Source organism: Salmo salar, chromosome ssa14, assembly GCF_905237065.1.
Source record: "Salmo salar chromosome ssa14, Ssal_v3.1, whole genome shotgun sequence".
In the NCBI taxonomy this organism is placed as follows: domain Eukaryota; kingdom Metazoa; phylum Chordata; class Actinopteri; order Salmoniformes; family Salmonidae; genus Salmo; species Salmo salar.
In genome coordinates, this window is record NC_059455.1 from 60137878 (window position 1) to 60194086 (window position 56209).

Genomic DNA, 56209 nt, shown 5'->3' on the forward strand with positions numbered 1-56209 from the left:
AAAGCATGGTTGAGTTGACTCGCAGATAGTGGCACCTATTCAACACGTCCCAAAAACTTTGTTCAAGACCAGATTAAGGTGCTGTTCAGAGCAAAGGTTCAAACTAAAAAAATTAAGATACAGATGGAATGTTACATCATCTCAACTGTTTCTGCAAACTATGTAGAAATTAGAACAACCAATTCTCTGGATTGTCTCGGCTGCTTGATATTCAGTGAGTTGTATGAAATGCAACACTGCTGAAACAAATGTAGATCCATTAGTCGATTTGTAAATCACATTTATTAAATGACAGAACATAAAACAAAAAAGGGACTTTGTTTTTAAAAAAACAAAACAGACAAATGCAATATGACTTCTTTACTACACAAGTCAGCTGTTGGTAACTTCAATTTCTTCACAGCAGTAGACTGTATCATGGTGGAGTACTGTGAAATTAATTATTCAGTATGTATTTGGCACAGCAAGTGGTGAGCATAACTTGATCTCTCATGGCAATACTGTACTGTATGAAAGGATCTTACACAGAAAACGCCTTTTTTCCCAGTCACTTATACCCCATACATCGAAGTTAAGATTTGTCTACCACACTGAAACAATAAATGCACAAATTCATACAAAATGAACAGTGACAGTGTAAAAAAAATACACGCAACAGGCCCCAAGGAAGCCTAGGAGTTTCCTAACATGGCAAGCCCAGGGTCAGTCTCCGATTCTGGGCAGGCCTCCAGTCGAGCGAGCCTGCTCTGCTCCAAGGCGATGGCCTCCGCTGAGTGTTTGCATTTCTCTGATCCACACTGGCAGGTGAAGTATTTACTCTTTATGTCCCAGAAGCGGTCTCCATAATCAAACCTGTGTACACAAAGAACATTGATACAATTCTCAGCCTGGAATTACAATGCATGTTAATATTATAATCCTAGTGGAATAAACAATATACTCTCAGGCCATTTTATTTCTGGTGCAAGAGAAGTGATACATGGAATAGATGCTACTGTTACTGAAAAAGTGGTGCCAAATCATGTTTCAACTGTCCTAAGGCAGTATCAAAGTCACTCCACTGGGCTTCCATTTTGTGTCTGGCGCTCAGATCCACAGTGTGTGTGCAGTACAGCCTCTCACCCTAGCTCCTGTCCCGTGAGGATGTCTCTGGAACTGAAGAAAGCGATGCGGGGGAAGCGCAGGTCCTGGTGTAGCATGAATACACGCACAGGGATGATGTTAGGGTCGCACAGGTGGTTGATGAAGCGGCTGATGTTACCGTAGTAACGGGCATCGATGCAGTACACCTCCCCATCCTTTAGAGGGAAGGAGAGAGAGATGTATTAAGGTGCATAGGAATATCAGTGTAGTCTGTTTTTAAGAACTTCTGTGTCTAAATGACGGTAAAGTCTACACCGGTTGTATTTGGCGCATGTGACAAATCACATTTGATGGATTTTATCATTTATGTGTAATCCTATGAGAGGAAAAACAGATGAGGTACCTTGTTGTCCAGGTCAAAGAGGTAGGAGTCATCTTCTCTTACATCTGCCTCTGCATCAGAGATCAGTTCTCCAACATATCTGTGTGGAGAGAAATATTACTTACATTCATCAACAAGCCAATGAATTAATTGACAAACTGTCAAAACATTAAATTAGCCAATCATACTGTTGGAGCCAAATTCCATTTTCTTTATGTGCTTTATTTATTGTTTTGCTCCATTTAGAAAAATATTATTATTGAATATAAGTACCGGTATACATATTGCATTATGAATTAATGAGTATGGTTGATGAACATGTTTTTTGGCTTTCATGGGTATTTAAAAGCATTATGAAGCCTTTCCTGGGCACACCTTTTTTCCCCTCCATGTTCCCCTTCCCTTTACCCATTTAGGTTTTTGGCAGTAGGTGTCAATTTGGCCTCAGATATGGCAGTACCTTACAGTTTTTGACCGCTACACAAATACTTGGAACTAAGAAAGCTGTTATTAGTCTATACTTTGTGTTTACCATGTAAATCTGATCACTTTGACTATCGATGGAATATAGCCTATGAAATTACCTTCGTATGGAAAAGAAAATGTATGCTTGTTTTTACACTATCGGAGCATACCTGTGGCCTCAAGGCAAGTTTGGAATTGGATTACGAATTGCCTTTATACACACACATTTTCTTTTTAAATAACCAAACGCGCACACACACACACACACACACACACACACACACTTACTCGCAGATGAAGCTGCCTTGGGGAATGTCCTGTAGAGCCCGTACTCCCCATCCCATCTTCTCTGTCCGGTACAACTGTAGACGCACCCTAAGAGAGAGATAACGTATACAAGTGATATTGTACCAGGACACAGACCAGAGAGTAAGATGAGCATTTTAGTCATTTAACAGACACTCTTATCCAGAGTGACTTACAGTAGTGAGTGCAAACATTTTTCGTACCCCCGTGGGAATCAAACCCACAACCCTAGCATTGCAAGCACCATGCTCTACCAACTGAGGCACACGGGACAATTTAAGACGTTGAAAACAACGTCATAAAGACTGACGAGACAAATCAAAGTGTGTGTTTGAGTAAGAGATGAGGATACAGTCATACAGTGCCTTCAGTATTCATACCCCTGGACTTATTCCACATTTTGCGGTGCTACAGACTGAATTCAAAATTGATTAAATTGATTTCTCACCCATCTACATACAACACCCCATAATGACAGTGAAAATATGGTTTTAGAAATTGTAGCAAATTCATTGAAAATGAAATACAGAAATATCTCATTTATATAAAGTACCAGTCAAAAGATTGGACACCAACTCATTCAAGGGTTTCTCTTTTTGTACCATTTTCTACATTGTAGAATAATAGTGAAGACAACACATATGGAATCATGTAACCAAAAATGTTATTCAAATAAAAATATTTTATATTTGAGATTCTTCAAAGTAGTCACCCTTTGCCTTGATGACAGCTTTGCACACGCTTGGCATTCTCTCAACCAGCTTCATGAGGTAGTCACCTGGAATGCATTTCAATTAACATGTGTGCCTTAAAAGTACATTTGTGGAGTTTCTTTCCTTAATGCGTTTGAGCAAATCAGTTGTGTTGTGACAAGGTAAGGGAGGTATACAGAAGATAGCCCAACTTGGTGAAAGACCAAGTCCATATTATGGCAAGAACAGCTCAAATAACCAAAGAGAAATGACAGCATCATTACTTTAAGGCATGAAGGTCAGTCAATGCGGAACATTAAGAACTTTGAACATTTCTTCAAGTGCAGTCGCAAAAACCATCAAGCGCTATGATGAAACTGGCTCTCATGAGGACCACCACAAGAAAGAAAGACCCAGAGTTACCTCTGCTGCAGAGGAAAAGTTCACTGCACCTCAGATTGCAGCCCAAATAAATGCGTCACAGAGTTCAAGTAACAGACACATCAACAACTGTTCAGAGGAGACTGCATGAATCAGGCCTTCATGGTCGAATTGCTGAAAAGAAACCACTACCAAAGGACACCAATAAGAAAAAGAGACTTGCTTGGGCCAAGAAACACGAGCAATGGACATTAGACCGGTGGAAATATGTCCTTTGGTCTGATGAGTCCAAATTAGATTTTTGGTTCCAACCGCCGTGTCTTTGTGAGACGCAAAGTAGGTGAACGGATGATCTCCGCATGTGTGGTTCCTACCCTGAGGAATTGTGGTGGTGTGATGAGTGGAAGTGCTTTGCCTGTCACACTAAGTGATTTATTTAGAGTACAAGGCACACTTAACCAGCATTGCTAACACAGCATTCTGCCGCAATACAGTATCCCATCTGGTTTGCGCTTAGTGGGACTATCATTAGTTTTTCAACAGGACAATGACCCCAACACACCTCCAGACTGTGTAATGGCTATTTGACCAAAAAGGAGAGTGATGGAGTGCTGCATCAGATGACCAGGCAAAGGATGGCTACTTTGAAGAAACAAACAAAACAAAAAATCTTGATTTGTTTAACACTTTTTTTGGTTACTAAATGCGTGTTATTTCATAGTTTTGATGTCTTTACTATTATTCTACGATGTAGAAAAAAGTAAAAATAAAGAAAAACCATTGAATGAGTAGGTGTATCCAAATTTGACTGGTACCGTAAGTATTCACTCCCCTTTTGCTATGACAATCCAAATTGAGATCAGGTGCATCCAATTTCCTTTGAACATCCTTGAGATGTCACTATAACTTGGAGCACACCTGTGGCCAATTCAATTGTTTGTACGTGATTTAGAAAGAAACACATCTGTCTATATAAGGTTCCATAGTTGACCGTGCATGTCAGAGCAGAAACTAAGTTATAAAGTTGACAGTTTCCAAGAGCATCATTGGAAAATTAAAAAAAATATGGAACAACCCAGACTCTGCCTAGAACTGGCCGTCTGACCAAACTAAGCAACCGGGCAAGGATCTTGGTCAAGGAGGTGACCAAGAACCCAATTGACAAAACTACAGAGTTCCTTGGCTGACATGGGAGAACCTGCCAGAAGGACAATGGTCACTACAACACTTCACCAATTTGGGCTTTATGGAAGAGTGGCCAGACAGAAGCCACTCCTGAGAAAACAGCCACATGATAGCACACCTGGAGTTTGCAAAAAGGCATGTGAAAGACAGATCATAAGGCAAAGAAGTCTGTGGTCTGATGAGATGAATGCAAAGCGTTTTGTCTGGAGAAAACCAGGCACAGCTCATCACCCTAACACAATCCCTACCGTGAAGCACGGTGGTGGCAGCATTATGTTATGGGAATGCTTTTCAGCAGCAGGGACTGGGAGATTGTTAAGGATAGAGGGAATGAATGGAGCCAAATATAGGCAAATCCTTAATGAGAACATGCTTCAGAGTGCAAACAACCTTAGACTGGGGTTAAGATTTACGTTCCAACAGGACAATGACCCCAAGCAACGCTGGAATGCCTTCAGAACAAGAATGTGAAAGTCCTTGAGTGGCCCAGCCAAAGCCCAGTCTTGAATTCCATTGAAAATCTGTGGAAAGACTTGAATATTGGTCTTCACCACCACTCCTCATTTAACTTAACAGAGCTTGAGAAAATCTGCAAGGAACACTGGGAGAAAAACCCCAAATCCAGATGTGTAAAGCTGATAGACATACCCAAGGCGACTCTCAAAGCTGTAATCGCAGCCAAATGTGCTTCTACAATGTATTGACTCAGGGGTAGTAATACTTGTGTTAATGAGATTTGTGGATATAATTTGTAATAAATTTGCAAAACTTTCTAAAAACATGTTTTCACCTTGTCATTATGGGTATAGTGTGTAGATGGGTGAGAATAAGAAAAAGTTTTATCCACTTCGAATTCAGACTGTAAAAACAATGTGGAATAAGTCATGGGGTATGAATACTTTCGGGAAGGCACTGTGTATACACAATAGTGTTCTAATTCAATATGTACAGTCGTGTAGTAACACAGCTCTTACTTGATCCCCGCCTGCACCACTCTGTTCTTGCAGGTGCGGTAGCAGGAGCACGCCAGGTTACACTCAAATATGAGAGGCGGTTCGATCTTATTGAACTCCTGGAGCAACCGGTGGTCCTGGTAAACACAGAAAACACATGTAGTCCCCCACGAATGATGTTGCGCCCCCCTTGGGTCAATCTGTGTACATTTAAATACCGGATCTCTTACGCCAGACGCATCATTTATCAAAACAGAACCATCACCCTCTCAGAAGCTTGTCTGGTGTGTAAAACCCACAAATTCAGATAAACAAAAAGGTGTAATGGGTTCGCGCTCAAATGTCGCATAAAGCTTACTTCATTATTCATTTTTTTTATTATTATTTTCTCTGCATCAGGGATAGAGTACACAGACGTTTTGGCTTTACAGCCTTCTTCAGTGTGTAGGTACAATTATCTTAATTTAAAACAGCATTTGTAAAGAACAACCAATGAGCGGCAGGTGCTTTAATCAGGGTTGCCACTCATCTGCCAATCAGAGAAGTGGCTTTTCTACCGGTATACAAATTAGTCAAAGAAATACATATTTATAGGGTATAGGAGCGGGCACAAGGACAACTCACGAATCAACTGCGCCAGGTGTCCGCTCCCCTGAATACATCATATCAATTCATGAGACAGGCCACCACAAAGGACATCAGGCACAGCCGTTCATAAATATGTTTGGCCAACTCAAACGATACGCAAAATCTGATATACAAGAACACTGTCCATAAGTTTAAAAGTAGCTTATAGGAAGGAGGTGAAATCTAATTCTTCGTTTAAACCGTGTGGAGATACAGAATATATATATATATTGTCATAAATCACCTCTACATGGTGGACGAACTTTTTCGATCACGACGCAACGCAATTATGTATCTCGCAACGGGCGAGGTGATATCTAGACGTCTAATAGTGGATTTATGTTCTCTGAGGTGTACTTTCAAGGCACGGGATGTTTTTCCCAAAATAAATCTTATTGCAAGAACACTAACATATAAATAACTCCTTTAGTAGTTTCCTTATGGTGTTACAAGAGGGACATGATCTAACGGGGAAACATCCTTTTAGTAATGCCTCTTTTCTCTCTGACCACATCTGATTTAACCAATGTTTGATAATTTCTTGATCGTTTGTAGGTGAATAAAGGTGGATTATGGACGTACGAATTTAAAGAGGAGTCTGATGATAATATGCCAATGTTTATTGACAATAGACTTGAAGCCATTACGGCTATCATTAAAAGTACATAGTTTACAGAGAACAGTTTATTCTGTTTTTGATGGGATTAATTAAGTATCTGGATTCTGTTCAAGCTTTTAACTTGTTTTGTTTTTTTAGCTTTATCAAGCCAGGTATCAGGGTATCCTCTCAAGTGAAAACACTCAAGGAGAGAATTTGTTTATCATATTCTTCCTGTGTCACAGACGCAACGCAGTCTATGAAGTTGGCTTACTGGTAAACCTCTTCTTAGGGGGAAGAGGCTGTAAACCCGAAACATTTGTGTACGTTATCCCGGATGCAGTGAAACTCTTTTATCGAATACAGTACCAGTCAAAAGTTTGGACACTTACTCATTCAAGGGTTTTCTTTATTTTTACTATGAAATAACACACATATGGAATCATGTAGTAACCAAAAAAAGTGTTAAATAAAAAAATACAAATATTTGAGATTCTTTCAAGTAGCCTGCCTTGAACACAACTTTGCACACTCTTGGCATTCTCTCAACCAGCTTCACCTGGAATGCTTTCTCAAGTCTTCAAGGAGTTCCCACATATGCTAAGCACTTGTTGGCTGCTTTTCCGTCAATCCAACTCATGCCAAAACATCTTAATTGGGTTGAGGTCAGGAGATTGTGGAGACCAGGTCATCTGATGCATGACTCAATCACTCTCCTTCTTGGTCAAATTGCCCTTACACAGCCTGGAGGTGTGTTGGGTCATTGTCCTGCTGAAAAACAAATGATAGTCCCACTAAGCCCAAACCAGATGAGATGGCGTATCGCTGAGGAATGCTGTGGTAGTCATGCTGGTTAAGTGTGCCTTGAATTCTAAATAATTCATCACACCTCCTACTCCATGCTTCCGCATGTGTGGTTCCCACCCTGAGATCATCCGTTCACCTACTCTACTTCTTACAAAGACACGGTGGTTGGAACCTCAAATTTGGACTCATCAGACCAAAGGACAGATTTCCAGCAGTCTAATGTCAATTGCTCCTGTTTCTTGGCCCAAACAACTATCTTCTTATTGGTGTCCCTTAGTAGTAGTTTCTTTCATTAACTGGAACATGAATGCCAGATTCAGTCTACCCTGAACAGTTGATGTTGAGATGTGTCTGTTACTTGAACTCTAAAGCATTTATTTGGGATGCAATTTGAGGCTGGTAACTCTAAATGAACTTATCCACTGCAGCAGAGGTAACCTTGGTCTTACATTCCTGTGGCGGTCCTCATGAGAGTTTCATCATAGCGCTTGATGGTATTTGCGTAGGCACTTGAAGAAACTTTCAAAGTTCTTAATTTTCCGTATTGACTGACCTTCATGTCTTAAAGTAACGGACTATCGTTTATCTTTGCTTATTTGAGCTGTTCTTGCCATAATATGGACTTGGTCTTTTACCAAATAGGGCTATTTTCTGTATACCACCCCTACCTTGTCACATCACAACTGATTTGCTCAAACCCATTAAGGAAAGAAATTCCACAAATTAACTTAACACATTCACACCTGTTAATTGAAATGCATTCCAGGTGACTACCTCGAAGCTGGTTGAGAGAATGCCAAGAGTGTGCAAAGCTGTCATCAACGCAAAGGGTGGCTACCTCAAAGAATCTCAAATATATTTTGATTTGTTTAACACTTTTTGGGTTACTACATGATTCCATGTCTTATTTCATAGTTTAAGTCTTCACTATTATTCTACAATGTAGAAAATAGTAAAAATAAAGAAAAACCTTGGAATGAGTAGGTGTGTCCAAACTTGACTGGTACTGTAATTAAGTAAGCTTTATGCGACATCTTTTCAGACGTATCATCCACCTAAGTTGTCAAAATTGGGCCAGTGAAGTCTGAGGTATCACGTGGGTTAGCTAGACTCATATCCCTGAGCATGCGTGCCAAATTTCAGCACTCTGATTAAAAAAGATCAAGAGAAACAAACATGTGCCTGTTATAGCGACCCCGTGTGGCCAATATGAATGGTCTTGCATATGTTGAGTCTTGACAGTGTTTGCATCATGTGTACCAAATTGTTACAGTATGAATCTCTTTGATTGATTTATATGCATTTGTGTGCCAGATCACGCCCACGTAAATGTTTATTGGTCAATAGCGGCCATGTTGTTTTAGGTACTCGTCTGGAAAATATTGCTTTGTCCATAGATGCCACATATCAAGTTTTGTGCAGATCAGTCAGGGGTGAGGGTGTGACCCTTTCAATGTTAGCATTTTCAATCTATTGTTATTGTGCCACCATCTGGCCAATCAGTGTAATTTTGTAAATTCTGGATCTCTATGGCAAGACACATCATTCACCCAAGTTATAAAAATAGGGCCAATGCTGTCAGATATCGTGTGTGACTAACGTACGAACGTACAAACGGAGACAGATCCACAGTCCCCTCCCCAATTTCATCATGGGTGACAGAAAAGGGACATACACAGTTTGTTACACTTTATTTGGAAAGTCCAACACAAATAATCTATGTTCAACAAACTACCCACAGTTCAAAAAGATGATATGTACAATTTGAAGAAGCAAGCTCTCTGAAAACCCAGAGGGTTCCAGATTTTGTTTCCTTATTCAAATATAAAACTACAACATTTCCAGCTAGAATGGCTGAATACTTTTAAATCCAATAAAGTGTGATGTAAAATAAATAATGTGTCACTAACCTTGTCGTACCAGCAGCGGATACTGAGCTGTCCACACAGACAGTTGCTGGAGGAGCAGTCATCTGTGCAGCTGCAGTGCTGAGGGACAGATACAGACACAGGTTTGTAGAAAGGGAAGATGCATGCCTGATCAATGATAATAAGTATCATAGTATGGATCATCTAAAAGTGTGCAGTGTTACCATATGTATGTACCTGTAAGTGCGTGATGTTGCGGTCGATGTTCATGGCTGAAGTCTCACAGTTCTCGGAGACGTACTTGTAGTCTGAGGGACATCCCTCATCATCCACTGCGTTCACACAGGGGATAGGCACGTTCTCATACCCCTGGGCTACATCACTGCTGATGATCTTCTCTGTACGAAGCATGCGATTGGCTATCCCTCTCCGCAGCTTCCGGTTTATCTGGAGTGACACCCAGACGGGCGAATCGGAACGCGCCAGAGAAAGAGGCGTGTCTCCTTCCCTGTTCATGATGTCAATGTCTGCCCCCCTAGAGAGGAAAAGCCTGTAGAGAGAGGAGATAAGCAATCAAAACAAACAAAGGTGCTAAAGTTGCCCTTAAACACAGATCTAGGATCAGATTAGGGTATGGGGAGGGTAATCTCAGGGGAGGGTAAAATGCTCAACTGGCTTCAGATTAGTATCTACAGACAAATTCCTTCTATTCCAAACTGATGGACTACGGGAGTGACCAATGGATGCGATTGACAGGCCATAGGGCTACTCACGTGACACACTCGAGGAAGCCCTCCCTGGAAGCAATGTGTAGGGGAGTGTCCCCGTGCATGTTGACAGAGGACAGCTGGCAGCCAGCATTCAGCACCATCTCTGCTATCTCCACGCAGCCTGCGAAGGACGCCCAGTGGAGACACACATTCATCTCCTAATTGAGAGAGGAGAGATTTATCATCCCAGAGGGATCAAGTATCAAGAAGCAAATGCTGTCGTTTCAAGGATTTGTGCCTATAAATCCTACATACCTTCCTTCAAAATCAGTTTGGCCATTGTATGCCAATATGTTGTTATACTAGGACAGAAAGACTAACCTTGTCCTTGAGGGTAACGTCAGCCCCCCTGTTAAGCAGTGCTCTGATGACATTGATGTGCTTATGCTCTGCAGCCCAGATGATAGAAGTCCAGCCTCCACTATCCTGAAAGGGGGATACAGCACATTGACAGAGGGTTAGGGGGCTGGACTATACAATAGTACTCAAGCCAATACAGCCAAACACAAGTGCTATGGTTCAGTACATTACATGGAACTGGTAGATAGATTAAACATACAGGTTTATTCTGGTGGTAATAGTTAACTCGGAGTCTATTGACTAATTAAGAACTACAGGTACCTAACACTACCAAGTGACACATGATACAGTATCTGTTTTTGAGTACATTGAATGATTACTATACCTACAAAGGAAGAAGTTAGTGCTACGCAAAGTAAAGGAGTACTACACTGCAGAGACAAACATATAATTTGAAATTAGATGCAATTATTTATTTATTTTTAATGTTTTTTAAGTATATATATTAATGTTACAACTTAATATTAAATAAAGAATCATATTATCAACTGTGCATGAAGTGTCTGAATCGAGATAAATACATTTAAAAAAATTCTCAAAACACAGACAACGTGGCCATTGAACATGACAAAGAGTGACACAGACTGATAAAACACACACACTGACTTGTTGGTTGTTGCCACCCTGTCTAGAGCCCAAGAGTGTTCCTCTCTCGCTCTTCCCCACCTGTGCGTTGATGTCCACCTGTCCCGTCTCCAACAAAAGGGTGACAATATCCAGACTTCCCAGTTTGGCTGCGTGGTGGAGACCAGTGTAGCCATCTTCCTCCTGGAGAGCAGAGGAGCGGGAGAAGAGAGAAAAAGAGTGGAAAAGAGTGAGAAAAGGGAGATGGAAAGAGAATGGAAAAAACAGAACAGTTTGGGGGGGAGAAAAGACAAGAGAGGTGGACAAAGAAATTCTCATTTTAATATTGGTCAGTAGTGGATAACTTGATCGCAATCAAGATTGTATTAACATACCGCCTACAGGTCCTAGCTACAGTTAGTCTAAAATAGATTCTCCTGTTGACTTCTGAGGTGACTCAAAGTGATGATCAAATTCTTTCAGGTTTAAATCCTTTACGGCTCATGTTATTAGAGCCACTACTAATGTTAGCGGGTCGGCTTTGGTATAGGGGCTGTTTACCAGACACTCACAGTGTGATAGACGCAGGCTCCACTCTGGACCAGGTACCTGGTCACCTCCACATGGTTGTTGATGATGGCCTCCAAGAGAGGGGTCCTCATGGATTTGTCTTGGACGTCCAGTTTCGCGCCTGCCTGTAAATAGAAAATACATTTATTTGAGCACTCTGGTGAATAAGAACTGTATGAGTGATACTCTGATCCATATTTGGGTGAATAAGTGTAAAGGAGTCACTTATCACTGACCATAACGATAAAGAGCAGGGTCATATTCATTTGGGCACACTGTAGTAGAACGTTTGCAACAGAAAACTGCCTAATGAATTTCACGGAGTTGTAATTGAAGTGAAAAGATTGATCACCTGCACCAGCATGTAGCAGACCTCCAGCAGGCCTCTCTGGGCTGCAACGTGCAGAGCACAGCGTCTGTTCTGGGATTCAGCCTGGTAGGCTGGGTCTATACCCTCCACTGAACCAAACAGAGAGAAGACGTGGAGTGGAGGGGTTATTAGCAGCAGGAGGAGTCAATGTCATCTCATTCATTCACTTGCATACAACCCTGTATCACCGCCTGGTACGGCAACTGCTCCGCCCACAACCATAAGGCTCTCCAGAAGGTAGTATGGTCTGCACAACACATCACCGGGGGCAAACTACCTGCCCTCCAGGACACCTACACCACCCAATGACACAGGAAGGCCAAAAAGATCATCAAGGACAACAATCACCCGAGCCACTGCCTGTTCACCCCGCTATCATCCTGAAGGCGAGGTCAGTACAGGTGCATCAAAGCTGGGACCGAGAGACTGAAAAACAGCTTCTATCTCAAGGCCATCAGACTGTTAAACAGCCATCACTAACATTGAGTGGCTGCTGCCACTAATCTCGAGCTGACTGATCTCTAGTCACTTTAATCAACAAAAAATTGGATGTAATAAATGTATCATTAGCCACTTTAAACAATGCCACTTTATATAATGTTTACATACCCAACATTACTCATATCATATACTGTACTCTATACCATCTACTGCATCTTGCCTATGCCGTTCGGCCATCGCTCATCCATATATTTTTATGTACATATTCATTCCTTTACACTTGTGTGTATAAGGTAGTTGTTGTGAAATTGTTAGATATTACTGCATGGTCGGAACTAGAAGCACAAGCATTTCGCTACACTCGCATTAACATCGGCTAACCATGTGTATGTGACAAATAACAATTGATTTGACTTATGTGAAAGAACAGTGGTAACATGAGTCTCCAGAGCCGATGAAAGAGAGATGAGGAGAGCAAACCCCTTTAGACAAAATATGCAATCAATCAGGAAAATCAAACCGTAAAATACGAACAGATTCCTTATGACACTTACTGAGCATGAGCAGAACTCGCTGCACCTCGCCCTGCTTGGCGGCTGGATAGAGCTGGCGGGGGTGGAACCTCAGCTTCTTCCTCCTGACCAATCACAACCAATAAATCATCAAGTGAGAACAGCTCCTATGTTATGGCTGTCAGGACTCTGTAAAAATGCATCTCTCCCACACCTAATTCCTTGGACTAATCACTGATCCAACACCATTAAAAACATTTCCCCAAGTCAGTTCAGAAAAGGTTGGTTTTTTTCAACAAAGAGAGGAAAGATGGATGTATTTTCAAAGCATCTAAACAGGGCCCAAGTGGAGCTGTAAACAATTCCCATCAATCATTGATTTGCAATAAAGATGTGTTATTCTAAAAGACAGACCATTAATAGTCAATTTCATTCTTTTGTCTCACCTCTCAGTGTCCTGGGTGAGAATAGCCTTCTGCAGCGCTGCCCTACTGGGCCCGGGGGGAAGTGCACTGGGACAGATTGGCTTCCCATTGGGCAGACAGAGGGAGGGTCCCACACTGTCCACTCCCCCCTCCCCTGGGGGAGCTGCGTTGACAGGCCCTGCTGCCACAGCGGCTTGGGGGGGCTGCTGCTCCGGGTCCTTCTTTACCACCCCACGCATCCTCGCACTGACAGGTAGAGAGGAGAAAGAGTGAGTAAAAAAAAGGCTGGGACAATTAGGGTAGTGCGAGTATCCATCATTTCCACATGAATAGTTATCAAATAATACAGAATCACAGACACAAGCTCAAAATCAATGAATTATCCACAAATATGCAACAAGCAGAACAAAAGCACCCAATGATTGAAGTGCAGTGTAGGAAAAATAAATCATACTGCATCCTACACTTAGTCATATCATCCTACACTTAGTCATATCATCCTACACTTAGTCATATCATCCTACACTTAGTCATATCACACATCTTAATTTCCCTCGTTCTGCCTCCATCTTCACCTGATAGGGCCTTCTGGCCTCTTCCCATTCTTCAGCGCCCCCGTGGAGGCCGCCAGGGAGAGGGCCGAGGGAATGGAGGGTGGGAGGGACGGTGTGGTGGTGGAGGAGGCGGAGGTGGTGACCACAGTGACTGCGGATGCTGAGGGGGGGATGGTGACCTCCTGGGCCTCCGAGGCATCCTCGCCACAGTGGGGGCAGAAGAGCATGCCCGTGCCCATGCCCCTGCCCCTCCCAGCCCCCAGCACTGTCACACAGCCCCGGTGGAAGCGGTGGGCGATGCGCTGGTCCGGACAGCACTCTAGGAAGGTGCCCTGGGAGATCCGATAGGGAGGGGTGTGTGTGTGTGTGTGTTAAGGCCAGGTCAAACATATACTGTACATGCAGACTTATAATGCATCTCAAGTGTCCGCCCTCTCTGTGTCTCCTCTCCATCTTTACAGATCTGAAAACACAAGCTAGGTCTGAAAAGAATATGGAGGATGTCTACTTGGAATTTGCTTTCACCTAACCAGTTCAGATAGTATGTGTGATTGTGGCGGTGGCACAAAACCTTACCGCGATACAGAAGTATCCACAACCAGGGCAGCAGTGATGTTTGACCATATGCGACCGATGGCTCTCGCACAGCACCATGAGGGAAACCCGACTGGACGGGCGCATGGTCTCCCCCTTCAGAATGATATTGGTACAGCCCACCAGCTGCGAAAGACAGAGGGAGAGGGAAAAATTGAAAGGGAAAGTAAGTAGTGAAGAGTCATATGTTGATTCTAAATGAGATGAATCGCCTATATTCATTTAGCAACGACTCCTAAAAATATTACCGTAATTTCCGGAAAGCCGCACATGTCTATAAGCTGCAGGTGCCTACCGGTGCCCCCAGGAATCACAGCTGGAATTGAGTTTGTCCTCTTGATGGCTTCTTTCACCGAATCTGTTATGTGGGCCCTCATGCTGTCCAAAACGAGCAATGCCTTGTTCCTGTGAAAGAATCCTCCCGGTAGCTTGCCGTAACACTCTGTATGCCATTCATGCATTAGGCTTTCCGTCATCCATCCTTTCTTGTTGACTTTCACAACAATTCCTCTCGGGAATTTTTCTTTTGGCATCGTCGTGTGTTTAAAAATCACCATCGGTGGAAGCTTTTCTCCCGATGCCGTGCAGCTCAGAACACAGGTGAAGTGCGTTTTTTCATGCCCAGTTGTTTTCAGCGTGACGGATGATTCGCCTTTCCTGTTGACAGTCCGAGTGAGAGGCAGGTCAAACGTCAGAGGAACCTCATCCATATTTATGATGTCGTGCGGGCCAATGGAATGCTCCGCTATCTTTGTGGAAGTTTGAAACTTTTCCCTCGTAGTCGGAGGGAGCTGCTGACACAGACTCGTCTGTACCCTAATGGACAGGCCTTTACGTCTCATAAATCTGAGACACCACGATGGTCCACCTCTAAAATCCTCAAACTTCATTGCGGTGGCGATTGTTTTGGCTTTCAGTCGGATCTGCACAGTTGAAACACCTCAGCCGTCTGCTCTCTGTGTGTTGACCCAGTCTTCGAGCTCATTTTCTAGTTCGGGCCATCTGCTTTTCTTCCCTCTGAAAGCTTCAGTTGTCTTTTTGCACTGAGTCAATTCCTCACGCTGCTGTTTCCAACGTCTTATCATCGACTCATTAAGACCAAGCTCCCGTGCAGCAGCTCTATTTCCTTTTCCAACAGCCAGATCAATCGCCTTCAACTTGAAAGCTGCATCATATGCATTTCTCTGTGTCTTTGCCATGATGAAGGTGACAAAATGACTACCGTAATCAGAATGATGGGAAGTTTGAGAGCGCTTGATTTAATCTAAACAGTAAACAAAAAAGTTGTTTGACCTTAACCCGTTCGGCAATTTCATTGGTCTAATGAAAGCTTCATGCCGCCAAAAAAAACTGAGCACGTCACAGAATGTGTTTTTTTGGAGAGAAAAAAACTGAAAGCGGGAAAAATCCATAGATTAGCCGCGTCATTGTTTAAGCCGCGAGGTTCAAAGCTGGGAAAAAAGTTGCGGCTTATAGTCCGGAAATTACGGTATGTAAAAAATATTTTAAAAATAAGTAGACGATAATGGAGCTATATATATTTTTTTAATAGGATCATCTTTGAGAATTAACAACCAGAATAAAAACTAAACCAACAGGGAGAATCTAAAATTCCCAAAAAGTAACGGCATGGGGCCACCATAGATTTAAAGTGAATCAAAAAAATAATGTTTGAGTCACTTAGATAGCGTAAGAACACAGCATAAGCCGTGGTGAAATGTGCAGAATTGCAGGAAACTTGCTTTAAATCTGCAAATTCTCTTCACCCCATGGCAAAATGACAGGATATTTGTTTTAAACTGTAATTTTTTGACTGTGCGGCCAAGAGCGCAGCCTCTAAAACGTTCAGTCAGAGACTGCACCATTGGCCACATCCAATACCAAGCTTCCCCCACACTAACTTTGCTATTGCTGCTGAAAACAATCCTAGGTGAAACACAGCGTCATGTAGGCTACATGTGCACAGCCACACACACACACACACACACACCTCTCCATTGACGCTCTCTGTGGCCATGCAGAGTCTGTTGGGCCATCTGCTGGCGCCGTCTACGCGTGGTGCTTCCATCCTGCAGCTGCACAGAGGCAGCTCCTCCAGACGCTCCGTCTCCCCACCGTCACTGCCTTCTACACAGACATGCAGATATGAAATTCCCTCATCGGTGTTATATGGTACTATTCACTGTAGCAGATAATCTGTGCTATTCACTGAGAACCATATCGTGGCTTTAGTTATGTTCGCAAATCATGTGTTCACAAGACATCAATGGGAGATGTGTCAAAGTTACAGGAAGCATACGTCAAGCTAGGATTTGACCCTGAGAGTCCATGGATAAAGACATGCAGATTGTATATTGTGTGTGAACACCATCTACCCACCATGGTGAGGTGAGAGTGTTAGGCTGTCTGCAGCTGCGATGTCCAGGGAGCCCAAGGCAACCTCTGTGTACTCGCGGGACGCACCTAGAGCAGATGCTGCCGACACCGCTGGGAGTTACAACAGAAAATAATAATTGACCAGCAATAGGGCACTGTGGTGATGATAGTGCCGGTGATAAGACTATTTATACAAACTAATGAAGATCTCCCCGTCACTCGCCTCTTCCTGCCTCTACTCCTTCGACTCTCTCTCTCCCTTTTCCCCGCCCTGGGCGAGTCCATGGCGAATCGCTGCTCACTTTGTTCCTCTGGCCCTGCCTCTGTGGGTCCGACTCAGAGCTCTGTGGACAAAGAGGGTTTGGTTGACCGGCAGAGAAACATTGCTTTGCCCAAATAGACATTATGTTCCAGCAAGGGAATCTAATGCAACACATGTTGCCTAAAACTGCCTGGTAAATGATTGTAACTACCAACACAGGACGGGTTCAACTACTCACATGATCTGTCATGTTACCAGACTCCTCTGCCTCTCTTTCATGTAGCCTTTCCTCTATTCTACCATCTTCAGACTGCAAAGGAAAAATGGAAGGTATACATATGGAAAGAGAGCAGCAACAGTGTCCTTGTAACGATTTAAAAACGTGGCTATTCAGCATTAACTAACTGGTACGCCAAGCAAAAAAATATCAGAAAAATATATTTTCTGCAAAATGTGTATTTAGCCTCAGCATAGGCCAATAAATGAAATAAAATTGTTTGCCTGACTTAAAAACTTTGATAGGTAACGCATCGCAAACTTCTCAACCAGCCGGTTGAGTTGCCCAATTAGAGTAAACAAATTTTGTATAGGAATTTGCATATACTTTTAAAATAATCTAAAAAATATGACACATGAATTTACATTATGTCTGCTTCATTTACTTTTAATGGACAATATGCCCAGTTAAAATGGGGACTGATATCAAATATTAATAAATATCATACACGTGTCAAAATATCAACATTAGAATGAATGTAAATGAATGCATTTACAGTTCAAATGCTTTGAATATCAGTAAAATGACATGTACTGAATGATATTGTGAAACATACTGACGATAACAGGCAGACCGTGATTAATGATAAGAATTTGAAATAATTTGTGTATTTGCACAGACAAAAAAAATCCCAAAATATTTATCCATTGTCCATTTGACTTCATAGCATTCCTTTAATAGGCAACTCAACCACCTGGTAGAGCATATTTTTCAAGAGTTCCTAAAATTGTAAAACAGAATTGAATTACTTTTGTTTTAGATGTCAACAACATTTTACAATGTTATAATTTTCCATTTTATATACAATATATACAATTAGTACAGAAAAATGGGTGATAAATGTGGTTCAGATTTGCTCACGTTCACTTCCTGGTTTTCAACCATCTTTGAATGCGTGTTAAAGAAAACTACATGACCATTTTACTAAATGGCATTGATCGAGATGATAAAATATGCCAAACTAAATTCACGTTTAATTTCATTTAAAATTGGTTGAGCTGCCTGTTAAAGGGTATATACAAATGGGTTGTGGCCACAATAATCATATTTATTCTGTTGTGAGCATGTCAGTTACATTGATATTAGCCACTGACCTTGCTGTCGGAATAGGCTGCATCCGTGTCGTCTCTTGCATAGGGGTTATAGAGAAGAAACTCGTCCTCATCTGCATCCTCATCCAAGTCCTCCAGCCAACTGTCACGCCGTCTCGCAGCCTCGCGGAGTACACGATCTGCCTGAAATTCAAGTAAGAAAAACTAAACGTTAGGTCAAGGTCACTCCTTAATATCTCAACATGAGACCTATTATAAGCAGCTATTATAAAGCTATAATAAAGCACTGACACACCCCTTTCCCGTCCTTACCTTCTGCTCTGTGCCTATAGGGCCCTCTGCCTTCTCAGGTGTACCGTCAAAACCTTGGCCCAACCTTCTCCTTTTTGCTGCTGCTGAGTAAAAGACACACAATTAATGTGGCATAATTCAAACTAAACCAGTAAGTAATCTTACACAAACATTAAAAGGAAAGATACGGCCATTTTGAATTTTATATTGTGTTTGTGCATCTCTGAGCGACGTTCTATCGATTCCCAGAGGGAAAAAAAGTGGTGTACCGGCTATATTTCAGCCTGCTTGAATGGAGAATGGCTCAGAGACATGAAATGACCCCGGGAATCAATAGAACATCGCTCAGAGACTCACAAATAATATAGAACATTCAAAATGGCCGAATCTTTCCTTTAACTCAGTCTAAATGTATGCAATATTTCAACACTGACCAGTATCACTGTCTGTCGTGAAGCTGGTCGTGGGGTCTGTGGGGTTGACTGGCACGATTGGAGACTCAATGCACCTCACCTGGAAGGCACAAACTCTATGGATCAGATGCTCAGGAAGTGGTTAATGTGACAGGAATAGAAAACTTGAGGGGTAAAATACTCTTCTTGTCAACATACTAACTCAAACATAAGATATGCCCTTTTTGATGATATAAATGGCTATTCTAAAGAATATAGTGCTACTACCAGCCATCGTCTTAGGTGACTCACCTGTGTTGGGGGAGGTCTGTTCATGGTCTTGCGAGCACGGTGTATCTTTGCTGTCTGGGGAGAGGAGGATGAGGGATGGGGAGAGGAGGATGAGGGATGGGGAGAGGAGGATGAGGGATGGGGAGAGGAGGATGAGGGATGGGGCGGGAGAGCTTTACTTCCAGGACCAAAAACACTCATCTTTGCTCTGCCAGGTGGAGAGGAAGTGGAGGAGAGTAAAGAGGATGTGGATGGAAGGGTCTTCGCTGCATGTCCTGTGAGTGGGGAATAAACGAAGGAATCATAGTTTTCATAATCTGTTTTAACCTAAGGAAGAGAGAGAGAGAAAAGAGAGAACTGACAATAAGATATAAACATGAAATCAATGTTAATTCAGTCTTGTAACCATGGACACTAGATAGATCAATCTTATACCTGCAAGGTTTCTGCTGGACACAGAAGAGGATGTTGTTGATAGTCGTTCGCTCTCCTCCCCGTTTTTCGAACCATCCCCCTGAATCTCCTGGAACAGCGACGGTGACACCATTCCACCCATCGGCTCGGTCTCCTTCGTAACCACTGCTGTGGCAGTACTTGCATCACCTAGGAAACATTCAAAGCCTCTGCATCAACATGCACAGCACAACCCAAATGGGTTGTAATAAAAAAGGTGTATATATTTGAAAATCTACAGTAGACAAATATTTACATCCATACCGTCATCTGACTGGCTTGAGAGTCTCACTTTAGGTACAGTTTCCAATGCATCATTCTCAGAAAACTCCTAACATTGGGAAAATACATGAGCAGCACATGAAGGACTCATTGGATTTTCTTTTTTTGTGCAACAGTTGCAGATCACTTTACAAATAATATACAGAATAAATGAATGAATACAACCGTAACAAGAGAGATTTTAACATCCATAATAGCTGGAAGTGTTATCTCCAGAGGTAATGTTGGAATTGTAGTGAGTGACACTGAAATGCACCCACGCATAGAAATTGAACTTTTCCTATTGTAACGTTATGCACGAGCCAACTAGATAGCTACTGAAGTTGAAACATTTCAGGACCATTGAAAATGTTGGACACTGAATCTCCACAAAATGTACTGCAAAATGTAGGAATATTTGCTATAAATGTTTAATTGTAAACCTTATACCTAAATCTTCCAGAGCCCTTTTCTACCTGTGTCTGGCAAGCTAGTTAGCTACGTTAATTGTTTACGGGGGCTGGCTTCATGCTAGCAGAATGCCAGAAACAAGCAAAACAACTTGCATTTCGTGTATGGATCTTCGATGTATTGAATAACTGACTAATTTCCAATCAACATAACCGTTGTAAATTAGCTAGCTAGGAAAATAAAGCGAACATTTCTTTACCTTGGTCATTTTCTCAACTGCCGACATGTTTCCAATGAAATTAGACGTATTTGACGAGCTGCGTGTAAACGTGCATTCTCCGCCCCTTTCTTCGTTGGCCTTTCTGTCGTTTCCGGGTTGGGACATCCGGTTTTGTGCAATTCTACACCGGTCTAAGGCGTATGGGCTTTTCGCAAACCAAATGAAGCTAGCGTTCGTCTGTTCGAATTCGAGAGAAAGAACAGGCGTATCAAAAGCCTCGCACGTTGAAGTCAATCGATGTTGGGCTTGCTCGAATTGCGTTTCCACTGCCTCCAGAATATTACTGATGTCAAATTGCTAACTAGAAATTGTAGAAAGTCATGTGGCTACAACTAGCTAGCTTTGCAGATTTTCAACCTCACCACGCTGCAACTAACGTTACCCCATACTCCCGATGTTAGCTAGCCAAATTGGCTAGATTCGTCACTAGGAAAGCTAACTAGCTTGATTCCTGGCATTGGCTACAAACTAACAGGCTAACCAGACGACAGGTTTGAAATGGTAACGTTAACTAGCTAGCTTTTAATCCCTGCTAGGTCACGTTAGCGAGCTAGCTTGTTTCAACTCTGCAAGTTAACGTTAGCTGGCATTCAAGGGCCGACTTTTCTTAAATGTTCTATTGTGTAACGTTAGTGTAAAATAAATGAAGGATCCAACTATGTCAACAAATCACATTTTATTTGTCACATGCGCCGAATACAACAGGTAGACCTTAGAGTGAAATGGTTACTTGCGAAGCCTGTAACTCACAATGCAGTTAAGAAAAATACCAACAAAAAAAAGGAAATAAAAGTAACAATTAAAAAGCAGCAGCAAAATAACAATAGCGAGGCTATATACAGGGGGTACTGGTTAGTCGAGGTAATACATATGGGTAGAGTTATTAAAGTGACTTATGCATAGATAATAAGAGTAGCAGTAGCATAAAGAGGAATAGGGGGCAATGCAAATACAATAGTCTGGGTAGCCATTTGATTAGATATTCAGTGGTCTTATGGCTGGCTTGGGGGTAGAAGCTGTTTAGAAGCCTCTTGGACCTAGACTTGGCGCTCCAGTACCGCAGTCTATGGCTAGGGTGACTGGAGTCTTTGACAAGTTTTAGGGCCTTCCTCTGACCCCGCCTGGTATAGAAGTTCTGGATGGCAGGAAGCTTGGCCCCAGTGATGTACTGGGCCGTACACACTACTCTCTGTAGTGCCTTGCGGTCGAAGGCCGAGCAGTTGCCATACCAGGCAGTGATGCAACCAGTCAGGATGCTCTCGATGGTGCAGCTGTAGAAACTTTTGAGGACCCATGCCAAATCTTTTCGGTCTCCTGAAGGGGAATAGGTTTTGTCGTGCCCTCTTCACGACTCTCTTGGTGTGCTTGGACCATGTTAGTTTGTTGGTGATGTGGACACCAAAGAACTTAAAGCTCTCAACCTCCACTACAGCCCCGTCGATGAGAATGGGGGTGTGCTCGGTCCTCCTTTTCCTGTAGTCCACAATCATCTCCTTAGTCTTGATCACATTGAGGGAGAGGTTGTTGTCCTGGCACCACACAGTCAGGTCTCTGACCTCCCAATATGCTGTCTCATCATTGTCGGTGATCAGGCCTACAACTGTTGTGTCATCGACAAACTTAATGATGGTGTTGGAGTCGTGCCTGACTGTGCAGGAATGGGAGTACAAGAATGGACTGAGCACACACCGCTGAGGGGCCACAGTGTTGAGGATCAGCATGGCGGATGTGTTGTTACCTACCCTTACCACCTGGGGGCAGCCCGTCAGAAAGTCCAGGATCCAGTTGCAGAGGGAGGTGTTTAGTCCCAGGGTCCTTAGCTTAGTGATGAGCTTTGAGGGCACTATGGTGATGAACGCTGAGTTGTAGTCAATGAATAGCATTCTCACATAGATGTTCCCTTTGTCCAGGTGTGAAAGGGCAGTGTGAATCTGTTGGGGCGGTATGCAAATTGGAGTGGGTCTAGGGTTTCTGGGATAATGGTGTTGATGTGAGCCATGACCAGCCTTTCAAAGCACTTCATGGCTACAGACGTGAGTGCTACGGGTCAGTAGTGTTCTTGAGCACAGGGACTATGGTGGTCTGCTTGAAACATGTTGGTATTACAGACATGTTGGTGAAGACACTTGCCAGTTGGTCAGCGCATGCTCTGAGTACATTTACGTAATTTAGCAGACGCTCTTATCCAGAGCGACTTACAAATTGGTGTATTCACCTTATGATATCCAGTGGAACAACCACTTTACAATAGTACATCAATATATTTTTTGGAGGGAGGGGGGGGGTAGAAGGATTACTTAATCCTATCCCAGGTATTCCATAAAGAGGTGGGGTTTCAGGTGTCTCCGGAAGTTGGTGATTGACTCCGCTGTCCTGGCGTCGTGAGGGAGCTTGTTCCACCATTGGGGTGCCAGAGCAGCGAACAGTTTTGACTGGGCTGAGCGGGAACTGTGCTTCCGCAGAGGTAGGGATGCGAGCAGGCCAGAGGTGGATGAATGCAGTGCCCTTCTTTGGGTGTAGGGACTGATCAGAGCCTGAAGGTACGGAGGTGCCGTTCCCCTCACAGCTCCGTAGGCAAGCACCGGTTTACCAGTACATGTCCTGGTAAACCGTCTGGTCCTGCGGCCTTGTGAATGTTGACCTGTTTAAAGGTCTTGCTCACATCGGCTACGGAGAGCGTGATCACAGAGATGTCTGAAACAGCTGGTGCTCTCATGCATGCTTCAGTGTTTCTTGCCTCGAAGCGAGCATAAAAGGCATTTAGCTCATCTGGTAGGCTCGTGGCTTGGTTTCCCTTTGTAGTTCGTAATAGTTTGCAAGCCCTGCCAACTGGCAATCTCTTCATTCAAAGACAATCATGGACACTCTTACTGACAGTTGTGGCTGCTTTATGTGATGTATTGTTGTCTCTACCTTCTTGCCCTTTGTGCTGTTGTCTGTGCCCAATAATGTTTGTACCATGTTTTGTGCTGCTACCATGTTGTGTTTCTACCATGTTCTTATGTTGTGTTGCTAGCATGCTGTGTTGTCATGTGTTGCTGCCTTGCTATGTTGTTGTCTTAGGTCTCTCTTTATGTAGTGTTGTGTTGTCTCTCTTGTTGTGATGTGTGTTTTGTCCTATATTGCCTTTTGGTAGGCCGTCATTGTAAATGAGAATTTCTTCTTAACTGACTTGCCTAGTTCAATAAAGGTTAAATAAAATAAAAAATACAAATCTGATGAGTGTCAGAGCCTGTGTAGTAGGATTCAATCTTAGTCCTGTATTGATTATTGACTATACTTTTTGTATTCTGCCATATTCCCAGTCATCTTGCCTTGGTTAAATGCGATGGTTTGCGGTTTCAGTTTTGCACGAATGCTGCCGTCTATCCATGGTTTCTGGTTAGGGTAGGTTTTAAAAGTCACAGTGGGTACAACATCTATGCACTCACTGATAAACTCAGTCACCGTATCAGTGTATTCATCTATATTATTCTCGGAACCGGAACATATCACAGTCTGTGTGATCAAAACAATCTAGAAGCGTGGATTCCGATTGGTCAGACCAGTGTTGAATAGTCCTTAGCACGGGTACTTCCTGTTTGAGTTTCTGCCTATAGGAATGGAGTCGTGATCAGATTTGCCGAAAGGAGGGCAGGGGAGGTCCTTGTAGGCATCCCGGAAGTTGGAGTAGCAGTGGTCGAGTGTTTTAGCAGCGCGAGTAATACAGTCAATGTGTTCATAGAACTTCGGTAGAGTTTTTCTCAAATTTGCATTGTTAAAATCCCCAGCTACAATAAATGCAGGATATGTGGTTTCCAGTTTGCATAAAGTCCAGTGAAGTTATTTGAGGGCCATCATGGTATCGGCTTGAGGGAGAATATACATGGCTGTGACCGAAGAGAGTTCTCTTGGGAGGTAATACAGTCGACATTTGATAGTGATGTATTCTAGGTCGGGTAAACAAAAGAACTGTAGTTCCTGTATGTTATCCCAATCACACCATGAGACGTTAATCATGAAACGTACACCTCCGCCCTTTTCATCCTGGAGAGATATTTATTCCTGTCTGCACGATGAACTGAGAACCCAACTGGCTGGACAGACTCAGACTGTATATCCCGAGAGAGCCATGTTTCCCGTGAAACAGAGTATGTTACAATCCCTGATGTCTCTGGAAGGAAATACTCGCCCTGAGCTTGTCAACTTTATTATCCAGAGACTGAACATTAGCGAGTAATATACTCAGAAGTGGAGGGTGGTGTACGCGCCCCCTAAGTCGGACTAGAAGACCACTCCGAGTACCTTTCCTCCGCTGGCGGTGTTTTGGATCAGCCTCTGGAATCAATTCAATTGCCCTGGGAGGTACAAACAAAGGATCCTATTCGGGAGAGTCGTATTCCTGGTCGTAAAGCTGGTAATGCTGCTGAGTTACCGTCGCTCTGATATCCAATAGTTTTTCCCAGCTGTATGTAATAACACAAAAAAATTCTGGACTAATAACACATAAAAAAAGAAAATACTGCAAAGTTTCCTAAGCTAGAAGCACCGCAGCCCTATCTGTCGGCGCCATTTTGTTTAGTCGTCACTAACGATCTGAAATGGTCCACCCACACAGAGGGTGTGGTGAAGAAGGCGCAACAGCGCCTGTTCAACCTCAGCAGGCTGAAGAAATTTGGCTTGGTCCCTAAAACGCTCACCAACGTTTATAGATGCACAATTGAGAGCATTCTGTCGGGCTGTATCACTGCCTGGTATGGCAACTGCAATGCCCGCAACCACAGGGCTCTCCAGAGGCGGGTGCGGTCTGCCCAACGCATCACCGGAGGCAAACTACCTGCCCTCAAGGACACCTACAGCACCCAATGTCACAGGAAGGCCAAAAAGATAATCAAGGACATCAACCACCCGAGCCACAGCCCGTTCACCCCACTATCATCCAGAAGGCTAGGTCAGTACAGGTGCATCAAAACTGGGACCGAGAGACTGAAAAACAGCTTCTATCTCAAGGCCATTAGACTGTTAAATAGTAATCACTAGCCGGCTTCCACCCGGTTACACAATCCTGCACCTTAGGGCTGCTGCCCTATATACAAATAGACTGGGAATCACTGGCCACTTTAATAATGGAACACAAGTCACTTTAATAATGTTTACATACTGCTTTACTCATCTCATATGTATATACTGTGTTTTATTCTACTGTATTTTAGTCAATGCCTCTACGATATTGCTCGATCTAATATTTATATATTTCTTAATTTCATTCTTTTACTTTTAGATTTGTGTGTATTTTTGTGAATTGTTTGGTACTACTGCACTGTTGGAGCTAGGAACACAAGCATTTCGCTACACCCACAATATAATCTGCTTAATATGTTTGTGACCAATCAAATTTGATTTGATGGCCTTATATAGCTCGTTGAGTGCAGTCTTAGTGCCAGCATCGGTTTGTAGTGGTAAATAGACGGCTACAAAAAGTATAGATGAAAACTCTCTTGGTAGATAGTGTGGTCTACAGTTTATCATGAGGTACTCTACCTCAGATGAGCAATACCTCGAAACCTCTTTAATATTACACATTGCTCACCAGCTGTTATTGACAAATAGACACACCACCACCCCTCGTCCTACCAGACGTAGCTGTTCTGTCCTGCCGACGCACGGAAAACCCAGCCAACTGTATATTATCCGTGTCGTCGTTCAGCCACGACTCGGTGAAACATAAGATATTACAGTTTTGAATGTCCCGTTGGTAGGATAGTCTTGAGCGGAGTTCATCCCGTTTATTTTCCAGTGATTGCACATTGGCCAAAAGAACGGATGGTAGAGGCGGGTTACCCACTCGCCAACGAATTCTCACAAGGCACCCCTGTATTTCTGTATTTTTTTCACACAAATGACAGGGATTTGGGCCTGGTCTCGGAGAAGCAGTATATCCTTCACGTCAAACTCATTAAAGAAAAAATCTTTGTCCAGTTTGAGGTGAGTAATTGCTGTTCTGATATCCAGAAGCTCTTTTTGGTCATAAGAGATGGTAGCAGCAACATTATGTACATTATGTATAATTTACAAACAATGCAAGAAAAAAAGCACAAAATAGCACAGTTGGTTAGGAGCCTGTTCCACTTTTCAAAAAGTGTGACATTTACTAGAACACCAAACCCCACTCACTTTGTAGTACAAAGTTGCACCTCCCCCACTTTTCAAAAAGGGGAACAGCCCAGCTCATTTTCCTTAATATATCAGCAGTACTTCACAGCACATAATGGAACTGACTTGAGACAGGAACAAAAGTTGGTAAAATGGGCAGGCTGGAAAAAGATGGCGGAAGTGGACGATGAAGTGGATTCTGAATCCAGTGGCACTAGAATCAAGGAGAATTGGAGTATTGTCCAAAAGAATGGAAAAACAAGAGCAAAGTAATGTACAGTGATGAGAATGTCCCTTGTATCTATTAGGAGTACAGTATGTTAATGAGGAGTAATTGAGCAGATTTCCAATATTGAAGAAACCATTTGAGATATCCAAACTGGTGGAGAGAGTGCTGGGTAAAGTGAAGGCTGTGAGGATCACGAGAGGCGGGCTTGTTTAGATTTTTGTGCTTCTGCGGATCAGAAGGAATGTGCATTGCTTCTCACCCGATTTGATAAGTTTGAAGTGTTGTGTGTCTCTTCGGACAGGGCACCCCTTAAACCCCTTAAGGAGGTTAAATCTGGAGACTCGTGGGAAGTTGATTTTGAAGAGATAAAAAATATTCCTGGAGTGATTGATGCATGTCTGATGATTCGTGTGGTGAATGGTGAAAAAGTGAAGTCTATCTGTTCTTTGTTTTTTGATATGGTGTCTCTCCCTACTCAAGTGCAGTTGGGGTATATAAACTACAGAGTCAGAGCATTTATCCCAAGACCAATGCAGTGGGATCATTGTAAAGCTTTTGGTCATGTTTCAAGTGTTTGCAGAAGAGAGAAGCCGAGATATCCAAGTTGTGGAAAAGATCATATCATGTGTTTTAAAAATGAGGAAAATGTGACATGTTGCAATTGTGGTGGGAACCATGAAGCTACATCTTTTGATTGCCCGACAAGGGCGAAAGAGAATGAGGTGGCAAAAGTCAGGGCTGTCCAGAGCATGTCATATGCAACAGCTGTTAAAAGAGTTGAGGGTTTGAATGGTGCTCCTGAAGAGTCCATGGTGCTGCATAGGCCCTCACTGCAGGCTGCAGGGGTTGCCTTTCACCAACAAGAACCTGACATTTTAAAGGTTAAGAAGGTGGACTTTGTGGCATTTATAGCTATGGTGATTAATGGCACTGCCAAGGTGGGGAGAAGGTCCAGGAAGATAGATATCATTGTGGATGCAGCAGAGCGGTTCCTGGGACTGAAAGATTTCTCGGCAGAGGAGTTACATGGAATATTGGCACAAGCCATACCACCCTCTCAGGCCCTAGAGCCTGAGAAGGGAGATTTGAAAGAAGGAAGAAGTGGGAGTTTTGTTTTTGTTAATATACTATTTTTATTTGGGTGGATTAAGTTAGTGTCCCTATATCGTATGGATTTTCTTTTTACCTTGTTTTGGTTTTCAACCCGTCCAGTTGGAGGCGACAATGCAACGTTTGGGGTTGTAGTCCGCCATAAAACCCACAGAAGAAGAAGAAACAAATGCCTTGATTCTGACGTTTTGTTTCCAGACGAACATATTCAGCTGTTACTCAACCAAGGAAACGTGTGTTTATATTTTCCATGCAACTAGATTTTATTGGTTATGTGATTTGTTATTAATCTGTGTGTAGTAGTAAACCGATACTGACGAAAATTTACAGAATATACGTAATGCAATTGCGTCCATTTGAGTGATATTTTTCAGTAAGTAATCCTGTCGGACAAGCTCGTTAGCTCTTTTTAGTACATTCTTGGGCTAGCAAGCTAGTCACAATGACGATCAAGCGACAAAAGAAAGCCAAGAAAAACATCAATTTCTACAAACACAACTTCAGTTTTAGAGAGCCCTTTCAAATTCTCATCGACGGGACGTTTTGCCAGGCGGCTCTGAAGAATAAGATTCAAATCAAAGAGCAGATGCCGAAATACCTCATGGGGGAGGTGCAACTTTGTACTACAAAGTGAGTTGGGTTTAGTGTCCTAGTAAATGTCACACTGTCATGAATTTTAACCAATGACCGTTTTTTCTTAACCTTATGTCCTACAGTTGTGCGCTGAAGGAACTTGAATCACTGAAAGACCTCTATGGTGCCAAACTCATCCTGCAGCGGTATCAGGTTAGGAACTGCAAGCATTTCAAGAACCCTGTCTCTGCGTCTGAGTGTCTGCACTCCATGCTGGAAGGGACCAATTCACACCACTACTTTGTTGCCACACAGGTAAGTGTTATGTCATACCTTTACTTACCTGGGTCAAACAATGGTCCTGTTTCCCTGCTCAGGCCTGGCATGCATGCCACATTGACTGCCAAATTGCTGTAACATGGGGACATGTTCTTCTGCTTAGACATTGCTGATGCATGCCAGATCTTACAACACCAGGATAGGTATCAGCTAACACATATCAGCTCCCGAGTGGCGCGGCGGTCTAAGGCACTGCATCTCAGTGCAAGAGGCGTCACTACAGTCCCTGGTTCGATTCCAGACTTTATCACATCCAGCCGTGATTGGGAGTCCCATAGGGCGGCGCACAATTGGCCCAGCTTCGTCCGGGTTTGGCCAGGGTAGACCATCATTGTAAATAAGAAATTTGTTCTTAACTGACTTGCCAAGTTAAATAAAGGTACATAAAATAACCAGATCATATATTATAGAAATATGGTGCCCTTGATGACGTGGTACGCAACCATTGATTGATGCATGCAATGTCTGACCAGGGGAACACGACCATGTGGTTAGCTGATGTGTATTTTACGTATCTAGGTGTTGTAAGTTTTGGCATGCGTTAGCAACGCTTGTCACCTCAGGATCAACGACCAATAGTGCCGCCCACCTAACTGCATGCATCCAGTCTAGACCAAATGCATTGATTCACCTCTTCCTGTCGGATGTTTAATTTCTAGGACCAAGAGCTGACAGCAGGCCTGAAGAAGATCCCAGGCGTGCCTCTTATGTATATCATCTCCAACACCATAGTGTTGGACAAGCCCAGCCAATGCTCGGTTAACCATGTGGAGGCTGTGGCTCTGGGAGAGATGGTCACCCCAGCCCAGCAGCAGAGCATCAACAGCCTGAAGGAGGTGCAGGGGATCGGGCAGGATGGAGAGCGCCGGGGCAAGAAGCGTAAGAGGAAAATCTCCAATCCCAACCCGCTCAGCTGCCTAAAGAAGAAGAAAAAACAGCCACCGACGCAGCCTCTTAAGACTGAGGGTGAGAAGAAGAAACGGAACCGTCAAAGGAAACGTAGCAAACCAGAGGGAGGCAAGGGTCCATCCCTCAAACCGCTCCCAAACACTTAGTGTGGTGGGAAGAGACTTGTTTTGCCAGGGCAGTAAAAATAGCTGCTTTTTCCCCCCCCACTGTTCCCAAAGGTTGAAATTTGAACAGCTGAATATAATAAATGTATACCTCTTTACTAAACACATTTGCCAGATCAAAGACATCTCATTGGAATTCAAGAGATCCAACTTCAAATGTCTGGAGAACATCTTTTGAAGAAGCACACAATGAATTGTCTTTGTATTGCGCCACGGTTCTAAAAATGTATCCTCAAACAGTTCACAATCTAGTTTTTGACCATCAGAAGGTATTGATATTCTAAGTCATTGTTATAGTAGCCATTATACCCAGTTCGCTGGCTCAATGAACCAGCTATGAAAAGGATCGTCATTGACATGAACTGTTAACAGTATTCATTTTATTAGAAAACTTACATCAGTTGCTGGGGCTCAGGACTACAGGCATGGCATCAAAAATCTGAGTAAGAACACATTTTAACAACAGTATCTATAAGATGTCGTTTTGGGTTTTAAAGAAAAATGCAAGTTTACATAGTTTAAAAGGGATGCACTGAAACATCATATACAATTTCAGAGGGAGTCCGTGGATATCAAAACAATACATTCATTGTAAAGGATGGTCAGAAAACTATAAATCTACTTGTCCTCTGCAGCTATGAACCATGATAAGACGAGCAATAGCGTATTCAAGCTATCGAAGAATGACTGTCGCAACGAGTCTAAACACCTATGCAAGTTTCCATCAAAACTTTTAGATTATTAATGAATACCAAATTAAAGTTTTCTAGACATTCAGCTGCATCAAAGTATAATGAAATGTAGTTTCCTGACACCTACTGGGCTGAGTTGTCTTGAAATTTAGAGATTGTGCAGCTTCGAAAGATGCAGCCTTAACTAAGTCTAATTCTGACCAAACCATTAACATCTGCATTAGATAGTTGATATGAGTATTTTCATTGTCACAGTATGTGACTTAAAACAAAGGTAATTATTCAAGAAATACCATAAAAATAAGATTTCAGGAGCAATTCATTGGAATAAAGTATATTTCAAAATGGAGCATGCAATAAGCGTAGTTATTCTTTAAATCTACATGATCCTCAAATCACAACAAATGAAGATATTTGAAAATATAAAGTACAGTCAGACACACAAGCACTTGTAAACACAGAATTAAATACTAGGTGTAGCCACACCAGCCCAGGCTTCTTCACCTGCGGGTGGGGGGTGTGCTTAGAATTATTTCTGTCTATAATAAATCCCTTTTGTGGGGAAAAACTAATTGGCTGGACGTGGGTAGGCCTAGGCCCACCCATGGCTGCGCCCCTGCCAGTCGTGTGAAATCCATAGATTTGAAAATGTTGCCGGTTGTGTTTATATTTTTGTTCAGTGTAGTTAATTTTTTTAAATATATATATATATATATATATATATATATATATATATATGCACAGTGTCAGAGAACTAAATAACATCCTATACAAACAAAAACGGTTTTAGAGTAAAAGCAGCCAGTGTCGAGTCTAGATTAGGTGGAAGTGGGCTCCAGGGGTGGCGATGATGTCGCTGTAGTGCTCTGTCTGGTTGAGCTTCACCGCCGGCTGCTTCTTCAGAACCAGGAAGCTGTAGAACTTGGCGGCAGCCTGCTTCTTGTTGTTGTTCCTGCACAGATCCAGCAGGCTAATTTGCTTGGCCCCAGTCTTGGTCATCACCCTCTGTTGAAGGGAGGGAGAGAACAGGTACGTCACGGGTAAGACCTGGTTCTGGTTAGAAATGTTGGGGTTCACTTGGTGAGTCACAACAATTAGTAGAGCTCAGTGCTCTCGTTGAAGCTCTCCTATGACATACCTGCAGGCCGTGGAGCATCTGCTAGGTTCTCTTGATCCACCTCCTCTCCTCTCAGTCCTGTTCTCCGGCCTGACCTTCCTCATCCTTTCATGGAACACACATAACATTAACTCTACATAAATAATACACTTTAGCCAATGTACAAGCAATGCAAGACAGTAAGAGACATGCTTCTGCGTACTCCTAGGCCTACAGTGCCTTCAGAAAGTATTAATACACCATTACTTATTCCACATTTTTTGTTACAGCCCGAATTCCAAATGTATTAAAATAGATCTCACCCATCTACACACAATTTTATTGAAAATGAAATACACTACATCGTCAATGTTGGGCGATTAGGCCTGGCTCACAGTCGGAGTTCCAATTCATCCCAAAGGTGTTCGATGGGGTTGAGGTCAGGGCTCTGTGCAGGCCAGTCAAGTTCTTCCACACCAATCGACAAACCATTTCTGTATGGACCTCGCTTTGTGCACAAGGGCATTGTCACGCTGAAACAGGTAAGGGCTTTTGCTGGAACTGTCACGCTGAAACAGGAAAGGGCTTTTTCTGGAACTAAGGTGCCTGAACCATGAAAAACAGCTTCAGACCATTATTCCTCCTCCACCAAATTTTACAGTTGGCACTATGCATTTCGGGCAGGTAGCGTTCCCTTGGCATTCGCCAAACGCAGATTCGTCATCGGACTGCCAGATGGTGAAGCGTGATTCATCACTCCAGCAAATGCGTTTCCACTGCTCCAGAGTCCAATGGCGGCAAGTTTTACACCACTCCAGCCAACGATGCTCCCGATGAACAGTTCTTGTGCTGATGTTGCTTCCCAAGACAGTTTGGAAGTTGGTAGTGAGTGTTGCAACCGAGGACAATTTTTTACACGCTATGCACTTCAGCACTTGGCGGTCCCGTTCTGTGAGCTTGTGTGGCCTACCACTTGGCGGCTGAGTTGTTGTTGCTCATAGACGTTTCCACTTCACAATAACAGCGCTTACAGTTGAATGGGGCAGCTCTAACAGGGTAGAAATGTAACAAATTGGCTTGTTGGAAAGGTGGCATCCTATGACAGTGCCACATTGAAAGTCACTCAGCTCTTCAATACGGGCCATTCTACTGCCAATGTTTTCCTATGGAGATTGCATGGCTGTGTGCTCGATTTTATACACCTGTCAGCAATGGCTGTGGCTGAAATTGCCAAATCCACTAATTTGAAGGGGTGTCCACATACTTTTGCATATACACTACTGTTCAAAAGTTTGGGGTCACTTAGAGCCTGGACTCAAACCCAGAATCTCTAGTGGCACAGCGATGCAGTGCCTTACACAACTGTGCCACTCAGGAGGCCCAAGTTTATCATTTTAAAAGGCTAATTGATCATTAGAAAACCCTTTTGCAATTATGTTAGCGCAGCTGAAAACTGTTGTTCTGATTAAAGAAGCAATAAAACTGGTCTTCTTTAGACTAGTTGAGTATCTGGAGCATCAGCATTTGTGGGTTCGATTACAGGCTCAAAATGGCCAGAAACAAAGAACTTTCTTCTGAACCTCGTCAGTCCATTCTTGTTCTGAGAAATGAAGGCTATTCCATGTGAGAAATTGCCAAGAAACTGAAGATCTCATACAACACTGACTACTCCCTTCACAGAACAGCACAAACTGGCCCTAACCAGAATATAAAGAGGAGTGGTGTCTAGTTTGAGAAACATTTCCTCACAAGTCCTCAACTGGCAGCTTCATTAAATAGTACCCGCAAAACACCAGTCTCAACGTCAACAGTGAAGAGGCGACTCCGGGATGCTGGCCTTCTAGGCAGAGTTGCAACGAAAAAGACATATCTCAGACTGGCCAATAAAAAGAAAAAGATTAAGATGGGCAAAAGAACACAGACACTGAACAGAGGAAGATTGGGAAAAAGTATTATGGATGACAAATCTAAGTATGAGGTGTTCAGATCACAAAGAAGAACATTCTTGAGACACTGAAAAAATGAAAAGATGCTGGAGGAGTGCTTAACGCCATCTGTCAAGCATGATGGCGACAATGTGATGGTCTGGGGTGCTTTGGTGGTAGTAAAGTGGGAGATTTGTACAGGGTAAAAGGGATCTTGAAGGAGGAAGGCTATCACTCCATTTTGCAATGCCATGCCATACCCTGTGGGCGGCACTTAAATTGGAGCCAATTTCCTCCTACAACAGGACAATGACCCAAAGCACAGCTCCAAACTATGCAATAACTATTTAGGGGAAAATCAGTCAGCTGGTATTCTGTCTAATGGAGTGGCCAGCACAGTCACCGGATCTCAGCCCTATTGAGCTGTTGTGGGAGCAGCTTGACTGTACGGTACGTACGAAGTGCCCATCAAGCCAATCTAACTTGTGGGAGGTGCTTCAGGAAGCATGGGGTGAAATCTCTTCAGATTACCTCAACAAATTGACAACTAGAATGCCAAAGGTCTGCAAGGCTGTAATTGCTACAAATAGAGGATTCACAATTATTATTTCAATTAAAAATCATTATTTATAACCTTGTCAACTTCTTGACTATCTTTCCTGTTCATTTTGCAACTCATTTCATGTATGTTTTCATGGAAAATAAGGACATTTCTAAGTGACCCCAAACTTTTGAACGGTAGTGTATAGTGTAAGTCTCGAAGAGCATTCCACACCTGGATTTTGCAACATTTGCCCATAAATATTTTCAAAATTCTTCAAGCTCTGTCAAATTGGTAGTTGATCATTGCTAGACAACCATTTTCAGGTCTTGCCATAGATTTTCAAGCAGATTTAAGTCAAAACTGTAACTCGGCCACTGTCTTCTTGGTAAGCAACTCCAGTGTAGATTTAGCTTTGTGTTTTGGGTTATTGTTCTGCTGAAAGGTGAATTAATCTCCCAGTGTCTGGTGGAAAGCAGACAACCAGGTTTTCCTCTTGGATTTTGCCTGTGCTTAGCTCCATTACGTTTATTTTTTATCCTGAAAAACTCCCCAGTCCTTAACAATTACAAGAATACTCATAACATGATGCAGCCACCACTATGCTTGAAAATATGGAGTGTGGTACTCAGTAATGTGTTGCATTGGATTTGCCGCAAGCACTTTGTATTCAGCACAAAAAGTGAATTGCTTTGCCACATTTTTTGCAGTATTACTTTAGTTCCTTGTTGCAAACAGGATGCAAGTTTTGGAATCTTTTTTAGTCTATACAGGCTTCCTTCTTTTGACTGTCAATTAGGTTAGTATTGTGGAGTAACTACAATGCTGTTGATCCATCTTCATTTTCTCCTATCAAAGCCATTAAACACTGTTTTAAAGTCACCATTGGCCACATGTTGAAATCCCTGAGCGGTTTCCTTCCTCTCCGGCAACTGAGTTAGGAAAGACGCCTGTAGCTTTGTGGAGCTGGGTGTATTGATACACCATCCAAAGTGTAATTAGTAACTTGCTCAAAGGGCTATTCAATGTCTGGTTTATTTTACATTCACTCATCTGCCATCACTACCTGCTGCCTTATATACATAGACTTGAAATCACTGGCCACTTTAATAATGTTTACATATTTTGCATTACTCATCTCATATGTATATACTGTATTCTATACTATTCTACGGTCTATGCCGCTCTGACATTGCTCGCCCAGATATATATATATTCTTAATTCCATTCCTTTAGATTAGTGTGTATTGTATTTATTGTTGTGAAATTGTTAGATATTACTTGATAGATATTACTGCTCTGTTGGAGCTAGAAACACAAGCATTTTGCTACACCCGCAATAACATCTGCTAAACATGTGTATGTGACAAATCAAATGTGATTTAATTTGAATAGGTGCCCTTCTTTGCGAGCCATGGAAAACCTCCCTGAGTCTTTGTGGTTGAATCTGTGTTTGAAATGTACTGCTCGACTGAGGGATCTTACAGATCATTTTATGTGTGGGGTACAGAGATAAGGCAGTCGTTTAAAAATCATGATAAACACTATTATTGCACAGAGTGAGTCCATGCAACTTATGTGACTTGTTAAGTGAATTTTTACTCCTGAACTTATTTAGGCTTGCTATAACAAAGGGATTAAATACTAATTGAATCAAGACATTACAGCTTTTACTTTAAGTAATTTGTAAAATAAATAGAAAAACATAATTTCACTTTGACATTGTGGGGTATTGTGTGTAGGCCTGTGATAATATTTGTAAAAAATGTTTATCTACTGGCTTCCCGGGTGGCGCAGCGGTCTAAGGCCCTGAATTGTTGGCTTTACTTGGCTCATCGCGCTCTAGTGACTCCTTGTGGCAAGCCGGGCACCTGCATTCTGACTTCAGTCGTCAGTTGAGCGATGTTTCCTTCAACACATTGGTGCAGCTGGCTTCGGGGTTGAGTGGGTGGGTGTTAAGAAGCGCGATTTGGCGGGTCATGTTTCAGAGGACGCATGACTCAATCGTCACCTCTCCCAAGCCCATTGGGGAGTTGCAGCGATAAGACAAGATCATAATTGGGGAGAAAAGGGGGGTAAAATACAAAACAATTATAATATCTATTTTAAATTCAGGTTGTAACACAACAAAATGTGGAAAACGTCAAGGGGTGTGAATACTTTCTGAAGTCCCTGTACACATTTAGCTTCCTTTGGAAGCTAAGACAGAATAGATCAGTGGTCACCAGCCATGGTCCAAGAGAGCCACATTGTCTGTAGGATTTTCTTCCAGTCCTGCACTAACACACGCAATTCCATCAGCTGTTTAGTTCTTACTTGGAACACAAGTCTGCACACCCTGTAGCTCTTCAGAACCAGGGTTGGCGGTGACCACTGGCACATCTTTGTCTCTATCTCACCTCGTCCTCTCCTTCCTTCCTTGTCCTTTTTCTCCCCTACCAGGTCCAGCTCGGGGTACAGGTTGAGGTTGGTGCTGTCCTCAGGGGGCAGCTCCACCGTCATGTCCAATTGCTGGGACACACCTGAATGGTTGGCAGCCTGTTCCAGAGTACCCATCTGGATGGAGAGAGAATAAGAATGTTTGAGTGATTGAGTAGGGGGTTGAGTATGGGCAAAAGATAGAAGTTTGACCTGCTTCTATCAAAAACACTAATGAGATCTCCCAGTGGATACAATATCAAACCCCAACAAGCCTTATATGCTTGACAAACTGCCTTTGAATGTTTCCCTAGCCATAGTTAAACAGGGCTTGAGCGAAGAGAGGAGGAAAGAGGCACTCACGGGCAAGGCTGGCTCTGTGTCCTGGGCCTTGCATTTCTGGCCGTGCATGGAGGAGGGTGGGGGCATGACTGACTCGTCCAGGGTGGTCCTGCTGCCCTCCATGGCCGATGCCTGCAGTACACTGGGCTCTTCCAGGATGGTCAGGTCTGGAGCACATACAATTACACACAGACAGAACATTAAACTGCAGTAATCAAAGAAAGGTATTGAGTACAAGTACATGAGTGTTATGGATGAGGATCGGATGAAGTGCTTATGTCAGACTGGGAGTCTGTCTGCTCCACTGGTGTTGAAGAAAATCCAATAGTACTACTTTGAGTGTCTACTACTTTAAATGTCTCTACTTTGAATACCAGCCTATGTCTTAATATAATAACCATGCTGAGAGTTGGCCCTCTAGCCTATAATGGCATCTACTGTAGAGGAATGCACTGTTGACATTCGGTAGTGAGTTAACTGAGTGGAATATCTTACCGATGATGTCCCTCTGCATGACCTCCACAGTTGGTGCATATATTCTGACTACATTTTGTGACGTTTTTGTTCGTTCTGGTCTTCGGCAAGTTTTTTTTTGGGCTGTTCGTGCACACACAAAAATGTCTTGAGGCAAGTCGGTAGCCGAAGTCTACAACTCTTCGTCGGTCACTGGTCAACAGCATTTTCAACGGCTCAGACACGAGACATAAGTGGCAGGTTCTACAGACAATCACGGACTACAAAAATAAAATCAGCCACGTCACGGACACTGACGTCTTGCTTCCAGACAAACTAAACACCTTTGCCCGCTTTGAGGACCACACAGTGCCACCAAGGACTGTGGGCTCTCCTTCTCCTTGGCTGACGTGAGTAAGACATTTAAACGTGTTAACCCTCGCAAGGCTGCCGGCCCAGACGGCATCCCTAGCCACGTCCTCAGAGCATGCACAGACCAGCTGGCTGGTGTGTTTAAGGACATATTCAATCTATCCCTATTGTTCCACCATGCTTCAAGATGGCCACCATTGTTCCTGTACCCAAGAAGGCAAAGGTAACGGTAGTAAATTACTATCACCCCATAGCACTCACTTCTGTCATCATGAAGTGCTTTGAGAGACTAGTAGAGTAGGCCAGAAGGCTAAACTGGAAAACCTAACCTCTATCAAAATAAAAAGATGGCGGAGCCGCAAAAGTTATTTTATGCAAGGGTGTTTATTTACATAGTGATTCCGGAACAAAAACAACAGTACGGCCATCAAACGTGTGTATACTCTACGTGACACATGGTGGCAGCAGTGGGACCGGACTTCGGACGGACTTCTACATCACACTAGTCAAGGATCATATCACCTCCACCCTAGACCCACTTCAATTTGCATACCGCCCCAATAGGTCCACAGGCGATGCAATCGCCATCACACTGCCCTATCCCATCTGGACAAGGGGAACAGCTATGTAAGAATGCTGTTCATTGACTACAGCTCAGCATTCAACACCATAGTACCCTCCAAGCTCATCATTAACTTTGAGGCCCTGGGTCTCAACCCCGCCCTGTGCGATTGGGTCCTGGACATCCTGATGGGCCGCCCCTAGGTGGTGAAGGTAGGAAACAACATCTCCACTTCGCTGATCCTCAACACTGGGGCCCCACAAGGGTGCGGGCTCAGCCCCCTCCTGTACTCCCTGTTCACCCATGACTGCGTGGCCATGCACGCCTCCAACTCGATCAAGTTTGCAGACGACATAACAGTAGTAGGCTTGATCACCAACAACGACGAGACAGCCTACAGGAAGGAGGTGAGGGCCCTGGGAGTGTGGTGTCAGGATAACAACCTCTCACTCAACATCAACAAAACAAAGGAGATGATCGTGGACTTCAGGAAAAAGCAAAGGGAGCACTCCCCTATCCACATCAAAGGGACAGCAGTGGAGAAGGTGGAAAGTTTTAAGTTCGTCGGTGTACACATCACGGACAAACTGAAATGGTCCACCCACACAGACAGTGTGGTGAAGAAGGCGCAACAGAACCTCCTCAAGCTCAGGAGGCCGAAGAAATTTGGCTTGTCACCTAAAACCCTTACAAACTTTTACAGATGCACAATTGAGAGCATCCTGTCGGGCTGTATCACCGCCTGGTATGGCAACTGCACCACCCACAACCGCAGGGCTCTCCAGAGGGTGGTGCGGTCTGCACAACGCATCACCGGAGGCAAACTACCTGCTTTCCAGGACACCTACAGCACCCGATGTCACAGGAAGGCTAAAAAGATCATCATGGACAACAACCACCCGAGCCACTGCCTACTTCCCCCGCTACCATCCAGAAGGCGAGGTCAATACAGGTGCATCAAAGCTGGGCCTGAGAGACAGCTTCTATCTCAAGGCCATCAGACTGTTAAACAGCCATCACCAGCACAGAGAGGCTGCTGCCTACATTCAGACTTGAAAACATTGGCCACTAACAAATGGATCAGTAGTCATTTTATTAATGATGTTTTGTCTTGCATTACTCATCCCTTATGTATATACTGTATTTTATACCATCTATTGCATCTTGCCTATGCCGCTCGGATGTTATTCCATCCCTTTACTTAGATTTGTGTATTAGGTAGTTGTTGTGGGATTGTTAGATTACTTGTTAGATATTGCGGCATTGTCGGAACTAGAAGCACAAGCATTTCGCAACACTCGCATTAACATCTGCTAACCATGTGTATGTGACCAGTAAAATTTGATTTGAACAGAAGGGACTCTTCAATAAAGTGTTTGTTGTAATTCAACGAGAGACTAATCATTTTCATGCACAGTTTTTCACTTGAGAAATACTGCATCTTAGTTAGATGTGAAATTATGCGACTAAGATCCTCTGTAAAAACGTCTAAATTAATGACAGATTTCTCGAGTAATCTTAGATTGGCTACGGCATCTCAAGATGAACGAACAGTACTATTGGCACTAAGGTCTATTAAGGGAGTGTGCAAGCACACTCGTTCGGCCCGTCTAGCTGAGTTCAGCTAGGCGCCAGCCGAACTGAATCATACAGAAGGCTTTACCATGAATGCAGTCTCCGACGACACAGGAACATTGTCTTTAAATTTCTATGGCGCTGTATGTAGCGCAGCTCTTCAGCACTACAGATTGAATCAAGCCACAGGGGTTTTACACCAGATACAATCAATTGGCCACATTAGTCATGGAGAAGGCAAGGGCTATGTCCCATTTACATCTCCTTCCTCCCACACCTGTGCACACTTCAGGAGGAAGGAGATATTATTGAATCGCACCCAAGGAAAGAAAGAATTTGGTCATAGACCCAACCCAGGTTATCCTTCCTTCCTTCTTACCCAGCATGCATCCTTCGCTGTCAGCCATGGGGTCCTCTCCAAAGTCATCTTTGTACTGGTCGTCGTACTCCAGGTGGTTGGACTTGTCTGTGATCTGGGCCTCTTAGGTCTCTGGGTCTAGGAGCAGGTTGGAGGCTGATGCACCGTGGATGATGTCCACCTCAAAGGCACTCTCTTCCCGCATCATCTCCCGGTCATCCATCCCAAAGTCAGCTGGGGGGACAAAACACTGAATATGTTAGAATGAGTTTTCGGAATGTGCATGTACAGCAGTAATGAGTGGCGGGTTTTGTCACACTAGGAATGGAGAAGCTTGGAATAGGATGGAATAGGCTGGAGTATGGGTGCATTTCAATAATCTGCCTGGATATGAAACTATGGTAAAAACATGGTAGACCACTACCAAGCATTTGCTATCACCTATCCATATCAGTGCAGATGAGGTGGAGGAGATGAAAAGGGAAGCAACTACAGACTATTGAGATGCAGCCATGGTTTAGTTCGGGGAGTGAGATGGTGAAAGGATTGGACCGGGAGGCCTGGCTACATACCGAAGTCATTCTCCTGCAGCAGGCTCAGGTTACCCACCTCCTCCCTCATGGTGATCGCTTCCACTCGACTCTGGTTCAATGTGAACTGCTTGATTACGTCGATGTCACTGCAAATACAACATAAATCACTACCACTGAGCAAAGAAACACCTATTACGCTGGGTACAAGCAAACCGATACCAGTAAGAGCATACAGAACTCCTGCAGGAGATTGAAAAGATTTGGCATGGGTCCTCAGATCCTCTACAGCTGCACCATCGAAAGCATCCTGACTGGTTGCATCACCACCTGGTATGGCAAGTCCTCTGCATCCGACCGCAAGGTGCTACACAGGATAGCGCGTACAGACCAGTACATCACTGGGACCAAGCTTCCTGCCATCCAGGGACCTCTATACCTGGCGGTGTCAGAGGAAGGCCCTAAAAATTGCCATACTGTTCTTTCTGCTACCACACGGCAAGCGGTATCAGAGCGCCAAGTCTGGGTCCAAAAGGCTCCTTAACAGCTTTTACCCCCAAGTCATAAGACTGCTGAACAGTTAATGAAATGGCTACCCGGACTATTTGTATTGACCCCCTTTTTTACGCTGCTGCTACTCTGTTTATTATCTATGCATAGTCACTTTACCCCTACCTACATGTACATATGACCTCAATTACCTTGACTAACTCGTACCCCCACACATTGACTCAGTACCGGTACCCCCTGTATATAGCCTCGTTATTGTTATTGTGTTACTTTTTTAACTTCAGTTTATTTCACAAATATTTTATCACTCTGCGCTGTTCGCTAAGGGCTTGTAAGTACGCATTTCATGGTAAGGTTTACTACACCTTTTGTAGTCGGCTCATGTGACAAATCAAATTTGATGCGAACATATACATCAATGGAGACACAGCACTCATCAAAGCTTCATGACAAATCTCAAAAAACATATTTCAACTTGTTGGGCTCTGATGACATGCAGGACTCACTCTAGGTCTGGTAGTGGCTGGTCGAAGTCGTGGAACTCTTCTGGCATGGTGATGGCGTTGTAGGCAGCTTCTCTGATCTCCTCTGGCAGATCCACCACACCTGAGAGAGGACAGGGATGGAGGCAGGGGTCAGGCCAGCTCAAACCCACATAGTACACAGCCATAACATCTACCAACAATGTTAGTACTGTCTAGCAGCCCAGTGTGCCACTCACAAGTTTCATATTGGGACTCTTTTTCAGGAGCCCCAATTTCAGTTCATTTAACAATATATGTCAACTAACAGTAAAATTAAGATTTAAAGGAGATGGCTGTTGAGCCAAACTGTAACTCTTGAATGTAACTCTTGAATGTAAATCAACAAATAAGATGTTGAACCAGTCCAGCCGTCTAGCCAATATATTACCTGGTCTGAAGGCCATCTTGATCTTGATGAAAGCCTCGTTAGTCAGCCAACAAGTACTTGGCTTTCCTGTTGTAGATCCTCACCACCCCCAGGAGCAGATGACCTGAAGTACACAGGGCCATTTTCACCTGGAGAAATAAATAATAAGAAAGAATGCAATTTAATCTAACACTGTTCCGAAATACACTTACCCTCTATGGCAAGATAATTCACTTCAAATCTCTAGTACGCTCATCTACCAAGTCCTGACCCACAGCAAGTGAGTTGAAAATGTACTCACTTCTACCGGTTCACGCAACACTAGTCTGTCAAAGTACCCTTACAGCAGTATTAACCTAGTGGAGACTAGAGAGTGCAGCACATGACAGAAACACATAATAGAAGCGCTGTATGGATAACAGCTTGTTTACCTTGGGGCAGATGATGCTCTCCACACTGCTCTCCAGGTTGCATTCAAACACATGAGCCTTGGTGAGCTTCTTATCCCAGTGGGCTTGCTGAGTACAAAGTGGGCGTAAAACATTGACCCAGCACCTGCAGGGACAAAGGTTAGAGACTGCTGTTAGAAAAAACTTCCAGTCACAAGAGGTAATACACCTTGATGGTCATATTGAATAAGGAAAGATTAGACTTTCAGAAATACATTTTATATTGCCATGCATTAACCGTCATTTTTATACTACACTGCATTACTCAATATCTGTCAAAGTAACATTTGACTGTGTCATCAGTCCTCGCTGCTGGCAGACCAACGACACTATTCCATGTCACACTGTATTGCATGATGAAAGTGCGTTGTGGATGAATGTTAATAAAATGAATGAACAACAATGATTGAATACTCAGAAATTAAATTAAGCCATTAAATAACTAACTAAAAATTGCGCAATTTTGTGATTTGTTTCCCTGACCGAATAATTTACCGCTACATCTGTCAAACTTTTGTTATCCTCCATGAGGAGGGAGGCGGAGGTTTTGTTTTGGTCATGATACTGACACAGAGTTCGTTTTTGTAAATTTAACAACACGTGATACTTATTAAACACATCGGAACATTTATTAATATGCACAACTAGCTCCGTCGTCAAAATGTATGAATACAACTGAGTTAGGAAGCCAATCGTTTGGATTGTAAAAAATACTAAATAATAACGGGGCCTCGACGCGAGCCCAACAACAGTCCCGATAACTATCTTTGGGGGTTTTGTAGGAGACGTGAGCGCCACAGTGTTACATATTTGTACGTTTTGGTACAATATTGCGTTCCAGTTTAATAAACAAATGTGAAGCTAGCTAAGTACCCACAGTACAACAGGTAAAGACCTAATATAATAGGCTAGCTAATGTTACCGACCAGTGTGTGCGACGTAATCAACAACCCCTGTCATTTCCAAAACAGAGCTCGTATTCTGATAAGAATTTTGGTTTGTGTATACCATTTTTTTTAATCCAACATGCAAACGATTTGCTTTATTCCAGTAGTTGAAAGTATATTTAAAATGTAAATCAACTCACCAATTACGCTCCAATTTTTTTGGGGCGGCTGTACTGTAGTTTACTTTTTCCACCCCTCCTCTTCCTCCTCCCACTAAAAACAAACAAGATGGCAGCAACCGTTTTTGGTTCTGGGCCGGGCTCAATGTGGGCGGAGTCATACTTCGGGGCCGGGCTCAAAGTGGATGGAATCAAACGGCGGGGCCGGGCTCAATGTGGCAGAGTCATACTTCGGGGTCAGGCTCAAAATACTTTGGGGCCGGGCTCAAAGTGGGTGGAGTCAAACGCGTTAACCCGAACCCTTCCCGTCTCCTTCAAGGTCACCCAAGTTCTTAATCGAACCTGACCTACATGGATAAAAATATAAACCATAGAAGTGAGACTGTCATTATGCATAATGTACTTTGTAATATTCATGTTATACCAGTGCAGTGGTACATTTTTATATGACCAACTACCACACCGATGTTAGCATCGGTTAATTAGTGCCCATTTGCACTTGAGGTAGCTAATTGCTCTCAATGAGGGAATCTTATTTGGACAAATTTGCCTACTTGAGCAGTAAGCCTAGGTTTGTAGTTATGTAATTGATTTGATCGTTGATTTTCTGTGTTTCTTCAATGTATGGCTTGTTGTGTTTGGCTGGCTCTAAATGTGTATTGTTGATGCCATTCCCTTAGTTACACATAGCGAGTCTACACAAAGTGTAAATACAATAATGAAATCACCTGGTCCCAACATGCATGGCAAGTCAAGAAAAGTCATTGTAACTTGTCCACACTGCAAACTGAAGTTAAATAAGAAAAACTTCAAAACACATTTACGAAGAAAGCATACACATTGCTTTGAAACAGTGTCCAATGCAAGATTTTTGTCAGGTGAGTGCATTGATGTGAGAAATGGTGTGTTTGCAGTCAAATACATTTTCTGGTCCAGCAACACCCATACATGTTGTGAAAAATACTTGGGCTAATTCAGTTCCAACTGTGTTCAAAACTGTTATGCATGCTGGAGCATAAAAAGCTTTTGAATTGTACTTTTTCTTTACTTTCACATACACTGTGTTCACAGAAACATTGCTCAGATCTTGTCCTGTGGACCTTGGAGGACTTTTGTTGTGGATGATGTTCAGGTTAGATATTCCTATAAATTATTTGATTGTCATTCCTTTATTGAAAATGGTACCTTGTTCACACCACAGGGCCTACCAAAGCAAGGTTTCTCTAACAACTATGGGGTGTTTGTTTTGATGGTAAGATGCTGGCTATTCAGTATATTATATTAGTCCTATTTTCTGTTATAACATATGAAAAGTTATTATTTCTGTGCTTGCAGCTTGTGCTTGCAGCATGCAAAGCACACTGTTGTTCATACTTTTTCTTGTTTATTATTCTTGACACTTTTTGGGACCAGTTTCCTACAGTTTTTACACAATTCATACATCAAACCCCTGCGGAGTTGGATGCTGATGTGACATGCTGTGACTTCTGGGGTGGGGGTGGGGCACGTGCGCGTCTTCTACATCCTGAAATATATTCCTGAGGTGGGGTATTATTATTATTTACTGTTATCATTGCTATCAAACTTAACCTGTTATGGCTAGGGGGCAGTATTTTCACGGCTGGATAAAAAACATACCCGATTTAATCTGGTTACTACTCCTGCCCAGTAACTAGAATATGCATATAATTATTGGCTTTGGATAGAAAACACTCCAAAGTTTCTAAAACTGTTTGAATGGTGTCTGAGTATAACAGAACTTAAATGGCAGGTCAAAACCTGAGAGATTCCTTTACAGGAAGTGGCCTGTCTGACCATTTCTTGAACTTCTTTGCCATCTCTATCTTTTACAAAGGATCTCTGCTCTAACGTGACACTTCCTACGTCTTCCATGGGCGCTCAGAGCCCGGGAAGAAACAGAATGTCATCATCCCAGCCCCAGGCTGAAACACATTATCGCCTTTCTCAAGTGGCCGATCAAGGGACTGTGGGCTTAGGCGTGTGCCCTGGCCGCCCCCGTCTTTGTGATTTTTCCTCTGTTTGCCGAAAAGGAGATTCCCGTTCGGAATATTATCGCTTTTTTACGAGAGAAATTGCATAAAAATTGATTTTAAACATGCTTCGAAGTACTGTAATGGAATATTTAGAATTTTTTTGTCACGAATTGCGCCATGTGCACGACCCTTCTTTACCATTCGGATAGTGTCTGGGACGCACGAACAAAACGCCGCTATTCGGATATAACGATGGATTATTTTGGACCAAACCAACATTTGTTATTGAAGTAGCAGTCCTGGGAGTGCATTCTGACGAAGACAACAAAAGGTAATCAAACTTTTATAATAGTAAATCTGATATTGGTGAGTGCTAAACTTGCCGGGTGTCTAAATAGCTAGCACGTTATGGCTGGGCTATGTACTTAGAATATTGCAAAATGTGCTTTCACCAAAAGGCTATTTTAAAATCGGACATATCGAGTGCATAGAGGAGTTCTGTATCTATAATTCTTAAAATAATTTATGCTTTTTGTGAACGTTTATCGTGAGTAATTTAGTAAATTGTTAGCAAATTCCCCGGAAGTTTGCGGGGGTATGCTAGTTCTGAACGTCACATGCTAATGTAAAAAGCTGTTTTTTGATATAAATATGAACTTGATTGAACAAAACATGCATGTATTGTATAACATAATGTCCTAGGGTTGTCATCTGATGAAGATCATCAAAGGTTAGTGCTGCATTTAGCTGTCTTCTGGGTTTTTGTGACATTATATGCTAGCTTGAAAAATGGGTGTCTGATTATTTCTGGCTTGGTACTCTGCTGACATAATCTAATGTTTTGCTTTCGCTGTAAAGCCTTTCTGAAATCGGACAGTGTGGTTAGATAAAGGAGAGTCTTGTCTTTAAAATGCTGTGAAATAGTCATATGTTTGAAAAATTGAAGTTTTTGTATTTTTGAGGAATTTGTAATTCGCGTCACGCCTATCATTGGATAATGGAGCAGGTGTTCCGCTAGCGGAACGTCTAGATGTAAGAGGTTTTAACAACCTACTCCTTAACTTACAGTACGCTCTGTACATTGCAATGGAAGCACAGTGTGATTTCACTGAGGTATGTATAAATGATGAAATTCTCATCACTAGTGGATATAATGTTTTTGGGATACCCATCCAATTGTGTGATTTTCTTTATCAAAGGAAAACATGCAGCAAATTAGGCCATGGTGGCGCCTAGTTCTCCTGCAGAACTTTCCCATGCCGTAAGTCTTGAACATTATAAAAACGTTTCATTTGCATCCTTAATCACTTGTTTCACTGTAGCCAGACTGACCTGAATATATTTTCATATTTAATGCATGTCATTCACTCACTAATGTCTGAAGAAGAGAGGTTGAAAGATCGAAAAAGGTGGCGAAAACAAAACCCACTACAGGTAGGTGTCATGATGAGTGGTATAGTCTTAAACCAATGTTTAAAGACTTTAACCCCTCTCCAATATATTTCAGGATGATGTAGAAGACGTCCTCCACACCAAGAAGTCACAGCATGTCACATCAGCATCCAGCTCTGCAGGATCAGGTACTGTATAGGCCAATTGTGTGAAGTAAGGTACTGTATAGGCCAATTGTGTAAAGTAAGGTGCATTATTGTATACACATCCCTAGAGGTTCCCTTAAATTACTTAATGACCACAATCTGTTTTCTTTCTAGATGATACTGAAAACAAAATGCACGGCGAGCTGTGAACTGGGTACGTAGTCTACTGTGTAATGGTGAAGGCTTGATGCATGGCAAGATATAATAGTCGTGATGACTTGTTGAGTAGTTATAGATATCACTGAAAACCCCTTGAGTAAGTGTTTGTTTGCATGGTGGTATTGTGAAAGTGGGGTGTAATTTGACTTGATCATCCAATGAGGCACTACTAAATATTTATTCTTCCTTTTTCTTCAAGGAAGCAGATGTTCTTCTAAGGGACACCTTGGAGGCAGCAAGGTGGTGCGAACGCCAAACATTTAAAGGCACTGTTTCCCTCCCTAGTGTAATTGGGATGGACGGGGAATACCCCATTACAACCCTTAAAGAACTACGGTGGTATGATGGCCTGGATGAAGAGGAAAATATTCTCAAGGAACCATTCATGTTACAGAGAAATTAAGATGTTCTATGTGGAGGAAGTTGACAACAAGAAAATGACTGCCTTTGCCTCTTTTGAGGAGCAGGAGTGAAGCCATTTTTGAGGAGTGGTCAAACCTTGTTTTTGTCTGCTGTGTTAATTGTTTCAATTGTTAATTGTGTTAAGTTGTTTAGTAAAGATGACGTTGAAGTCACAAGTCTCTGATCTCTTTACTGGAGCTGGTATAACTTAATGTACAAAGCACATTCAGCTTCTCAGTATGTCTATATGGTATCGTCTGTCTCCATTCTCATGAGGAAAGTAAATAGCATTATAAATCAGGATAGGTAGTAACTGTGTGTATATATGCTCAATGAAATAAAAGTTAACATTTATTAACACAATTTTAACAGTAAATAAGTCTGTTCACCGCAACAATATCAGTAACTTGTCTCAAATATAGCATGAAGCAAAAAGTGTTAACACATCTGCTGGTAACACTTGATATAATATTACTTAAGATCTTCAAAAATGAAATGTTTGTATTTAACGTGTGCTTTGCGCAAACATGTGTGTTTTGAATTCAGTGTGTGACCGTCAAACCTCGGACAAAAACAAAGGTGGGCAAGTCAGTTAAGAACAAATTCTTATTTACAAGCCAGCCAAACCCTATCCCGGATGACACTTGTCCAATTGTGTCCCTTGCTATGGGACCAGTCACAGCCGGTTGTGATACAGCCTGGAATTGAACCCGGGTATGTAGTGACGCCTCTAGCACTGAGATGCAGTGCCTTAGACCGCTGTGCCACCACGGAGCCCCCAAAACCAAACACACCAAGCCCTTACCAGACCCTAAGGTATTTAAGCAACATGGTCTCAGAACATTTCGTATTATTCTGTATATACATCTGTGACTCTCCATTTAGTATGATACAATATATATATATTGTATCATACTATATATATTGTATCATTGTATATATATACTGCTCAAAAAAATAAAGGGAACACTTAAACAACACATCCTAGATCTGAATGAAAGAAATAATCTTATTAAATACTTTTTCCTTTACATAGTTGAATGTGCTGACAACAAAATCACACAAAAATAATAAATGGAAATCCAATTTGTCAACCCATGAAGGTCTGGATTTGGAGACACACTCAAAATTAAAGTGGAAAACCACACTACAGGCTGATCCAACTTTGATGTAATGTCCTTAAAACAAGTCAAAATGAGGCTCAGTAGTGTGTGTGGCCTCCACGTGCCTGTATGACCTCCCTACAACGCCTGGGCATGCTCCTGATGAGGTGGCAGATAGTCTCCTGAGGGATCTCCTCCCAGACCTGGACTAAAGCATCCGCCAACTCCTGGACAGTCTGTGGTGCAACGTGGCGTTGGTGGATGAAGCGAGACATGATGTCCCAGATGTGCTCAATTGGATTCAGGTCTGGGGAACGGGCGGGCCAGTCCATAGCATCAATGCCTTCCTCTTGCAGGAACTGCTGACACACTCCAGCCACATGAGGTCTAGCATTGTCTTGCATTAGGAGGAACCCAGGGCCAACCGCACCAGCATATGGTCTCACAAGGGGTCTGAGGATCTCATCTCTGTACCTAATGGCAGTCAGGCTACCTCTGGTGAGCACATGGAGGGCTGTGCGGCCCCCCCAAAGAAATGCCACCCCACCCCTTGACTGACCCACCGCCAAACCGGTCATGCTGGAGGATGTTGCAGGCAGCAGAACGTTCTCCACGGCGTCTCCAGACTCTGTCACGTCTGTCATGTGCTCAGTGTGAACCTGCTTTCATCTGTGAAGAGCACAGGGCGCCAGTGGCGAATTTGCCAATCTTGGTGTTCTCTGGCAAATGCCAAACGTCCTGCACGGTGTTGGGCTGTCAGCTCAATCCCCACCTGTGGATGTCGGGCCCTCATACCACCCTCATGGAGTCTGTTTCTGACCGTTTGAGCAGACACATGCACATTTGTGGCCTGCTGGAGGTCATTTTGCAGGGCTCTGGCAGTGCTTCTCCTGCTCCTCCTTGCACAAAGGCGGAGGTAGTGGTCCTGCTGCTGGGTTGTTGCCCTCCTACGGCTTCCTCCACGTCTCCTGATGTACTGGCCTGTCTCCTGGTAGCGCCTCCATGCTCTGGACACTACGCTGACAGACACAGCAAACATTCTTGCCACAGCTCGCATTGATGTGCCATCCTGGATGAGCTGCACTACCTGAGCCACTTGTGTGGGTTGTAGACTCCGTCTCATGCTACCACTAGAGTGAAAGCACCGCCAGCATTCAAAAGTGACCAAAACATCAACCAGGAATCATAGGAACTGAGAAGTGGTCTGTGGTCCCCACCTGCAGAACCACTCCTTTATTGGGGGTGTCTTGCTAATTGCCTATAATTTCCACCTGTTGTCTATTCCATTTGCACAACAGCATTTGAAATGTATTGTCAATCAGTGTTGCTTCCTAAGTGGACAGTTTGATTTCACAGAAGTGTGATTGACTTGGAGTTACATTGTGTTGTTTAAGTGTTCCCTTTATTTTTTTGAGCAGTGTACACACAAAAGTATGTGGGGGTGTCCTCATACTTTTGTATATACAGTACCAGTCAAAAGTTTGGACGCACCTACACATTCAAGGGTTTTTCTTTATTTTTAAAATGTTCTACATTGTAGAATAGTAGTGAAGACATAAATATATTTGAGATTTGAGATTCTTCAAAGTAGATACCCTTTGCCTTGATGACAGCTTTGCACATGCCTGGCATTCTCTCAACCAGCTTTACCTGGAATGCTTTTCAGACAGTCTTCGTCCAATGGCGGCGAACTCGGTCAAGGACACCCATTTCATGAAGCTCCCGATGAACACTTCTTGTGCTGCTACAGAGGATCACTACCAAGTTCCAAAATGACAGCTCTGGACGGGGACTGCGCACTGAAGGCCTGATGCGTGGGGCTGGCTTAGGAGGCGCCAGCTCCGGACTGTGGGCCGTCTCTGTCGGCTCCGGATTGTGGGCCGTCTCTGTCGGCTCCGGACTGTGGGCCGTCTCTGCAGGCTCCGGACTGTGGGCCGTCTCTGCAGGCTCCGGACTGTGGGCCGTCTCTGCAGGCTCCGGACTGTGGGCCGTCTCTGCAGGCTCCGGACTGTGGGCCGTCTCCAGACTGTGGGCCGTCTCTGCAGGCTCCAGAATGTGGGCCATCTCTAGACGGGGCACTGTCGCCGGAAGCTTTGGACGGGGCACTGTCGTCGGAAGCTCTGGACGGGGACTGCGCACTGAAGGCCTGATGCGTGGGGCTGGCTTAGGAGGCGCCAGACTAGGGACACACACCACAGGGCTAGTGCGAGGAGCAGGAGCAGGACGAGCTGGACTGGGCTGACGCACTGGAGGCCTGGTGCGTGGGGCTGGTACTGGAGGTACCAGACTGGAGACACGCACCCCGAGGATAGTGCGAGGAGCAGGAACAGGACGTACTAGACTGGGCTGACGCACTGGAGGCCTGGTGCGTGGTGCTGGCTTTGGAGGCGCAGACTAGAGACACGCACCTCAGGGCTAGTGCGAGGAGCAGGAACTGGATACACTGGGTCATGAGTAGGCACTGGAGGTCTGAAGCGCACCTCCTGCACAACCCGTCCTGGCTGGATGGTAATAGTAGCCCTGCACGAGCGGAGTGCTGGCACAGGGCGAACTGGTCTGTGCAGAGGCCTGATGGCTGCCGTGCGTAGAGCAGGCGTAGGGTAGCCTGGGCCTAGGAGGCGCACTGGTGGCTAGATGTGCTGCGCAGGTATCCTCCTTCCAGGCTGGATGCCGACTCTAGCACGGCACTTGCGAGGGGCTGGGATCGCTCGCACCGGACTGTGTGTGCGCATGGGCAAGATCGTGTGCAGTTCCGCATACACCGGCGCTCTTCTGATCCGCTGCTCCCCATAATAAGCACGGGGAGTTGGTTCAGGTCTACTGCCTGCCCTAGCCAATCTCCCCGTGTGCCCCCCCCCAATTTTTTTTTTATTGGGGCTGCCTCTCAGGCTTCCTTACTAGCCATGTTCCCGCATAGCGTCCCCGGTCCTCTTCAGCCTTCCTCCATGGTGACTCACCCATCAGTATCTCCTCTCTCCTGGCTGCCTCCACCTGTTCCCATGGGAGGCGATCCCTTCCGGCCAGGATCTCTTCCCACGCGTAGGATCCCTTGCCGTCCAGGATGTCCTCCCATGACCAGTCCTCTTTACAGCTCTGCTGCTGCTCCTTCCTCCGCTGCTTGGTCCGTTGGTGGTGGGTAGGTCTGTCACGGGCGTCGTATGAATTGGACCAAAACACAGCGGGAATGTGTATGCTCATTTTCTCCTTTATTTGAAGAAACGAAACAAAGAAACACACAAACAAAAAGAACAACGAAAAACAGTCCTGTCAGGCACACAGCTAAACAAGGTACAACTACCCACAAAAACCCCATGAAAAATACCCCTACTAAATAGGACCTTCAATTAGAGGCAACGAGGAACAGCTGCCTCCAATTGAAGGTTAAAACAATAAACTAGACATAGAAATAGAAAAAATAGAAAATAGAACATAGAACATAGAAAACATAGAACACTACCCAAAAATCCCGACAACACAAAACAAACACACCCCTGCCATGTCCTGACCAAAATACAATAACAAATAACCCCTTATACTGGTCAGGACGTGACAGATTTATCCTAAATAGGTACACAAAGGTAAAAATATGACTATCCTCCTATCCTCCTGCATATTTGGGTATTATTCTACACACTGGCTATTATTTTAATGAGCTCCGCCACCAAAGAAGACCAAATGTGGTTGGTCCAGACCGGGCCAAATCTGAACCAATCATGTTTCACAAGTTTGGACATCAAAGTACAGCACAGCAACGTTCAATAAAGTACAGTCAAATATAGTTAAATATAGTAAAGTACAGTATAGTTCAGTACAGTATAGTTCCGTACAGTACAGTACATTACAGTGTACTCAACTCTAGTGTGATCAACTGTGTACTGTACTGAACTCTACTCCACTCTATTCTACTCTACAGTACTTGGACTATATGCTACTTTTCTCTACTGTACTGATCTATACTCTACTTTACAGTACTCTACTCTACTGTGCTCTACTGTACTGTAATGTAGTGTACTGAACTATACTCTACTTTTCTTTACAGTACTGTACTCTACTGTGCTCTACTGTACTGTTATGTGCTGTGCTGTCCAAACTTGGGCCAAATGAAACATGGGCCAAATGAAGCCCGATCCAAACCTCTGTGGATGTTGAAATCTGTGGATGTTGAAATCAAGGCCAGGATGGACTGACAAAATTGTAACTACTTTTCAAGGTCCATGGACTTCCGGTGTCGGTTGGTGCTCAGTGGGTGAGGATGCTGGTTACAATAAAACGGAAAGAGAGGGGGCAGATGTCACCGGGAGAGGTGACATCAATTGGAGAGAGAGAAAGGGAGAGAGAAAGGGAGAGAGGGAGGGGTTTCCAGACTTTTCACACTTGCTTTGTGACTGGATTAATTCAGAGGCTTTACAGGGAAGCCCCTTGGCCCAAGCCGTAGGGGGCCCGAGAGGCAATATTACGCTATAATAATAACGTATTATAATACTCTATATACCGTGTATATATATATACTTTCTTGATTTTCGAATGACTACCTCATCTCTGTACCTGTCACGTCCTGACCCTTGTAAGAGGTCATTTTCCATAGTAGAGTGGTCAGGGCGTGAGGGGGGTGTTTTGGGTGGTTTTGGTTTTCTGTTTCCATGTGGGTTTTCTAGATTTCTAATTCTATGTTTTCGTTTTCTATGTTTGGCCAGGTATGGTTTCCAATCAGAGGCAGCGGTCTATCGTTGTCTCTGATTGGAAGCCATACTTAGGCAGCCTGTTTTTCATGTGTGGGTGTGGGTAGTTGTTTTCCGTTTTGTATGTGTTACCTGACGGAACTGTTGGTGGTCGTGTTTCATTAATAAAGTAAATATGAGCACTCTACACGCTGCGCCTTGGTCCCCTTTAGACGACCCACGTTACAGTACCCCACATATACAATTATCTGTAAGGTCCCTGAGTCAAGCAGTGAATTTCAAACACAGATTCAACCACAATGACCAAGGAGGCTTTCCAATGGTAAAAATAAAAAGCAGACATTGAATATCCCTTTGAGCATGGTGAAGTTATTAATTACACTTTAGATGGTGTATCAATACACCCAGTTACTACAAAGATACAGGCGTCCTTCCTAACTCAGTTGCCGGAGAGGAAGGAAACCACTCAGCGATTTCACCATGAGGCCAATGGTGACCTAAATCTGTGAAGTATGATAAAGAAATTACATTTGGGTACAGGACGTGTGTCCTGACATTCTGGTTCTCTCGGGAAACATGGTTAAATGGTTCTGTCTCTGATAAAGAGATTGAAATAAATGATTCGAATGTATTTAGATGTGACAGATTACAGTTAAGGAGGAGGAGTGGCAATATATGTAAAATCTATCTTCATGGCGTCCCAATTATTAAATATTTCTGTTCCCAAGAATGTTAAGCTCTTGGTTGTAGATGTGTCCATAAACCAGAATACACATTTATTTACCGCCCCCACTGCCTCCATGGCGGATGTTATTGGTGCTATATCTGAATGTTTAACTCCTTTTCTGTCCTCGGAGTTGGTCATTTTTTGAATCTGGATTGTCTAATTAAACTGACTCTGTAGTGAACTGGCAAATATTTCACACAATTGAGAAACAGATGTACTATGTCGAGTAAGAAAGCTAATCAAGCTACTTTTCAAGCTCGATGTCTGACTTTCCTTCTGATCCTTCAAAATGTTGGAAAACAGTAAATGCACTGAAGTGTAGAAATTCCTCTTCTTCCCTGCCAAAGCAAGTTCTGTCCTGCTCTGAGATCATAACTGAGAATAAAGGACCGTAGCTGAGTCTTGGCTGATTTCTTTAGATTTTCCCCTGATGTCAAGCAAAGAGGCACTGAGTTTGAAGGTAGGCCTTGAAATACATCCACAGGTACACCTCCAATTGACTCAAATGATGTCAATTAGCCTATCAGAAGCTTCTAAAGCCATGACATCATTTTCTGGAATTTTCCAAGCTGTTTAAAGGCACAGTCAACTTAGTGTATGTAAACTTCTGACCCACTGGAATTGTGATACAGTGAATTATAAGTGAAATAACCTGTCTGTGAACAATTGTTGGAAAAATGATTTGTGTCATGCACAAAGTAGATGTCCTAACCGACTTGCCAAAACTATAGTTTGTTAACAAGACATTTGTGGAGTGGTGGAAAAACAAGTTTTAATGACTCCAACCTAAGTGTATGTAAACTTCCGACTTCAGCTGTAGGTTGATATATTGCTATGTTTTCATTTATGAAGCCTTTTTACAAAAAGTCCTACTGTACCTAACATCATTATTAAACTTTAGGCATACGAGTTACCACACCCAGTCTCAGGCATGGCTAACTCTTGAAATTCCTTTGGCCTCTGCTGAGTTAGGTAAATCAGCTTTTAGTTTTCTTACACCTTATTTGTGGAACAATCTTCAAAATGTTCTTAAATTTGATGTTTTGGTGCCTCTAGGGCAGGGTTCCTCAACTGGCCCCCGTGTGGTTTTATTTGGCCCCCCAAGTTTTCTTAACATAAATAAAAATATGTATATATTTTTAAATTCATTGTTCGACATAAAAACACCCCTTATTTGAATTCTTGGAAATCTGTTCCCAAGTATTCACACGCATAATAGATAGACACGTGATCGTATACAAATGTAAGCAATGTTTGAAATGATCATGTTTTTGTCAAATATTATATCTTGGTCTCAGTATGACTCCCTGATAAAATAAAGGTTAAATAAATAGGAGAAAACTGAGGATGGATCAACAACATTGTAGATACTCCACAATACTAAATGACAGAATACAAATATTCCAAAACATGCATCCTGTTTGCAATAAGGCACTAAAGTAAAACTGCAAAAAATGT

At 43.2% G+C, this 56209-nt stretch overlaps 2 protein-coding genes and 1 pseudogene across 7 annotated transcripts; 1 reads left to right on the forward strand and 2 right to left on the reverse strand.

Annotated features, from left to right (window-relative positions):
- Nucleotides 1–263: 263 nt before the first annotated feature.
- LOC100380769 (histone-lysine N-methyltransferase EHMT2) lies at nucleotides 264–20944 on the reverse strand. Of its 5 annotated transcripts, none has more exons than XM_014141994.2 (27): nucleotides 20833–20944; nucleotides 20166–20232; nucleotides 19884–20051; nucleotides 19470–19775; nucleotides 19200–19278; nucleotides 18787–18869; nucleotides 18517–18657; nucleotides 17384–17455; nucleotides 17107–17227; nucleotides 16887–16994; nucleotides 16498–16634; nucleotides 14490–14633; nucleotides 13935–14245; nucleotides 13381–13605; nucleotides 12977–13059; nucleotides 11964–12070; nucleotides 11614–11736; nucleotides 11084–11245; nucleotides 10439–10543; nucleotides 10121–10275; nucleotides 9585–9897; nucleotides 9390–9467; nucleotides 5469–5584; nucleotides 2219–2305; nucleotides 1487–1565; nucleotides 1123–1298; nucleotides 264–852 (listed from the first exon to the last, which is right to left on the reverse strand). In XM_014141994.2, the coding sequence occupies exons 2-27, from the start codon at nucleotides 20169–20171 to the stop codon at nucleotides 672–674; spliced, it is 3666 nt and encodes a 1221-aa protein (XP_013997469.1). In that variant the 5' UTR covers nucleotides 20172–20232; nucleotides 20833–20944; the 3' UTR covers nucleotides 264–671. The 5 variants fall into 5 exon arrangements, with proteins under 5 accessions (XP_013997469.1, XP_013997467.1, XP_013997465.1 ...); XM_014141992.2 differs by having other exon boundaries at nucleotides 16498–16631; nucleotides 19470–19723; nucleotides 20833–20943; XM_014141990.2 differs by having other exon boundaries at nucleotides 19470–19723; nucleotides 20833–20943.
- Nucleotides 20945–28495: 7551 nt separating this feature from the next.
- utp23 (UTP23 small subunit processome component) lies at nucleotides 28496–30408 on the forward strand. The gene is made up of 3 exons (NM_001140725.2): nucleotides 28496–28954; nucleotides 29041–29212; nucleotides 29896–30408. The coding sequence occupies exons 1-3, from the start codon at nucleotides 28767–28769 to the stop codon at nucleotides 30289–30291; spliced, it is 756 nt and encodes a 251-aa protein (NP_001134197.1). The 5' UTR covers nucleotides 28496–28766; the 3' UTR covers nucleotides 30292–30408.
- Nucleotides 30409–30672: 264 nt separating this feature from the next.
- LOC106570146 (double-strand-break repair protein rad21 homolog) lies at nucleotides 30673–44281 on the reverse strand (annotated as a pseudogene). Its single transcript, XR_006758870.1, has 10 exons — nucleotides 44111–44281; nucleotides 43006–43129; nucleotides 42596–42723; nucleotides 42190–42289; nucleotides 41216–41322; nucleotides 40665–40877; nucleotides 37345–37490; nucleotides 36963–37119; nucleotides 32140–32223; nucleotides 30673–32006 (listed from the first exon to the last, which is right to left on the reverse strand). The product of XR_006758870.1 is annotated as a double-strand-break repair protein rad21 homolog (transcript).
- Between the last annotated feature and the right edge of the window lie 11928 nt (nucleotides 44282–56209).

Excerpts from the sequence above, each read along its gene's own strand:
- LOC100380769 (XM_014141990.2), bottom strand. The coding sequence starts at position 20,859 with ATGTCGGCAGTTGAGAAAATGACCAAG. Across the intron at positions 17,456-18,516 it reads CAGCCTATTCCGACAGCAAG|TCTGAAGATGGTAGAATAGA; the intron begins GTCAGTGGCTAA and ends TTTCCTTTGCAG. Across the intron at positions 5,585-9,389 it reads TCCGCTGCTGGTACGACAAG|GACCACCGGTTGCTCCAGGA; the intron begins GTTAGTGACACA and ends TGTGTTTACCAG.
- utp23 (NM_001140725.2), top strand. The coding sequence starts at position 28,767 with ATGACGATCAAGCGACAAAAGAAAGCCAAGAAAAACATCAATTTCTAC. Across the intron at positions 28,955-29,040 it reads GTGCAACTTTGTACTACAAA|TTGTGCGCTGAAGGAACTTG; the intron begins GTGAGTTGGGTT and ends TATGTCCTACAG. Across the intron at positions 29,213-29,895 it reads ACTACTTTGTTGCCACACAG|GACCAAGAGCTGACAGCAGG; the intron begins GTAAGTGTTATG and ends TTTAATTTCTAG.